At 38.5% G+C, this 72,089-nt stretch overlaps 1 protein-coding gene across 2 annotated transcripts; it reads right to left on the bottom strand.

Annotated features, from left to right (window-relative positions):
* Nucleotides 1–17,498: 17,498 nt before the first annotated feature.
* On the bottom strand, nt 17,499–59,424 carry ZNF317 (zinc finger protein 317). Of its 2 annotated transcripts, XM_077121471.1 has the most exons (9): nt 59,362–59,424; nt 56,241–56,346; nt 55,866–55,953; nt 27,598–27,724; nt 26,873–27,012; nt 26,245–26,371; nt 23,713–23,808; nt 23,134–23,216; nt 17,499–22,625 (listed from the first exon to the last, which is right to left on the bottom strand). In XM_077121471.1, the coding sequence occupies exons 4-9, from the start codon at nt 27,626–27,628 to the stop codon at nt 21,306–21,308; spliced, it is 1,797 nt and encodes a 598-aa protein (XP_076977586.1). In that variant the 5' UTR covers nt 27,629–27,724; nt 55,866–55,953; nt 56,241–56,346; nt 59,362–59,424; the 3' UTR covers nt 17,499–21,305. The 2 variants fall into 2 exon arrangements, with proteins under 2 accessions (XP_076977586.1, XP_076977587.1); XM_077121472.1 differs by lacking the exon at nt 23,713–23,808.
* Between the last annotated feature and the right edge of the window lie 12,665 nt (nt 59,425–72,089).

Genomic DNA, 72,089 nt, shown 5'->3' with positions numbered 1-72,089 from the left:
CAATAAATCAAAGGGAAAAGCCACATGACCATCTCAATTGATGCAGAAAGCACATTTGACAAAACTCAGCATCCTTTCTGGAGAAAAGCACTTTGAAAGGCAGGAATCAAAAGACACTTTCTCAACAACATAAAGGGCATATTTGAAAAACTCAATGCTAACATTGTACTCAGTACTCAACTTTGAGAGACTGAAAGCTTTCCCTTATAGATCAGGAACAAAACAAGCATGCCCACTGTTGCCCCTGTTATTCGGCATTTTGCTAGCCATTCTAGCTAAAACATTTAGGCAAAAAAGAAAGAAAAGGAATCCAAATTGGAAAGGAAGAAGTAAGTCTTTTGCTATCTGCAGATGACATGATGCTATATAGAGAATATCCTGAAAAAAAAAATGTGACAAAGCTACTTGCTAAGAATCAAGTTCAGTAAAGTGGCAGGATAAAAGACCACTACGCAGAAATCAGCAGAGTCTGTACACACTAGAAATGAGCTATCTAAGGAAGCAATCAAGAACAAAAATTCCAGAACAATAGCAACTACAAGAATTAAATAGCTAATAATAAATTTAACTAAGAAGGTAAAGGACCCATACAACACACTGAGAAGAGAAATCAAAGAAGACCTAAATAAATAGAAGACTTTCTGTTGTTCATAGACTGGAAGGCTAAATGTCATGAAGAAGACAATTCTACCCAAATTGATCTAAAGATTCAATGCAAACCCAATCAAGATTCTAACAGCCTACTTTCATAAATGTAAATGTAAAAGCTAGTTATCAAATTCATTTAGACTGTAAGGAGCTACAAATAGTCAAACACATCTTGAAAAACAAGAATGATGCGGGAGGACTCACACAAATCACCTAAATCAATTCAAGAAGAAGGAAAATAAGGATATAGAGCTAACGGATATTAAGAAGATAATGTGTGAGCATAAAGAATTTGAAAGTTTGAAAAGAAACATAACAGAAACTATGGGGGAGAAAGGTTCAACATAAGAAAATCAAATAGAGAGTTATATGGGGCAAATGTATCTATTAAAAACTTTGGACTAAAGTTAACAGAACTATTTTATATTCCTTCATCAACCATAAAAAATGTAGCACACCAATACTAAGTATCAACAATGGGTGGGAATAGGAGGCATGAGAGGATTTGTGTTTTATTTTTTATTCTTATTTCTTTTCTGGAGTAATTGAAATATTGTTCATAGGGATGGGTTCACAACTATGTGATGATACTGCGATTCGTTGATTGTACACTTGGATGGCTTTTATGGTGCATGAATATATCACAATAAAAATGAAAAAAAAACACAAAAAAATAGAGAAGTGTATAAAATATTCACAGATAAACAGAAACTGATACAGTCCAACAAAAGACCTGCCCTAGAAGAATTACCATATGGAGTTCAACAGCTTGAAAAGACAAAAGGAGGGAGTGGCTTGGAGTAGTGTGAAGAAATGAAGATTGTCAGTAAGGGTAACTAAAAGGGTAAATACAAAATCCAATAGCACCATATCCTTATTTATACTTTACTCTTTAATTCCTTTAAGAGTAAGGATACAACTGAGCAATAAAAAATTCATATTTCATGAAAATGACCCACAAAATATAAAAATGTAATGTGGCACAAAAAAAAAGAACATAAAGAGGGGAAACAGAAGGATAGGAGAGAAGAACATGTGTATGTTAATGAAGTTAAGTTGGTATCTTTTGAAATTAATGGGTCTTAAATGAAGGCTGTGTAATACAAATCCCAGGGTAACCATAAAGAAACATTTTTAAAATATAGAGAAATAGAAATGAGAAAGGGACCACAAAAGGAGGTCAAAATAAAGGAAATAGAGAAAAGGAGGTCACAATAAAGGAAAAGGGGGACCAATAAAAAAGATATCACACAAAAAAAAGACAAAATGGCTGAAGGAAGGAATGCTATTAAAATAATAACACTGAATGTTAATGGATTAAACTCACCAATCAAAAGACAGAGTTTGTTAAGAATGGATAAAAAAAAAAAACAACTATACGTTGTTTGCAAGAGACTCACCTTAGACCCAAGACACAAATAGGATGAAAACAACATTCCACTGCAAATTGTAATAAAAAAAAAAAGAGTGGGCATGCTTATATTAATTGGGCAAATTCAAGATCTATTACAAGAGACAAAGGACATTATATATTAATAAAATGGGAAATCAACCAAGAAAAAATAGCAATCATAAATATTTATGTACCTAACCACAGCGCCAAAAATACATGAGGCAAACACTAGCAAAACTGAAGGAGGAAACAGACACATCTACAAAAGTAGCTCCCTTCAATTCACCACTCTCATCATTAGATAGAATATCTAGACTGAAGATAAACAAGGAAACAGAGACCTTGAATAATATAATAAAATAAATTAACTAGACCTAACAGACATATACAGAACAGAGCACCCAAAACAGCAGGATCTACATTCTTCTCAAATGTATAAGAATCATTCTCCAGGATAGACCTCACTGTTGGTTCACAAAAGAAACCTCAATAAATTTAAAAAGTTTGAAATTATACAAAGCATCTCTTCTGACCACAATGGAATGAAGTTGGGAATCAATAACAGGAAGAGAACTGAAAAATCTACAACATATGGAAATTAAATAACACACTATTAATCAAACAGAGAGTCAAAGAAGAAACTACAAGGAATATCAGTAAATATCTTGAGAAGAATGAAAACAGAAACATAACATATAAAAACTTATGGGAGGGCGGGCCGCGGTGGCTCAGCGGGCAAAGTGCTTGCCTGCTATGCCGGAGGACCTCGGTTCGATTCCCGGCCCCAGCCCATGTAACAAAAAACGGAAAAACAAAATACAATAAAACAAGAAAATGTTTAAAGATGTTTCCCTTTCTTCCTTCCTTCCTTCCTTCTATCCTTCCTTCCTTCTATCTGTCTATGTTTCCCTTCCTTCCTTCCTTCCTTCCTTCCTTCTCTCTGTCTTTCCTTTAAAAAAAAAAAAAAAAAAAAAAAAAAAAAACTTATGGGATGCAGTGAAGGCAGTGCCAAGAGGTAAATATATAGCCATAAAGTGTTACATTAAAAAAGAACTAATATCAAAGATCTACCTGTTCATATGGAGACACCAGAGAATGAACAGCAAACTAAACTGAAAGTAACCAGAAGGAAAGAAATAACAAAGAAAAGAGCAGAAGTAAAATTGAAAATACAAAAAGCAATAGGCAGCATTAACAAAACCAAAAGTTGGTTCTTTGAAAAGATCAATAAAAGTCACAAACTCTTAGCTAGACTGACAAAGACAAAAAAAATAGAGAAGATGCAAAAAAATAAAAACAGAAATGAGAGGAAACATTACTACTGACCCCACAGAAATAAAAGCAATAGAAGAGGATACCAGGAACAACTGCATGCCAACAAATTAAATAACATAGATGAAATGTACAAATTCCTATAAACACACAACCTACACTCTCTAGAAGAAAGAGAACTCTGCAGATCATATAAAAGTAAAGATACTGAATCAGTCATCAGAAACATCCCAACAAAGAAAATCCCAGGATCAAATGGCTTCACAGGCAAATTTTATCAAGCAATAATTAATATCAATATTGCTCAAACTCTTCCAAAAAATTGGAAAGAACACTACTTAACTCATTCTACGAAGCCGATATCACCCTCATACCAAAGCCAGATAAAGGCACTACAAGAAAAGAACAGACCAATTCATCTTATGAATACAGAAGCAAAAATCCTCAACAAAATACTAGCAAACTGAATCCAACAAGAATCATACACCATGATCAAGTGGGTTTAACCCAGGTATGGAAGGATGGCTCAACATAAGAAAATCAAATACATAACATTAACGAAACAAATGGAAAAGAAACCATAGGTCATTTCAATAGACACAGAAAAGGCATTTGACAAATTCCAGAGACCTCTCTTGAAAAAAACGCAGAAAAATTGGAGTAGATGGAAACTTCCTCAACTTGATAAGGGGCATATATGAAAAACCCAGAGCTAACACCACACTCAATTGTGAAAGACCGAAAGCTTTCCCTCTAAGATCTGGAACAAGGCAAGGATACCCACAGTCACCATAGCTATTCAACATTCTATTGGAAATTCTAGCCAGAGCAGTTAAGCAAGAAAAATAAAAGCATCAAAATTGTAAAGGAAAATATTAAAACATCCACTAGTTGCAGATGACATTATAACATTGCCAGAGATAATAAGTGAATTCAGCCAAATAGTGGGGTAAATAAGATCAGTTTGCAAAAATCAGTACATTTCCATACACTAGTAATGAGCAATCTCAGGAGGAAATCAGGGGGGAAAAAATCTATGTACATTCATGTGCTAGTTTGAATCTGTTTTTTATCTAAGAAAAGACTATGTTCTTTTAACCCATTCTTATAGGGCCAGACTTGTAGTGTGTTGGACTTTTTGATCAAGTTGTTTCCATGGAAATGTAACCCACTCAATTCAAGGTTGATCTTAATCCATTACTGGAGTCTTATAAGAGAGCTCAGAGAGAGAGAGAAAGAGCCTAGAAAGGAAATGTCCCTGGAGAAGCTAAGAGAGAAAAAGCACCTACAGAGACATTTTGAAGAGAACTTAGAGAAAAATCCCCACAGAAGCTCAGAGACATTTTGAAGAAGGACCAACAGAGGTAGCCATGTGCCTCTCCATGTGACAGAGAAACCTGGATGCCTGCAGCCCTTCCTGAGAGAAGGTATCTCCCTCTTGTTGCCTTAATTTGGACATTTTCATGGCCTCAGAACTGTAAATCTGCAAACCAATAAATCCCCTTTGTAAAAGCCAGCCCATTTGCTGCATGCTGGCAGCTTTAGGAAACCAAAAAGTATTCAGGTACCTGAAGGGAAAAATAAGTTTGTAGAATTTGTTATGCTCAACTGATGTTGCCATTTTATAACCTTGGCAATAAATTGTTGAAATGTGCACTCCAGCTGGGAGGACTGGCTATTCTCCCAGAAGGAGATGTACTTTGATAAAGTTATCTAGGTCCCAGGAAGCTCTTCTCAGTCCCTAGCCAGTTCCTGGAGGACCATGTAAGCTCATTGGAATCTGGCTACTATTGTATAAAAACATCATATAAACTGAGTGTAAGCAGCTAGGAAGAAGAAGAGGTGAGGACAGAGAAAGAGGGAGAATCTTATCCAGGAAGAGGGTAGTCTGCTGTGGAGTTTTTTCCAGTCAGACCCAGAATGCTGCATCCAGGATTCCTGAGTGCTCCTCTTTGGGTATTGGTGCTGTCCCATCTAGTGATGTAACTATCTCATTTCTAACAATCTTTTAATTACTTTCCTAATAAGCTCTGTTTCTATATCACTGAAGTCTGTATTGTCTGTAAATTCAAGCCTCTAAATTAAGTGGCCACAAATACCACATTGGCTTTCATGCAACAAAACTGGCATAGTTGGCAAGACTCACATTTCAGCACGGCTTCATAGTGGTGAAGGTCAACAAGACAAGCTTTAGGAAATCTGTGTAGAGAATATGGACTGTGCTCTTCTGAATATGTAATGCTTTGTTAGGACCATTCTTAATAAATTTAAAGTTGCCAGTCTCATGTCCTTTTTGTGTGCAGAATGTTGTTTTGGATTTGAACATTTTTTCTCCCTGGTTTGTGCTTTCTACTGGATAAGGCATTTGGGAATTTGTAACTTGTAACCCCTTTTTATGATATACTTGAGATCAGTGAGGGTAAAAAACTCTTGTTTAAAAATCAAAAGGTGCCATCTTCTTTATCTTTTTGGCTGTGCATCCACTGTTACAGACATTCGTCAAAAACCTGCTCAAGAGTTGGGAGAGGTATTTGGGAATATCTGACATGAAAGCTCGTGGCCTCCACCCAAGTAGCTCTAGGAAATTAATAGTGGGTCAGAAGCTTTGAACATTGACTAAGAGATGATGCCATTTTAAAAAAAGTCCTCTAAGCCCAAGGCAAAGAATCAAGAAATCATGGGATGATTTACCATATTCCTCACTTGTGAAGAAATGGGCAAAATGCACAGGACCTTGTGAAGATTGGGGGAGGAGAATTAAACAGGGTGAGCCTATTCAAATTACTCTTTGTCTAGAAAACATTCCGTCAGACAAAGGAAAAGAAATGGTTGGCGTGTGTGAAAGAGGTTGCGCCTTGTTAACGGCATATAGAAAAATGCATGAGCAGAGGGACCAAGCCATTTCTGAAAAGATTAATTGTGAAAAGGAGTTGGCAGAGTTGCAGGGAAAATTGTCTATGCCACAGTGTCATATTTTCATTTGGGAAGATCAAGTTTGTAATTATCAGTCAGTAGCTGAAAAAGCTGCAGTCCATGTAGCCCAATATAAATATAAAAAGAGACAACGTAGAGTGAACAAAAGGAAAATACATGCTGTAATAGCAACTGCCACTGATGACTGCGACCCTGATAAGTGGGATGGTGATTAGACAGATGATGATGATGAAAAAGATTGGGATGTTTTGGATAAGAAGATTTATCAGGAAGAAAAGAGTAAATACCCCACAGAAATAGGAGCTTGCCATTGCAATACAAAGGCAAAAAGAACAGAAACAGGGCAATTAGGTTACTTCCAAAACCACTATAGAAGATTTTACTCAACAAGAAATAACTGACATTCTTAGCCATTTTACTCAGAAAATTGGTTAGTCATTAACTGCCTGGATGGTCAGAATTGCTGATGCAGGGGCTGGAGGATTGGTGCTGGACTATGCAAAGTGCATGAAATTTGTAGGAATTAGCATTAATTCTTTCATATAGACTGTTTTTCAGGAGTTTAGTCGGCAGACAGGAGGAAGTTCTAACTTGCTGGCATTAGCTGCACAAGGGTGTAATGGACAGTACCCTACTGACACTGTATGACCACGAAGTGATTGGCCCTGGTACACGTTGTGAGATGCTATGCAGAGATTGAAAGAGGATGTTATGAAGTCAGCTTTTTTGTTAGAAGCTGACACATGCCATATCCTTCCTGTCAATGCTTCACGGAGAAATGTCATTGTTAAGACAGTACCCCCTGCATATAAACAGTTAATAGTGACTTTATTATTAAGAGAAACAGGCCATCCACTTAATGAGGTTCTGGATAATCTGGCAGAGCTGGGGGACATGGGAAACTGGAAAACGGGAAGGAGAGACCAAGAGATATGACAGAATAGGCTCCCCAATACCCATAATAGGATCTCCAGCAGAGACATGTTCCAAGCCCTGCTGGAAGTTGGGGTCAAACGAGAGAGTACTGATGGTTTGTCAACTGATAAAATATGGAGAATACATAAAGAAAAACGTTAATGTAAGGAGGTGAAAAATGTAAGGAGGTGAATGTTATTTATTTACTGATTCATGGGTAGTGGCCAATGGGTGAACTACTTGGATGTCTATCTGGAAACAGAATAACTGGGAAATGCACAGAAGGGAACTATGGGAGAAAACGTTATGGGAAGAAATATGGAAACCTGTTCAATGGACTAATGTATCTGTTTTTCAAATAGATGCCCACTCAACCCTAAATTCACCCAAACGTGTATAATGCTACCGCAGATGCCTCGGCAAAAATTGCTGTGAATACCATTGCTGAAGAAGACTCCGTTCTCGCACAAGTACACCAACAATCTGGACACTTAAGCGCACAAGCTCTGAACAGGTGGGCACAAGACAGAGGGATTGATTTACCTCCTTCTATTTTAAATCAGATTAAAAATCAATGTGATGAGATTTTGTTGGTTTGTCCCAATGAATCCCAGAGTGATTTGATCAGTAAGTGCAAAAGTATTTGCAAAGTCCCCTTCGGGGAATGTTGAGAACAGGGAGAAATTCAACTTCCCCAAGTTGAATTCTTGAGTCTCACAAGCAATGTGGACAACCAAAGCTATAGGCTGAGGCCCCAGTCTTGGGGTTTGTTCATATTAACAAAGGGTAGGTCAAGCCTACTTAAAATTAGGCCTAAGAGTCACCCCCCAAGAGAGCCTCTTCTGTTGCTCAGATGTGGTCTCTTTCTCTCCAGCCAACACAACAAGCTAACTCACCACCCTCCCCCTGTCTACGTGGGACACGACTCCCAGGGGTGTGGATCTTCCTGGCAACGTGGGAAAGAAATCCCAGAATGAGCTGAGACCCAGCATCAAGGGATTGAGAAAACCTTCTCGACCAAAAGGGGGAAGAGTGAAATGAGACAAAGTGTCAATGGCTAAGAGATTCCAAACAGAGTCGAGAGGTTATCCTGGAGTTTATTCTTACACATTAAATAGATATCACCTTTTTATCCAAGATGTAATGGAGAGGCTGGAGGGAACTTCCTGAAAATGTAGAGCTGTGTTCCAGTAGTCATGTTTCTTGATGATGATTGTATGATACAGCTTTCACAATTTGACTGTGTGATTGTGAAAACCTGTGTCTGATGCTCCTTTTATCTACCTTATCGGCAGATTAGTAGAACATATGGAATAAAAATAAATAATAGGGGGAACAAATGTTAAAATAAATTTAGTTTGAAATGCTAGTGATAAATGAAAGGGAGGGGTAAGGGGTATGGTATGTAAAATTTTTTTTCTGTTTTCGTTTATTTTTCTGTTGTCTTTTAATTTCTTTTTCTGAATTGATTTGAATTGATGCAAATGTTCTAAGAAATGATCATGATGATGAATATGCAACTATGTGATGATATTGTGAATTACTGATTATATATGTAGAACGGAATGAGCATATATTAAGAATGTTTGTGTTTCTTATAATTTTTTTAATTAATAAAAAATTTTTAAAAATCAATGTGAAATTTGTAAAAAAAAAAAATAAAATAAAATAAAAAAGAAGATGCTTTACAAACAATACGGAAAATAGTATCAGGGGAATTGGCAAGAGGAACACCCCCTGCTTGAATATGGCAAATTGACTATACTGGGCAGTTGCCTCATAATAGCGGGTATCAATACATACGCACCTGTGTAGACATCTACTTTGGAACGCTTGTTGCCTGTGTATACCAATGTGCCACCCAAAGAAATACTTGTAAAGCCTTAGATATTATTACATTGTATTATGGACCCCCTTACAAATTCAAAATAATGGGTCATTTTAAAGGAAAAAAGTAGATAATCATTGCTAACAACATAATTTAGAATGGATATCTCATGCCCCTTATTATCCACAAGCTGTTAGATTCACTGAAAAAATGAACAGCTTATGAAAAGAAAAATTGCATACATTGGGATGAAATTCATATAAAAATTGGAAAGATAATTTGTTTACTGCATTGAAGCAGTTGAATAACCAGCCTTTAGGGAATTCTACTCCTTTGGCACGAATGATGACTCCAAATTTACAAATAAGAAATCAATACACAGTATTTAGGGTTACACAGTGACTCTAAAATGGTAGGCTCTAACTCCAGAAGCCTGAGCCCCAAATTTAGGAACTTTGGGCTCAGGAAGTAATGATTTATATGCCATGGAAGAGGTATGGATTAATCCTAATAAAACAGGAATTGTATGTACTAGAATTAGTGTTGAAATTCCTAAGTTATTTTGGACATATTCTCCCACGGTCTAATCTAGCATTGAAAGGTATCCAAATTATGGCCAGAATAATAGGCTCTAATTATGTGGGAGGAATAAAATATTATGACATAACGTTTCTAAAAAAACAGTACATGTAATGATCCAAGACAGAATAGCTCAATTAGTTGTGATACCCTATAAAAAGGGGGAATGGAAACAGTTGCAGCAGCCTCCCAATATCACTACTGGAAGTGGTGGTTTCGGCGCTACATATACAAAGTTTGGCTCTCAAGTATGAGTGCAAAAACATCCACAAGACAGATTGAAACCTGCAGAAGTTATTGCAGAAGGAATAAATAAACTTGAATAGCATCCTTGAGTAAGTATGTTACAGTGTTCATCATTTTCAACTGTATGATTGCCAGAGAAATGACTAATAGTCTAGCATTGTGGGCTCATACCTGTGCCCAAGTGCATAACTTCCCCCACTGCTGGATCTGTGCTGAATTCCCGACTGATGCAGCCAAGGGACTTCGTGGGAAATAGCGTCAGCCAATGAACAGAACTGGACTTGTCTAAAGCACACCAATCGCAGTTCCTCGGCTTGGAAAGAAGTACAATGAGCTGTTGACAAATTACAGACAATAGGCACAAACCCCCTCCCCCAGTGGGGTATGCTATACAAAATGGGTTTGGGTGGCTAACAGCTGAACATATAAATTTAAGAGAAAAAAAGCCGTGATGTATTGAACAGCACTGGAAAGGTCCTCAGTGGGTGGCAGGGTAGACCCCAAAATCGTTTTGCAACACCACTATATTGTCAGTTACCCCTCAACGAGTGGTGGGATGGCCATTGTTATGTGGGGGCTGCCCCTACTGACTGACTTCCCCAAGGATATATGTGGTTGTGTGGACAATATGGATGTCCTTACCTACCCGCTAATTGGACAAGTAGACATACCTGGAGACAACCCTACATTAAAGGACAAATTCTTACTTCATTACCTAAAACTTCCTCTAATTGGGACACAGCATATCACCAATGGCATACAGAAAAAACATGTTGCCTGGTGGTTTGACCCTCTAGCTGTATTTCTTCCTAAAGGCCGGGACCATTAAAGTAGAATTAGATCAATTGAAGCTTCGGCTGAACGTACTGCTTGTGCCCTTAATAAAACTAGGCAAGCCTTAACCTTAATGTTCGATGAAAACACTCAAATAAGAAAAGTAGTTTTGCAAAACAGAATGGCTTTAAATATTTTTAACAACTGCTCAAGGAAGAACTTGTGCTGTTATACATGCAGAATGTTGTGTATACATTTGTGATAATCAAGATTCTACTGAGAATGCTTTACAATAGATGAGGAAGTAAAAGTCATACACTCTTTCTTTCCCAAGACCCTTTGCAGTCTCGGTGACCCTCTCTCCTTGATATCCGACGTTCAGTATTAATTGGTCAGAATAATAGCATTTTTAATTTTACTCTGTAGCTTGTTCTCCTGCTGTTATACTATTTGGCAAACATTTACAGGAAGCTCTACAAAATGTGGGCCACAACTGGGAGTTCCATATACTCCGCTTAACCTATCAATACTATACTATACTAGTCGAATAATACTTTTGCTTTTTGTTTCTTTGCTCTAGGCCAGGGTAACAGTGAAATGCTTTACTGCTGGATAATGTTTTTAGTTTTATGCTCCAGGCCAGGGTAACAGTGAAAACACTTTACCAGCTGGGTAATGTTTTCAGTTTTGAGCTCCAGGCCAGGGTAACAGTGAAAATACTTTACTGGATAATGTTTTTAGTTTTATGCTCCAACCAGGGTAACAGTGATATACTTTGCTGGCTAGGTAATGACTTTGGGAAATGTGTTCATTTGCCTCCTAACATATTATACTGGATGATATTCTCCATTGTTTTTTGTTTTTTCCCCAGACTATGTGAATGTTGTACTGGCTGGGTGATATTTCTTTCCTTACTCCAGATCAGGCTGACCTGTTACTAATATACACTATTGCTGTAGGTGAACCTGCTTCTAATATATACTCTTGCTGGACCAGTTAAATGGTATCCAAACCATGCGGATGATATATCTTTATCCTGAATCCCTTCGTTTTTATCTATTATGATTTCCTTTTTTAAACCTGTACCCATACAAAAATATTTTAATGCTTTGTCCTTTGTTTAAATGAAAGACCAACTTTATCCCAAAAATGTCCATGGCCTACATGGTGAGCAAATCAAACTCTAAGGGCCGAAGGAAAAGAAAAACAAGTTTGTAGAGGTTGTTATGCTCAACTGATGTTGCCATTGCGTGACTTTGGTAATAAATTGTTAAAATGTGCACTCCAGCTGAGAGGACTGGCTGTTCTCCCAAAAGGAGATGTACCTTGATAAAGTTATCTAGGTTCCAGGAAGCTCCTCTTGGTCCCTAGCCAGTTCCCAGAGGACCACCTGGGCCCAGTCATGTAAGCTAATTGGAATCTGGCCACAATTGTGTAAAAACATCATATAAACTGCATGTAAGCAGCTAGAAAGAAGAGGGGAGGACAGAGAAAGAGGGAGAATCTTATCCAGGAAGAGGATACTCTGCTGTGGACTTTTTTCTGGTCAGGCCCCGAATACTGTCTCCAGGATTCCCCAGCACTCCTCTTCGGGTGTGGTGGTGTTCCATCTGGTGATATAACTATGTCCCATTTCTAACAATCTTTTAATTACTTTCCTAATAAATTCTGTTTTTTTTTTAATCACTGAAGTCCGGGAATCTGAGCCTCTAAATTAAGTGGCCACAAATATCCCATTGCCTTTTGTGCAACAGAACCAGGGAAGTGGGGTGCTGCAATTTGCAATTATTGAAAATGCTGGAATGGCTTTATAAATGGGTAAGGGGAAGATTTTGCAAGAACTGTGAGAATGTTTCATAGGAAAAGCCCGAATTGCTTTGTAGAGACTGTTCGTAGAAATATGGAATTTAAAGATACTTCTGATGAGGACTCAGACAGAAATGATGTGTGTTGCTGTAAACTAGAAGGTGATTCATGCTTTAAAAAGGCAGAGAATTTTGCAAAATTGAACACTGGTATTGGATGGGAGAATGTGAAAGTGATGAGCTGGGATACTTAGCTGAAGAGATTTCCAAACTAAATGTGGAAAATGCAGCCTGGCATCTTGCATCTTACAGTAAAATATGAGAGGAAAGGGATAAGATGAGAATTGAACTCTTGGGTACAAGTAAATGAAAAATTGATGGCTTGGAAAATTCTGAGTTTCTGGAGGTGAGTTCCCAGAGAACAGAGACCCATGTAAAGTTGTAACCAGTCAGCTATATCAGGACAAGCAGGATTGGAAATGAATGATCCAGAAAGGATTTGTGAGAAGTCCTACTGACTGATGGTTGGGGTACTCTTGCATATTGCATGCTAAACCAACAAATTTTTTGCAAGATCTTTATGAACAGAACCACTGCCAGTCTGGACTAAAAGGAACTGAAAAGGACAGAATGAAAGAAAAATTATCTCAAAGGTAGAACAATGGAAACCAAGGTTTAGAGCTAATATACTTAGGGCCAGGAAAATGGACCCACGCTTGCATGTGGAAAGGGTGAGTTTGCCCTAGTGGGCTTTCCACCCTATTGCTTAGGAACTGTCATCATCTCAGGCTCTCAGATTGAATTGAGGGAATTGAGGGGAGATTAGTTGGGGAATTGAGGGGAGATTAGCTGCTCTGTTATTCAGGAAGTATTACTAGCCCAGCCTCAGAGAGGGTGGGGCACATTCCCCAGGAATTGGGAAGAAGCTGGCCATGACCCCATTTGGAGAGGCAGAGTCTGGTTGCCACCCATATGTTTGAAGAGGTGGAACAGAGAAAAAGGTGGTCTCCCCAGTGCTTCCCAACGTTGCCAACTTCACTCCAGTATTTGGAGAGAGCAAGGTCACTGCATAAGCCCTTGGGGAAGCGACTGCTTAACTCTCAGGCCCTGAGGATAAAACATCATTCTATAAGTGACTCTCAGACCTTAAAATCTAATGGAGTTTGCCCTACAGTTTTTTAATGGTTTGGGTATGGTGATCCCTGTTTCAATTTCTCCCTATGGGCAATGGGTAAATTTACCCTATGTCTATCCTTCCTTTGTATACTGGAAGTAAATAACTTGTACTAAGTTTTACAAGTCCACAGCTGGAAAGGAATTCTGCCTTGGGAAAAGCCATGCCTCCTAATCTTGATTAAGATTTTGTACTTATTGTTACTAAACTGCTATAAGCCTTTGTGACTAAAATGATACAAGCCTTTGTGATAATGTGATGTAATGAATGTACTTTGTATATGGAAAGAACCTGTCTTTTTTAGGATTCAGAGAGCGGAATGTGCTAGTTTGAATATTATGTACCCCAGAAAAGACTATGCTCTTTTAACCCATTCTTGTAAGGGCAGACCTGTTGTAGACAAGACATTTTGATCAGGTAATTTCCAGAGATGTGACACCCCCCCCTTCAAGGTTGGTCTTAACCCTTTACTAGAGTCTTTTAAGAGAGCTCACAGAGAGAGAGAGCTTAGGAAGAAAATGCCCTGGAAGAAGCTAGGAGAGAAGAAAAACACCCACAGAAACACTTGGAGCGAGCACAGAAAAAACCCACAGAAACCCAGAGACACCTTGGAGAAGGACCAGCAGAGGCTGCCATGTGGGTTTCCATGAGACAAATTCTCTGGATGCCAGCACCCTTTCCTGAGAGAAGGTATCTTCCTCTTGATGCCTTAATTTGGACAATTTCAACACCTTAGAACTGTGAATTTGTATCCTAGTAAATCCCCTTTGCAGATTCTTGGTATATTGTATTTCACCAGCTTTAGCTAATCAAAACAAACAGCAACTAAAAAAATTAAAAATCTAGAAGTGAACTTAAGGATGTGAAGGATTTATACAGACAAAACTACAAAACATTGTTAAAAGAAATCAAAGAAGGGGGATGCAAGGGTAATTCAGTGGTAGAATTCTCACCTGCCATGCAGGAGACCCGGGTTCGATTCCCAGCCCATGCACTTCTCAAACAAGCAAGCAAGCAAACCAAACAAATGAAAAACAAACAAACAAAAATTCAACAAATGGTCTTGCAATAAGGGGATATTCACATGGAGAAAAAATGAAATGTGAACCCCCCCCCCATACAGCATTCAAACAGAAAAAAAAGGAAGAAATCAAAGATCTGAAAAAAGATTAGAACATTCCATGCTATAGATCAGAAGATTAAATGTCATTGTGGATTCATAATGATTTATGGATTCAATAATCCAAAGTGATTTATGGATTCAATGCAACCCCAATCAAATTCCAACAGCCTACTTCACAGTAATTGAAAAGCCAATTACGACATTTATTTGGAAGGGAAAGGTGCCCAAAACATCGCGAAAAAGAACGTACTTTAAAGACTCATACTTCCCGACTTGAATGCTTATTAAATGGCTACAGTGGCCAAAACAGCATGGTACTGGCAAAAGGATAGATAATATAAAGACCAAAGGAACTGAATTCAGAATTCAAAACAGACCTTCACATCTATGGTCAATTGATTTTTGACAAGGCTGAAACGTCCACTTAATTAGGAAAGAATAGTCTCAACATATGGTACTGAGAGATGTGTATATCCATATACAAATGAACCCCTACTTCAGTCCATATAACAAAATTAAACATGGACAAAAACCTTAATATAAGAACTAGAATCATCAACCTATTAGAAGTAAATGTAAAGAACCATCTTCAGGACCTTTTGTTAGATAATGGTTTCTTAGTCATTACATCCAAAACACAACCATTAGAAAAACCAGTGAGCTTATTTGAAAGTGTTCGATCCCCCAAAAAGCCATGTCCTTTAATCCTGATCCAATATTGCAGGGTGGAAGCCTTTGGTTAGATTGTTTCCATGGAATCTGACCTACTCAATTATGGGTATGACCTTTTGATTTGATCACTATTATGGAGATGTGGCATTCCCAATTATGGGTAAGGCTTTTTTATTAGATGGAGCCATGACTGCACATTCAAGGCAGGTCTTGATTAGTTTACTGCAGTCCTTTAAACAGGGAGACATTTTGGAGAAAACAGTTGTTTTCTGAGCCAACAGAGATGCTTGGAGAGTCACAGAGAGCAGATGCCTAGATATGGTGTTTGGAGATTCAGAGCCCAGATGTCACTTTGTGCCTTCCCATGACATGCTAAGAAAGCCAGAACACAGAATTGTGACCCAGATGAGCTAAGTGAAAGCCCAAAATGCTCAGAGAAAAAATCACTGGCATCAGAAGTTGGAAAGAATTGAACTGGGAACAAGGACTAGCAGATGCCAGCCATGTGCCTTCTCATGTGATATACATCAGCCTTTCTTGAGTCAATGTATCTTTCTCTGGTATCCTTAGTTTAGACATTTTTATGGCCTTAGAACTGTAAACTTGTAACTTGGCAAATTCCCTTCTTAAAAGCCATTGCATTTCTGGTATATTGCATTCCACAGCATTCAGCAAACTAACACAACCAGATAAATGGGATCTTATCAAAACTGAAAACTTTTGCACACCAAAAGACTTTTTCACGAATGTGAAAACACAATATACTCAATGGGAAAAAATATTTTGAAACCGTACATCCAATGTATGAGTTGAAAACCCAATAACAGCTAATATCAGAATATATAAATTCTAAACTCCATTTTTAAAATGGACAAAAGACTTGACATTTCTCCAAAGAAGAAATACAAATGTCTAAAAAGCACATGAAAAGATGCTCAACATCACTAGCTATTAGGGAAATGCAAATCAAAACCATAATGAGATGCCATTTCACACCCACTAGAATGGTTACTATTAAAAAGAAAATAGAAAATACAAGTGTTGGAGAGGATGTGAGAAGTAGGAACATCCACTCATTGCTCAGCCACTGTGGAAGTCACTTTGGCAGTACTTCAGAAAGCCAGGTATAGAATTACCATATGACCCAATCTTCCCACTGTGGGGCATACATCCAAAAGAATTGAAAGCAGGCAGTTAGCTGTACACTGATGGTCATAGCTGTATTACATACAATTTTCAAAAGATGGAAGCAATCCAAGTATCAGTCAACCAATAAATAAACAAAACTGTGTATACATAGTGGAATGTTATTCAGCTATGAAAAAGGAATGTTATCCTAATACCTGCAGCAATATCAATAAACCTTGAAGACATTATGCTGAGCAAAAGAAGACAGATACAAAAAGACAAGTATTGTATGATTTCACTAATATGAATAATCATGACAAGCTTATAGAGACAGGATTTAGAATATAGGCTACAAGGGACTGGCTGGGGGTAGGGAGAAGGGAGGTAATGCTTAATTTGTACATAACGTCTATTTAGATTGTAATGTTTTGGAAATGGTTGTTGGTAACAGCAGCACAATACTGCGAGTTAAACAGCACCGAATTATACATGTGAATTTAGTTAAATGAGGAAATTTTAGGTCATGTTACTAATTATACTTATTAGTACAATTATAAAACTGTTCTTTTATGAATTATAACAAATGTACCACACTAATGCAAGGTGCTAACAAGTTGGTATATGAGGAAAAATACACCATAATGTGATTTATAGACTACAGTTAATAGTACGACTTTAATATTTTTTTATCAACTGTAACAAAGGTACTACACTAATGCAAAGTATTAACAACAGTAGCAGGTTATAGAGGAATGGTATATATTTTTGCATACTTTTTCTGTAAACCTACAACTTCTCTAACTAATAAAAAAAAGTTCTTTTAAAGAACATACATATTTTTAAAAATGAACATATGGATTTCCTGACACAGCAATTCCAGTTCAGGGAATAAACACTACAGAAATACATGCATTTGTGTACTAGCAAAAATACTAATGAATGCTCATAGGAGCATTATTTACAGTAACTCCAAACTGAAATTGTTTAAAAACAAAATGATTAAATAAGTTACAGAATATTCAAACAATGGAAGGCAATAAAATGCACTAGCTCAAGATAATCATAACAGTATGATTACCAAGAAATATTGGGCAAAATAAGCAATATATATAATATATATATATACACACACACACACACACACACACACACACACACTATAATTCCATTTGCACAGGTTTCAAAAACTAAAAGCCAAATCATGCTGTCATTCAAAATATCAGTAAACCCTAAGGAGGAGGGAAAGATTATTGGAGAAGGCAAGAGGATGCCATATGAAATGCTGGATATATACTTTTTCTTGATTTGGCAGTTACACGGAAATGTTGAGAAAATTATAACTGTTATATATACTTATGAATTGAGCATTTTCTGTATAAATGCTGTATTTCTTTAAAACCCATATTGAATGGTAAAATGTACACACACAATACCATCATACAAACACTGTACAAAAGACATTGACAACATATTGGGAGGCTGGGCCAGCTTGAAACTTGTGTCAGGGCTGCGAACAGCACTGAATTATGTTTGAGTGTGGTTTAAAAGGGGAGATTTTAGATTGCATATGTAGCTAGAATAAAAAATTAAAAAAAAATAGCTGTACAACAGTAAACCATATTGTAAATGATGGACTATAGTAATAGTACATTATAAGAGTTCTTTATTAATTATAACACACGTACCACACTAATGCAAGGTATTAATAGGGTAATATACAGGTATCTTGTATTTTCTGCATGATTTTTCTGTACACGTACAACTTCTCTAACTGAAAAACAAATGAAAAAAACTACCTGACATTCCAACCTCATCCCAGTTATCTTCCTCTAGAGTCATACTTGATGTATGGTGCTTATCTCCTACATACCACACTGAATCCTTCAAGTTCTTGTATGTTCTACATTGGAAATGATATCCAGAACTTGAATATCTGTCATCACCTCTAACACTAATAATCTGAAGATCTAACCTGAATTCTCCAACAGCCCTCTAACTGATGTTCCTACCTTGTTCTTTACCCTATCAACTCAGAAGCCAGTGATTCTTTTAACAGTCACTGCTGTGTTCAAAACCCTCCGATAACTTCCCACAGCATTAAGATTTAAAAGCAAAGTCTTCCTGATAACCTACAAGGCACCTCAAAATCCAGACACTGATGGACCTCCCATATCATCTTCAACCAGCAACACCCAAGCCTGTTCCACTTCGCACTGGCCTCCTTGCTGTTCCACCACAGGAAGCAGTCCTTTAAAACCTCTGAACTGTCACTGTTGTTCTCCCCTAGAACGTACATCTCTCTCCGCTCAAAGGTCCCCTTAACCCACTTTCCCTATTTACCCAATAGGGAAAATAGCTCCTCACACATCACTATCAGCAGCAGCAGCAGCAGCAGCAGCACCACTACCACCACCACACTTAATTTTTCTCCACTGTGAATACCACAGCTCATATGCAACATTTACCCATTTATCAGGTACCCCATCTCCAAAAAGAATGTAAACACCCTGAGGACAAATCCTTTTTCATTGCTATAGAACTGGGGCATACTACAGAGAGCCTGGTATAAAGGAGGTATGGGCTTGAATCAGACACCAGAGTTCAAATCAAAGCACTACCATTAACTGACATGCTAATCTTAGGTAAGTAACCTAAGCTTTCTTGCTACCGATCCCTCAGATAACGATTAATAGCTGCTTCCCAGGGCTTTTGTGAGAGACAATTCTCTTTGATCAGTATATCACAGGTCAAGAAAATAATAAAACTTGAAGTACATTAAGAATGTGGTACACCATTTAAGTTTGGTGTATAGTATTGTTTAAAGCCCACATAAAATAATGAAAGTTTATGAAATTTATACCCACAAATGGGGCTGTTATAAACACTCACCAATGACCAGGTATATGGATTATGTACATGCATCCAGCTGGGTATGAGAAACTACCCCTCAATAAATAAATTAATCAAATAGAAAAAAATAATGAAATAGCCAGGGCAGCTTAAATGAATAATCAGTTTATTTTTTCTCATTTAACAAAAAGTCCACAATCAGCACAGGGTTTGAGCAGTCAAAGCCACTGAGGCTTTCATCCTCCTCATGAGATGGATCCTTTAACTCAAGGTATTGGATCTCCTTTCAAGGTTGAAAGCAAGGAGGGAAGAGGAAGGAACAAAATATGGAGAGGAAAATGCAGGTTAACATGGACCCTTTCTCAAGAGCTTTCCCAGAAGCCTACACAGTAACTTCTGCTTAATTGTCAATGGCCAGGGCTGTGAGATATGAGCTCTGTTAGTCGAAATAAAACCTAGAAGTTGGAGATTTAAAAAAAAAAAAATAGCACACTTTACTAACCTGACAAAACCCAGACTCTCTAGATATGGAAGAAGATGAGAGTGAGTATTAGGGAAGCAACTAAAAGTACAATTCACTCTTGGCCAGACAAGAGGCAAACTTACCAAAGAGTCCATCTGATGAATCATGCTCTGATCTCAGTGCATTTAAATTAGATACCTGTAACAAAGAGGTACTAAAAAATACCCATGTTACACTGTACGGAACACACTTCTAAATATCCCATTGGTCAAATAAATTACTTCAAAAGGAATTAAACATATCAAGAATGAAGTTATAATTAAAATACTATACACAAGCCTTGGTGATTAGGCTTAAGGGCTATTTAGAGGAACATACAATTAAATAAAGACTAAAAATTAACAAGTTGGGGTTCATTTTCATAGTGAAAAGCCAATAAAGACAATCCTACATTCACTGGACAATCCCAAAAAAGCTGTCTCCCATTATCAATGCTCATATGCACAGGAAGTGAGGGACTGTGGCTGGCAGCATATCCACACTGACTACATACAGAGGGATTGTCTGCAGTGCAAGTTTTATAACTTTCCTGAAAGAGGGATCACACTGACTACATTTAAAATGTTTTTAGTATCTCCTACTGTAAGTATTCACATATTTCATAAAAACTGCAGGATTACTGTAGACCAGGGTTTCTAAAACTTAGTAATATTAAACATTTTGAGGCAGATATTTGTGGTTGGGGGTTCCTGTGCAATAAAGGATATCTCCCCATTTACATGCCAAAAGAACATCTCCCCCAGTTATTACAAGCAAAAATGTCTCCAGACATTATAAAATATTCCCTGGCCAGCAAAATCACCTCCAGTTAATAGCCACTGCTATTAATCAAGGATTGGCAAAGTTTTTCTATAAAGGGCTAGACAGCAAGTATTTTTGCCTTTGTAGGGCACATATGCTCTCTGTTGCATATTCTCCTTTCAAAATGTAAAAATCATTTTTTAACAAAGTGGGTCATACTAACCTCTTCTGTAAACTCTCCCACATTCCTTACTTTATATATATAAATCACTCTTCAGAGTGATTTCGCTCATGAAGAATTCAATGTGAGACCAGAAAAGATTCCCTCATTTTTAGACGTTTTCCAGTTTGCTCTTATGCCTAAAAGATGAGGTGGTCTAAAAGTCATTTCCACATTAAATATCAAATCATAGAACTTTTCTTTCTATAAGTTCTCACATTGCAAACAAATATACACGTTTGTTAAGAGTTGAATGTGCACTAATAGCTTCTTCCTCCAAACCACAGACAGAAGTTTTCTTCCCAGTGCAAATTCTCACAGGTCTCTTAAGTGATGAGAAACTCGAATCTTCCCATTGTTATAAAAACTGGGCTTCTCCCAGGCTACATATATTAATTTGTGAACAGATAAGCTGAAAGCTCATGAGGACTTTCTTGCCTTCCTTATTAGTCTGAGCTTGTTTCTGTTAAAAACGCATATTCACTGGAGCCTTTTCCACATTGATGACACAAAGAGCTTTTCCCCTCGGTGAGTTTTCACATGACTCCTAAGAGATGAATGATCACTGAAGGCTTTCCCACAGACAAGGCATTCATAGGGTTTCTCCCCAGTGTGTATTCTCCTGTGCACATTAAGATTAGAGCCTATGCTGAAGGCTTTCCCACAATGATCACACTCATAAGGTTTCTCTCCTGTGTGAGTTCTCATGTGTGTCTTAAGGGTTGACTGGTTTCTGAAGCCTTTCCCACACTGTCTACATTCAACATATTTCTTTACAAGATGAATGCTCATATGCCTCCTCCGTGATAAATAATCACTGAAGACTTTCCCACACACAGAGCATTCATAATGTCTCTCTTGCGTATGTATTTTCCTGTGCGCAGTTAGATTCGAGCTTGCACTGAAAGCTTTCCCACACAGGTCACACCCATACGGTTTCTCTCCAGTGTGAGAATTCATGTGTGTCTTAAGAATTGACTGGTTTCTGAAGGCTTTTCCACACAGTCTACATTCAACAGGTTTCTTAATGACATGAATCCTCATATGTTTCCTCCGTGATACAAGATCACCAAAGACTTTCCCACATTCTTTACATTCATATGTTTTCTCAATCAGGTGGTTTTTCTTGTGCAAATTAAAGTTAGACTTCCATCGGAAGGCTTTTCCACACTGTGTGCATTCATAGGGTTTCTCTCCAGTGTGATTCCTGATATGTTCTTTAAGATGTGAGGGATGCTGGAAAGCTTTCCCACAATCATGACATTCATAGGGCCGCTCTCCAGTGTGTGTTCTCTTGTGTGCAGTAAGGTGACAGCTCCTGCCATAGGCCTTCCCACACTGATCACACTCATAAGGTCTCTCTCCAGTGTGAATTCTCATGTGTATCTTCAGGGAGGAGAGGGTTCGGAATGCATTTCCACACTGACTGCATTCAAAGGGCTTCTCTTTGGTATGAGTCCTGACATGACTCCTAAGAGCTGAAGGATCATTGAAGGCTTTACCACAGGCATTGCATTCATAGGGTTTCTCCCCAGTGTGTATTCTCTTATGGCGTGTAAGGGAAGACCTGGTGGTAAAGGCTTTTTGGCACTGATGACATTCATATAGGTTTCTTCCACCATAAATGCTCATATGATGGGTGAGATGTGAGCTGTCTTTGAAATGTACCCCATAATCACGGCGATGATAGGGTCTCTTCCCACTGCGCCTTCCAATTTGCTGAGTAAGACGAGTGCCTATGCTGAAGACTTCAAACAAGTGAGCATATTCAGTGGGTTTCTCACTAAGACAAGTTCTTTCCTGTTAAAGAGATGAATACTGACTAAAGCATTTCCCATATTCATTACATTCTTAAGAATCCCCCCCTCCATAAACTGATATGACTAGGAGGCATATCATTATAACTAAAGATGCCATTATTTGTAGTGCAAATGTAGTATTCTTGCCCCATTTGGACTCTATCATTCAGAACAGGTGAATGTTATGCCACAAGGCCCATCATGTTTCATTTACAAGGCTTTTTACATAAAGATTTTCTTATTGTCTAAAACTGAATCATGATCTGAAACACAGCCATCATGATCTGAAACACAGTCACTGAAACACACTGAAAAGTGAAAAGGTTTGGGTACGGGTTTGGGGTTATCATCAAATTGATAATAGTCAGTGTCTCTGAGACACTGCTTCATCTCAAGGAATGCCACTTTCCCCAAATGTCCTGCCTGGTTCTTAACTTCTTTTCTAATGTAAGGTAGACCCATTCTTCTCTTAATGCGGGAGATTTGGAATTACCCCAAAGGAATCTTACCATATCCACACCATTGGATGTTTCTTTCCCAAAAATATCTTCCATAAGAATTGACCATTTGGTTTTAGATGAAGTCCCCCAATCTGAAACACATTAGAAAAAAATTAACTTGCTGGAAAAAGAAAATGGTGGGATTATGGTGGCAGAAATGGATGGATATCTTTGCAAATATTAATCCTAAACATGGCAAGGTGATGTAAAAGGGAAAAACTCACAAGAGTAAAAATGGCTTTTAATAACTTGGCCATGTGAGACATATTTGGCAATGACAGAAAGAAATTTAAGTCACAGGTTCACTAAAAAAAACAATTTTTCAAAGACTGACATTAACACTGACAGAAAAACAATATGATCAGGATATCAAGTATAAACGAATGGGACAAAGAGTTCACATGGAAATGTTAAATTTAAAGATGAAGGGGCACTGAGACCAAGGGACTCATGAAAGAATAGACGAGCAGTGAAAGAGAAAAGGACATTTTCAAATTATCCTGGTTGACATTTCCTATTGTATCTCTCCTGACCCCAATCATTTAAGCTGATACTGAGAAGCACCCCTATTTGCTGCCTGGTGCTCACCTGGGCAAGAATTTTGGTGAATTTCTGTCTCCTCTGTCCTCAGCTCCTCTTCTTGCTCTAAGTGGGAGATGAGGCTGGGTTTGCCATGCTGATACCCTACTCATGAGGAAAGACATATGTTGAGGGAGGACTGTGTAGAGGACAAGCCCTTCCATCACACTGGGGTCAACACCATGGTTTTCGGTGTTCTGAGGACTGCCAAATCTGATTTAGGAGCGGCAAACTGATTGTACAAAATTTCTACAGAACATAGTAAAGGTCTTTCCCAAAAGTAAAAAATGTGAAAGGTTTCTTTTCCCTGTACCCCAGAAGTTTGCAGAAGTCCTCTGCAGAACGTTGACTTCACAGCCCTATGCGTGGGGATACACACTGGTTGCTGCAAGGAATCCTTCAACCAACAGATTTTTGCTCGTCTGATGGAGCAAGTACACTGGGATCTGGATCATCGCCATAACAAGGGGTATGACGGCCAATGGAACTTGAGTGTTGCCCCATCCCCCATAACTAAGAAAAACTAAGGGTGCTCTCCCTCACCTCAGAGAGAGGATGCTAACAGCTGTACCTGAAGTCTTTCCAGTGAAGAAACCCTAAGACCTAAAGTTATAAGGACCTGTAAAAAGGGCCCACTAAGGAAGTGTGGCATCCCTATCAACCGGGAGATTCTGTCTACATCAAGCTGTTCTAGAGGAAAGAAAGTCACCTGGATTCATGCTTCCCATGGGAAGCTAGCACCACAGGGAACTGAACTGTGGTTCCCACAAAGTACCTGAAATTTAATTTTCCAAAGCCTCTGATACTGGTATTGAACTAAAGAGAAAAGAGGTAGCCTAGAGAACTTATTACCATTTTCACAGAACATCTCACTGTCCTATTCTTAGCAGCGGTTACTTCAGTTAATTTAAGAATCACACTACTTGAGAACAAATGTGTTTATTACATTAGTCTTTCTTCCTGCACTCCTAGTAATGGTTTTCACAATCACTTATTTCTGATCAGCTCTAAATTATACTCCCAATATGGACATGGTCTGGTTTTATAAATCCAAAAGTCCAACTATTGGCAGAGCAAAAGTGAGACCACCTGCATTAGTACTTTTTCATTATTCCATAGTAAAATTAATACGTAGTCATATACTCAAGTATTACCTATACCACAGAAATACTGTGTTTACTGATTTGACTAAAAGGAACTTAAAACACAAAAGGAATCTCTTATTACAATCAAGAGAGGTATAGGAGAAAGCCCATTAGAAAATTATTCTCTAACCTTCATAATGGTAATTTGGTTCAATAAAGCTACAGAAAACCACAGAGATAAGTGACGGTAAGTTACCCAAAGTATAAATGTATATAAAAGAGATCCCCTCATTATATTTAGAATATGGCAATTCTCTGCTATTAAGTCCTAGCATTAGGTGCAGATGGTTTCTCTTAACATATTTCTAACATCAGTCTTTACAAGACTTGTTTCCACTGGGTCCTTCCATTATGGAATCTGTTTGCTAAGGGGCCATACTAGGGCAAAAAGGGACTGGATAAATACAGTCTTAAAAGGAACAGGAGCAGTCTCAATAACTAGTCAGTTATTGAGACTGACCTGCTAAAGTTGATGTTTTGGGTCAATTACAAAAGTACATAATAAAATTTTAAACTGCCTGGTATCATGATATCATACAAAATCTTCCTGTGGGAGGTCAATTAAAATGGATATGGGGAAGAATTTGGAATTGGTCTACTTGAAGTAGGGAGAAAAAAATCACACAGGTCTCAGAGGCACTACTGTAGAGTCTAAAAACAATCAGCTATAAAGCAGCTCCAAAATATTATCACTAGTTCATAATCACATAATTATATTTAAGGAATAATTAAGTGTTAGGGCTATGACTATACCCAAAGAGATGATGGTGCGGAAAAGAGAAACATCTAATTAGCAGATAAATAGAAAAATGACATTTATAGATAGACTACTAAAGTTAAGTCTAATGTCCTAGATTAATGTTAGGATGGAAGTTCTTTCCAGTCCCACTGTAGATAGATAAACAAAGATGGATGCTTACTTTTCATGGAAATTTATTTGAATGTTACAATAATATAACTATCAATTTGGACCAATACAAAATGTGGCCCATAGGATGGGTTTATCCCCAAGACTTGAAACAATGAGATCCATGTACATTAAAATACTGGAAGACTCATCTGTATTCTTGAACCCGTGCCTCATAATAATACTTTGATACTAGATAATGTCAAAAAAATAAATAACGAAACAAACAAATTAACCCCCACAATTTTGTGCTCCAAAAGAAAGGGGATTCTTATCTCAGAAATCCATGCCCCAAGCTCATACACACGCACACACTTCAGAAGCTCCAAAATCAATGCAATGGACAAGTATCAATAACCATGAGGAGAGAGCTTGGGGGCAGGGACCAGATCTGCTTTTTCATAATTGTATTCCAACTCCCCACACAGTTCTTGGGGCACAGAAAGTAATTAAAAAAAATTATGAATGAATAAATGACATCACACTTACCAACTGAAGCCAGGTTGCTATAGTTCTCCAGCATTACATCTTTGTATAGTTTTCTCTGAGAAGAATCCAGCAAAGGCCACTCCTTTTCCGTGAAGTCCACAGCAATATCTTGAAAAGTCACTGATTCCTAAAACATTGCACACATTCTGAGTCAGTAAGAAACTAGCTTATCAATATTCACAGAAAGATGGCAGAAACTGAAGACGGGAATGAGAGAGAACCAACAAGGATTCTTAGATGGGGCTCTTGAGATTCAGCATTGACTCCTCCCTATTAAGTAATTTCATTTCAATTTATCACTTCAAATTTATCTGAAATGGGACCAAATCCTTCTCTCCATTTGCAGCCTCGCCTGAGGGCTTTGAGCATTATTCCCCTATCCAGGAAAGATATTCATGGGTCTGAGCATTAACAACTCGTATATAAATCACTTCCTGAATTTCCCTGATACCAGGACAGCCTCACACCATCCCGTGGCTTTCTCTCCTGTGCCCTGATCAAGCATCAACTAGCCCAGATAAAGATCTGAAAGAAGTCCTCAATATGCAGTAGTAGGGGCATTCCAGGGAAGTGTATGTGCCACTACGAGCCTTTACCCCTACCATCTGCCACTGAGATTTGGGTGTACCTGGGAACCAGCCCTGGCTGGTGTTGGAGACGCCAACCCATCACAAGGAAACAGGTCCACACTCTGAAGATAGGAAAAACCTTTTGAAGAAAGTGGAATTTCTGATTCCTGCAGACAGGCAGCATCCTCAGGAGACATAGCTAAAGGAGAAGAGAGGATCCAAGGGAATCAAAGCCAACCCAACAGCACATCAAACACAAATCAGAAGCACGCTTCAGGAAATTGCCCCCACTACTGAACGTCTACATCCACAAACATACGTGTCTGCAGACATGCACATACTCACATACTAAGAAGCCAGAGCACTGCTGTACAACTCAAGGAAGGAAAACAGGTCAGTTGGCCTAGATATTCATGAAGAAGTGACACATATTCCCAATTTCTGGGTGAAGAAATTAAAGTTCTAAGAAGCAGAGCTGTTACTTTACTCGAGTTTATCAAAATAAATGGAGATACTGTACAGCAACCCACCACCTGCCACCTTTTCTCACACACCCACTACCCAGTCTTTCCTTTTCCCAAATCCATAAAGATCCTGAATCAGGCACAAGTCACACGAGGGTTGGGGCCTCCTGAGACTTTGTCCTACCTTTCTTCAGTTCATACACCTTCCCTTGGAGGCTCTCTTACTATGGTGCACCCCCCTTTACCCCAAAGACTACCATGTAGGGCAGGGGGTGACTTAAACAAGATTTCTGAGGGCATGCATTGACCAAAGAACTTACCAAATGTGGGAGACAGATCAAGAACTGCCATTCTGTGAAAATGACAGTAACTGTGCCTGAACAAGAGGGCAGTGGGACAGCCAGGGAATTACTTTTCTTATTTTTGCAGTATTCTTGAACAAGGCATCTACAATAAATAAAAGAGTAACAGAAGTAGTCAAAGGTTTTCTCCTGCTCAGCTCACTGTAAACAACGCTTAGTTTCATTTTTCAGCATTTTCTCTTTTTAGGAACCAAGTTGTTTGATCCTGGGTCTTTATCTTAACTAAGTAAAAGTTCCAGGCAGGGTGCCTAAGATGCAGAATTCAGTTTTCCCAAACTAAGCATAACTGTGTTAAACTCCCTCGCTCACAAAAAACTTTGGCCCCAGACTTCCTTTCAATTTCCAGCCCTGCGATCATTTAATATGCTCTAGAATCCATGAAGATGGTCTATCTTGGACCATGACCGCAATTTCCAGTCACTGTACCCCACACTCAAGGCTAGCCACACATAGCCTTGGCCATAACCTGTCATCTCTAATACCTGCTTCACCTCCCAATGATTCAGAAATTTGCTCTCTGGAAAAAGCCTCCTACACACACTTCTCACATTAACTCTTCCACTTTGGAGAGAATGCTACACCATCCTTGGAGAGATCAGTCCCCACAACAACCAACTAGTCACACTGGTAATTTTAGAAACCCAAAGTTATTAACCCCAAAGGGGCATCTAAGCAATACTGTATCCCAAACAACCTGTCAAAATTTCACCAGTTTTTCTGAATCTCAGACATTCTTAACTTTATGCTTACTTTCAGTAAATAATCTCTTATTTCACTTCAAAATAATCACACAAAAAATATCAACGTCATGGTGATGAATGCACAATTATGTGATGATACTGTGAGCTAATGATTGTATAGTATATATGGAATGTATGCAGTAAAGATTTGTCAAAAAATATTTTTTAAAATATCAACAATAAATACATTAGTGCTAATAAACACATTTAGCAAATTAATGGGGCGCAAGATCACACGCACAAAAATTATTAGTTTCTAAAGTCATAGTGAACAATCTGAATTAGAAATGAAAATAAGATTTCATTTTCAATAGCAACTAAAGAATCAAATACCTAGGAATAAATTTAACCAAGAATGTAAAAGGACTCATACACAGAACCCTACAAATATTGCTAAAAGGAATCAAAGACCTAAATAAATGGGAAAACATTCCATGTTCATGAACTGAGAAAGTAAATATTATTGAGGTAAATTCTAACCAAAGGAATTTACAGAATCAACACAATCCCAATCAAAATTCTACCTACCTTCTTTAAAGAAATGGAAAATCAAATAATCAAATTATGTGGAAAGATAAAGGGTCTCAGAAAAAGCCATCTAGAAAAAGAAGAATGTGAAAAATTCACAACTGGAATAGCCTGATACTGGCACAAGGACAGACATATAGGCAAACGGAATTGAGAGTTCAGAAATAAATCCTCACATCTATGACCAACTGATTTTCAACAAGGGTGCCAAGTCCACTCGATTAGGACAAGAATGCTCTCTTAAAGTAAAAACTGAATACCTGTAAGCAAACAATGAAGGTGACCCCTATGTCACACCACATACAAAAATCAAGTCAAATCAGTTCAAAGACATAACTATTGTCCCGACCCGCAGGACAGTCAACGGGGTCCGCCACCTGCTGAGGGAAGAATGGCTATGGGACAGAGAGACGCAAGAAGGACAGCAAGACAGGATTCTGATCAAGCTGCAAATTTTATTAAGCAAGCCAGGTGTATATATACCAACTTGGGGAGGGAAGTAGGGTATGTGGAGCATTATGATAGGAGGGAGTTCGTGCCGGCGGGAAGGGTTGGTTAGATGATTGGTGGCACTTGTTGCCAGGGGAAAAAGGGGCAGAACAGACTCTTGGCGGGAACCTATTTCCGTGAAGAACCTTGTTGTAATATGTAGGTGCTATTGCATCAGCCAGGGTGGCCATGTTGGCTTAATCGCCATCTTAGGTTAGCCTCTGGTCCCCAACATCTCCTCCCTTTGTTTGATTTGACAGGGAAGGAGTAGAACATTTATTGTCCTTTGGCTTTAACCGGCTGGGGGGAATAGAGGCCTCATTCCCCAAGTTGTTGGTGGCTCTGTTTTTCTGGGGAAAGGAATTATTGCAGAGCAAACCTTTGTGCAAATGAGGCGTATTCCTCAAGGAGCTCGAAACGGCCTATTTGATCATTTGGCCCTCCTTTGCAGTGCTTTGCCTCGCACCCAGCGGTACCAATCACAGCGTAAGCTGGAAGCATATCTTCGAGTTATATGCTGCTCCCGTAGGAGGGGGTTTGCAGAGGGTAGATGTTTTCTTGGCCTTCCAGGGTCACGCCTTGGTCCTGGAGATGGAGCCTTTGGTAATGCACCTGAATGGGCCTCCCTAGGGCTGAGTTAACTTGATCCTTTACAAGCTGGAGTATTTTCCTTATAATGGCAGGTGCAATAGATATTAGAAGGAGTAGGGTTATTAAGGCGCCTAATATAGGGAGGAGGTAGGGAAGGACTTTGTTAAGTCCCCAGGAGGAACCTCCTTGGGCTTCCCGCTCATGTTTGCGGTTTGCAATTCTTTCCCTAAGTTTGGTCATTGAATCTTTAATTAAGCCAGAATGACCAGCATAAAAGCAACATTCCTCGCCTAATGCTGCACAAAGCCCTCCTTGTTTAAGGAACAGCAGGTCTAGCCCTCTTCTATTTTGGAGAACAATTTCTGATAGGGACGTAAGGGACTTTTCAAGGTGGGTGATGGAAGTTTCAATACGGGTTAAGTCCTCATCTGTTGCAGCTCTTAGGCTGGAGAGGCTTTGTTGTTGGAGGGTGATTGAGGCGATACCGGTGCCTAGACCAGCAACACCAGTAGATGGATTCTTAGACTTCAGTCATCTGTCAGCTTAGCCGTCGTTGAATAGGTTATAGCAGGGCTTGCTGGTTTATTAGTAGCTTCAGCTGTGCTAGAGAAAGAAAGAGAGAAAAATGCCTTTTCTCAGGGCAACCTTTTTGCCCTGGACAGATTGTCATTGTCTATTTGTTTTGTTAATCGCTCTGGTAACCATTTGTCTGAATCGAATTCCCTAGAATATATATACACTGATTCTCTGCCCCATATCAGGACCGGATCTGGTCCTCACCAAGTGTTATCCAATGGATCTTTCCAGAGGACCGTGGCGAATTGTGTTCAAATAGATCTAAAATAGGCCTGTGAGAGATTGCAAGGTAAAGAAAATATTAAAATCAACAGGCTTTTTTAGATCTATTTGAACAAGCTGTTCTTTTTGAATGCATTGTTCAATTAATTTTAACTCTCATTCAGCTGCAGCTGTTAACTGCCTTTTGCTTAATAAATCAGAATCTCCTTGTAAAATATCAAACAAGTTTTGTAATATATAATTAGGAATCCCTAAAGTGGCAGGTAGCAAAAATGAATGCAGAGTGCCAATAGTGACATGTACCCATAGCAAATGACCAGATTTTTTTAATTGAATTCATTGGATTGATTTAAAAGGAATGCAGGAATGTGGATTCTTTATAATTGGTTGTGCATTTTTGCTAATTTTAAATTTATTGCATGCAGTTTTTATGGTATTTTCTCACAATAGTGGCCAAATTTCGGTTTGCTTACATGACGGGGCCCAGTTGGGTCCTCTGGGAACTGGCTAGGGACCAAGAGGAGCTTCCTGGGACCTAGATATCTTTATTAAAGTACACCTCTTTCTGGGGGGATAGCCAGTCCTCCCAGCTAGAGTGTACATTTTAACTATTTTTTACCAAGGTCATGTGATAGCAATATCAGTTGCATGTAATGGCAACATCAGGTGAACAAAAAAGACTCCACAAGTATATTTTTTCCTTGCATTCAACCCTCAAATCTGATCTGCTTCCAATATAAGCCATGGTTATTTTAGGGTAAATTTAGCTTATACATATGTAGTTTATATAAAGATTGGACAAAGCCTTAAGATATTTTGGCTTAAAGGAATATAGGTATTTATATGATTTGAATATGATTTAGCCAGTAATAGATTCATTTATAGTAATAGTACTTAGATTAATAGATTAAGCCACCTGGTTTAGGGCAAGAAAAGAAGCACTTTTTGCCAGTATAATGATACCCAGGAGAAAATCAGTACTTTTTATACAGATAACAACATGATAAAAGTTAACATAAGTTATTTTGATAAAACACAGACTCTTTGCTTTCTAATTAATTATTTAGAATTTTTTTATATCTTTTCATTAGAACAGGCTAAAAGTTCAAGAAAACGTCATTTTAGACTCATTAAATCTTTCTTGATTTTAACCATAATTTCTATTTTTACAAACCCTCAGCACTTATTATATTAGTTTAGGCTTTATTCCATATTCCATTATTCAAAAATAATGCATAGGGGGCAATTTTTTGAATAATGACCCGATTTGTTACAATTAAAACAGATGGGGCCGTTGTTTTGAGGGCGATTTTGTAAGACAGCTAATATTGCCTGAGTATTAGGATTTATTCCGTTACAAAGTTTAATATAATTGGAGAGGTCAGTATTACGAAAAAGGGCAGATTACCGCCTGACAGGCGGTGTTAGCATTTTCATAAGCAAGATGCTTGATAAAATCGCTTTCGCTTTCCTGATCACCAAGAATGCACTGGGCTGCGGTCTGTAGCCGACTGAGGAAGTCAGTATATGGCTCATTGGGGCCCTGAACTATTTTTGATAAAGAGGAGGTGAGAGCCCTTTTGGGGGAAGTAGCCTCCATGCTTTAATGGCGGCAGACTGCACCTGGAGACCAAGTCCTCGGGGGTATTGTGCCTGGGTAGAATTAAGATGATAAGGACTTGACCCTAGAAGCTTTTTTAACGACCAAGATTTTGTGCTGTCTTTTAAGATGTTGCTTTCAGCATACTTTTTACACTGTTCCTCATAATCCGCTTTCCATAGCAGGAAATCGCCACCTGATAGGGTGGCTCTGACGAGCTGTGACCAATCATTTGGAGTAAGCTCCTTTTCGCTAATATTGTCTAGCAAAGCCAGAGTAAAAGGGCAGTTGCTCCATAATCATGTACGGCTTTCTTTAGTTCTTTTAAATATTTTAGATTAATCCTTTTGTATTTATTGGTTCGGGGTGTTTCCTCCCGCTCGCGGCTACGCTCGTGGCTACATTCTGATTTTATTTCGTCCTCATCATTGGCCTTCTCGCTCCCTTCCTCCTCACTGCTTTCCTGTTCAGACTGAGGCTCGGAAGCTTCTGACCTTGCCTTTTGCTGGCTACGGAGGACTGTAAAAGTGTAGTGGGCACAGCGGGGGTTAGAGGGCTTATTTTGGTTAGTCATTAGAGAGAGAGAAGAGAGCGCCTGACTGGCGGTTTGCAGGGAGTTAAGGAGGTGATTATTTTGCAGTTGTTGTCAGTTAGCTCTGGCCTGTTCTTGGGCAAAGAGTTCATTAAAGGCGTTTGCACTGTTTCTGAGCGTAGTGGCCGCTTCCTCCAAGGCTGTATATTGTGGCAGGAAGGGCGGAACTCGGGGCATTATAGGATAGCAATGGTGAGGAGGTTGTGGCGCACATGGGACATGGGGGGGGGGGTGGAAGTCCGGGAGGTTATTAAAAGCTGAGAGGGGTTTTTCGGCACAGGGAGTTTTATCTTCTTGGAGGTCAGTGTCATTTGGTATATCTATAGTGACAGAATTACATTCTGAGTGGGGTCTGGAGAGGGGACGTGCATTTTTTAAGGCATTTTCTCCCTCTCTATAAAGCTTTAGTATGTCAGGGTCTGAATTTTTTAAGGCGTTTTCTCCCTCTCTACAAAGCTCTAGTATTTTAGGGTCTGAAGGGGAAGTTTTTATGGCCTCATTGATTAAGTTCCAATAATTGAAGGCTGTAACTGGCACCTTTTCCGGCCCAAAAATTTTATAATAGTCCTTTAAACAATCTCCTACTCTCGATCAGCATTTTTGGTCTATGGTCCCGTCAGCAGGGAACCATGGACAGGTTTGATAGACAAACTGAAAGAAATTTCTAAGGTCCTTTTTCTTAACTCTCGCTCCTCGCGTCTTGAGGGTTTCTTTTAATTGTCTCACGTAAAGCCCATGTGTACTAGATTCCTGTCCCATAGTGAATTTTTTAAATGAAAATGAAAGTGACTTACTGGGTGATCCTTCGCTCTTCTCTTTGTTCGTCCGTCGGCGCGAGGCAATGTCACCGGGGCTGCGTTCACAGGCGAGTTACTTCTGTGGCAGTCCGGGGTTATGGGAGGGCCCTCCTCATTTTTCGGCGTGCGACGCTTCTATCTCTCAGCTAGCGGTCAAGCCCCACGTTGGGCGCCAACTGTCCCGACCCGCAGGACAGTCAACGGGGTCCACAACCTGCTGAGGGAAGAATGGCTATGGGACAGAGAGACGCAAGAAGGACAGCAAGACAGGATTCTGATCAAGCTGCAAATTTTATTAAGCAAGCCGGGTGTATATATACTGACTTGGGGAGGGAAGTAGGGTATGTGAAGCATTATGATAGGAGGGAGTTCGCGCCGGCGGGAAGGGTTGGTTAGATGATTGGTGGCACTTGTTGCCAGGGGAAAAAGGGGCAGAACAGACTCTTGGCAGGAACCTATTTCCGTGAAGAACCTTGTGGTAATATGTAGGTGCTACTGCATCAGCCAGGGTGGCCATGTTGGCTTAATCGCCATCTTAGGTTAGCCTCTGGTCCCCAACAAACTATAAGAACCAAAACTATAAAACTCCTAGAAGAAAACATAGGGAAGCATCTTCAGCACCTTGTGCCAGGCAGTGGCTTCCAAAGCATTAGCAGCAAAAGCAAAAATAGATAAATGGGACCTCATCAAACTTAACAATTTCATGCATCTAAAGCTCTCATCATAAAAGTAAAAACAACACCTACAAAATGAGAGAAAATATTTGGAAATTGCATACCTGATAAGTTTAATAGTCAAAATATATAAAGAAATCCTACAACTCAACAACAAAAAACAAACAAGCCAATGAAAAGATGCTCAAGATGATCAGCCCATTAGAGAAATGCAAATCAAAAGTGTAAGATACCATTTCACACAAACTATAAACTACTATTAAAAATAAAGGAAAATAAAATAAAATAAAAATAAAGGAAAATGACAAATGTTGAATAGGATGTAGAAAAATAGGAACACACACTCACTGTTGGGAGGAATGTAAAAATGGTGCAGCAACTGTGGAAGACAGTTTTACTGTTCCTCAGAGTTAGACACTGAATTACTCTATGTCCTGCAATCTCACTTCTAGGTATAGTCACAAAAGAAGAGCAGGGACTTGAGCTGATAATTGCACACTGAAATTCACAGCAGCATCACTCACAATTACGAAAAGATCAAAGCAACCTAAGCATCCATGAACTGATGAATGGAAAAACAAACTGTGGAATATACCCACCATGGAATATTACTCACCTGTAAAAAAGAAACGAAAATCTGATATAGGCAACAATAGAGATGGAAGATTAAGAGTCATGTTAGCTGAAATAACCCAGACATAAAAGGACAAATATTGTATGATTTCATGGATATGAAGTCAATAGAACAGGAAAATTTGTAATTTGGGTCCAAAACTAGAATATAGGGTACCAGAAACTAGGGTGAGCTCAGAGAATGGAAGGTTAATGCTATACTAGTACCTGGGGTGAGGTCAGAGAATGGAAGGTTAATGCTATGCTAGTACAGAATTTCTGTATGAAGTGATGGGAAAGTTTTTATAAATGTAATTAAAAGCATTTAATGGTATATTTGAATGTAATTTAAAGAGAAAACTTTTGGCTGTATATATATATTTATAATAAAATTCTCTTTAAAAACCTATAGTACTGTAGAACACAAACAGTGTGACCCCTAATGTAAGCTATGGGGTTTAGTTGATAGTACAATTAGAAAGATATGATATTCTTTCATCAACTGTAACAAAGATTCCATACTAGCAAGGTGTTAACAATAGCGGAAGTGTATAGGAATTCTGTCTTTTCTGCAAGACTTTTCAGTAAACCTTCATCTTCTCAAAAAAAAAACAAAATTATATTAAAAAAAAAACAAAAACAGACTTCCGGATAAGATGGCGGCTTAGTAAGACGTGCGGGTCTTAGTTCCTTCTCCAGAACAGCTACTAGAGAAGTAGAAACGATTCAGAACAGCTCCCGGAGTCACGACAGAGACCAAGAAGACAGCGTACCCCATTCCGGAACGGCTGACTGGCTGGAAGAATCCGCTCCGGTGAGATCACCGAGGGGCGCGGGCTTCCCCGGGCCGGGGCGGCAGGCGGCTGGAGTCCCTCCCTCCCTCCTTCCCAGGCCGGCTGGGAGAATTGGACAGGCGGTCCCCTCAAGCCGCACCAGCTGGCGCCCACCCGCCACACGCGGCCCCCCGGACCAGCAGGGAGAATTGGATCGGAGATCCCCAAGCCGCGGAGAACGGCGACAGGGGTCCCTTCCAAACATGTGGCTTCCCGGTCCGGCTGGGAACGGTGGATAGACACTTCAACAAGCCACGGTGGCTGGTGCCCCCCCGCCATGCTTGGCGCCCCGGGCCGGCTGGGAAATTTGGACAGGCGTTCCCCCAAGCCGCGGAGGCCGGCAACCCACCCCACGCGCGGATCCACGGGCCAGCTGGGAGATTCGGATTGGCACTCCCCCAAGCCACTTCGGCTGGCGACCATCCCCCCACAGCGAGAGTTTTCCAGTTAAAGGAGCCACAGCATCTTTTACTGGTGGGACCCGCAGACAGATGAGCACCACGAGCGCCACCTACTGGGCAGGATAAGGAAAACAGAGCCCAGAGATTTCACAGAAAAACCTTTCAACCTGCGGGGTCTTACACCCAGGGAAATCTGATTAAATGTCCAGACGCCAGCAGAAGATAATGGATCACGCTCAGAAAATTGAAAATATGGCCCAGTCAAAGGAACAAACCAATAGTTCAAATGAGATACAGGAGCTGAGACAACTAATGCTGAATATACGAACAGAAATGGAAAACCTCTTCAAAAACCAAATCGATAAATTGAGGGAGGACATGAAGAAGACATGGGCTGAACAAAAAGAAGAAACAGAAAAACTGAAAAAACAAATCTCAGAACTTATGGAAGTGAAGGATAAAGTAGAAAAGATGGAAAAAACAATGGATACCTATAATGATAGATATAAAGAGAGAGAAGATAGAATTAGTGATTTGGAGGATGGAACATCTGAATTCCAAAAAGAAACAGAAACTATCGGGAAAAGAATGGAAAAATTTGAACAGGGTATAAGGGAACTCAAGGACAATATGAAGCGTACAAATATACGTGTTGTGGGTGTCCCAGAAGGAGAAGAGAAGGGAAAAGGAGGAGAAAAACTAATGGAAGAAATTATCACTGAAAATTTCCCAACTCTTATGAAAGACCTAAAATTACAGATCCAAGAAGTACAGCGCACCCCAAAGAGATTAGACTCAAACAGGCATTCTCCAAGACACTTACTAGTTAGAATGTCAGAGGTCAAAGAGAAAGAGAGGATCTTGAAAGCACCAAGAGAAAAACAGTCCCTCACATACAAGGGAAACCCAATAAGACTATATGTAGATTTCTCAGCAGAAACCATGGAAGCTAGAAGACAGTGGGATGATATATTTAAATTACTAAAAGAGAAAAACTGCCAACCAAGACTCCTATATCCAGCAAAATTGTCCTTCAAAAATGAGGGAGAAATTAAAACATTCTCAGACAAAAAGTCACTGAGAGAATTTGTGACCAAGAGACCAGCTCTGCAAGAAATACTAAAGGGAGCACTAGAGTCAGATACAAAAAGACAGAAGAGAGAGGTATGGAGAAGAGTGTAGAAAGAAGGAAAATCAGATATGATATATATAATACAAAAGGCAAAATGGTAGAGGAAAATATTATCCAAACAGTAATAACACTAAATGTCAATGGACTGAATTCCCCAATCAAAAGACATAGATTGGCAGAATGGATTAAAAAACAGGATCCTTCTATATGCTATCTACAGGAAACACATCTTAGACCCAAAGATAAACATAGGTTGAAAGTGAAAGGTTGGGAAAAGATATTTCATGCAAATAACAACCAGAAAAGAGCAGGAGTGGCTACACTAATATCCAACAAATTAGACTTCAAATGTAAAACAGTTAAAAGAGACAAAGAAGGACACTATATACTAATAAAAGGAACAATTAAACAAGAAGACATAACAATCATAAATATTTACACACTGAACCAGAATGCCCCAAAATACGTGAGGAATACACTGCAAACACTGAAAAGGGAAATAGACACATATACCATAATAGTTGGAGACTTCAATTCACCACTCTCATCAATGGACAGAACATCTAGACAGAGGATCAATAAAGAAATAGAGAATCTGAATATTACACTAAATGAGCTAGACTTAACAGACATTTATAGGACATTACATGCCACAACAGCAGGATACACCTTTTTCTCAAGTGCTCATGGATCATTCTCAAAGAGAGACCATATGCTGGGTCACAAAGCAAGTCTTAACAAATTTAAAAAGATTGAAATCATACACACCACTTTCTCAGATCATAAAGGAATGAAGTTGGAAATCAATAATAGGCGGAGTGCCAGAAAATTCACAAATACGTGGAGGCTCAACAACACACTCTTAAAAAACAAGTGGGTCAAAGAAGAAATTGTAAGAGAAATTAGTAAATATCTCGAGGCGAATGAAAATGAAAACACAACATATCAAAACTTATGGGACGCAGCAAAGGCAGTGCTAAGAGGGAAATTTATTGCCCTAAATGCCTATATCAGAAAAGAAGAAAAGGCAAAAATGCAGGAATTAACTGTCCACTTGGAAGAACTGGAGAAAGAACAGCAAACTAATCCCAAAGCAAGCAAAAGGAAAGAAATAACAAAGATTAGAGCAGAAATAAATAAAATTGAAAACAATAGAGAAAATCAATAAGACCAGAAGTTGGTTCTATGAGAAAATCAATAAGATTGATGGGCCCTTAGCAAGATTGACAAAAAGAAGAAGAGAGAGGATGCAAATAAATAAGATCAGAAATGGAAGAGGAGACATAACTACTGACCTCACAGAAATAAAGGAGGCAATAACAGGATACTATGAACAACTTTACGCTAATAAATACAACAATTTAGATGAAATGGACGGGTTCCTGGAAAGACATGAACAACTTTGACTCAAGAAGAAATAGATGACCTCAACAAACCAATCACAAGTAAAGAGATTGAATTAGTCATTCAAACGCTCCCTAAAAAGAAAAGTCCAGGACCAGACGGCTTCACATGTGAATTCTATCAAACATTCCAGAAAGAATTAGTACCAACTCTCCTCAAGCTCTTCAAAAAAACCAAAGTGGAGGGAAAACTACCTAATTCATTCTATGAAGCCAACATCACCCTCATACCAAAACCAGGCAAAGATATTACAAAAAAAGAAAACTACAGACCAATCTCTCTAATGAATATAGATGCAAAAATCCTCAACAAAATTCTAGCAAATCGTATCCAAGAACACATTAAAAGAATTATACATCATGAAGTAGGATTCATCCCAGGTATGCAAGGATGGTTCAACATAAGAAAATCAATTAATGTAATACACCATATCAACAAATCAAAGCAGAAAAATCACATGATCATCTCAATTGATGCAGAGAAGGCATTTGACAAGATTCAACATCCTTTCCTGTTGAAAACACTTCAAAGGATAGGAATACAAGGGAACTTCCTTAAAATGATAGAGGGAATATATGAAAAACCCACAGCTAATATCATTCTCAATGGGGAAAAATTGAAAACTTTCCCCCTAAGATCAGGAACAAGACAAGGATGTCCACTATCACCACTATTATTCAACATTGTGTTGGAGGTTCTAGCCAGAACAATTAGACAAGAAAAAGAAATACAAGGCATCAAAATTGGAAAGGAAGAAGTAAAACTATCACTGTTTGCAGACTATATGATACTATACGTCGAAAACCCGGAAAAATCCACAACAAAACTACTAGAGCTAATAAATGAGTACAGCAAAGTAGAAGGTTACAAGATCAACATTCAAAAATCTGTAGCATTTCTATACACTAGTAATGAACAAGCTCAGGGGGAAATCAAGAAACAAATCCCATTTACAATTGCAACTAAAAGAATAAAATACCTAGGAATAAATTTAACTAAAGAGACAAAAAACCTATATAAAGAAAACTACAAAAAACTGCTAAAAGAAATCACAGAAGACCTAAATAGATGGAAGGGCATACCGTGTTCATGGATTGGAAGACTAAATATAATTAAGATGTCAATCCTACCTAAACTCATCTACAGATTCAATGCAATACCAATCAAAATCCCAACAACTTATTTTTCAGAAATAGAAAAACCAATAAGCAAATTTATCTGGAAGGGCAGGGTGCCCTGAATTACTAAAAACCTCTTGAGGAAAAAAAATGAAGCTGGAGGTCTCACGCTGCCTGACTTTAAGGCATATTATGAAGCCACAGTGGTCAAAACAGCATGGTATTGGCATAAAGATAGATATATCGACCAATGGAATCGAATAGAGTGCTCAGATATAGACCCTCTCATCTATGGACATTTGATCTTTGATAAGGCAGTCAAGCCAACTCACCTGGGACAGAACGGTCTCTTCAATAAATGGTGCCTAGAGAACTGGATATCCATATGCAAAAGAATGAAAGAAGACCCATATCTCACACCCTATACAAAAGTTAACTCAAAATGGATCAAAGATCTAAACATTAGGTCTAAGACCATAAAACAGTTAGAGGAAAATGTTGGGAGATATCTTATGAAACTTACAATTGGAGGTGGTTTTATGGACCTTAAACCTAAAGCAAGAGCACTGAAGAAGGAAATAAATAAATGGGAGCTCCTCAAAATTAAACACTTTTGTGCATCAAAGAACTTCATCAAGAAAGTAGAAAGACAGCGTACGCAATGGGAGACAATATTTGGAAATGACATATCAGATAAAGGTCTAGCATCCAGAATTTATAAAGAGATTGTTCAACTCAACAACAACAAAAAGGCAACCAACCCATTTACAAAATGGGAAAAAGACTTGAACAGACACCTATCAGAGGAGGAAATACAAATGGCCAAAAGGCACATGAAGAGATGCTCAATGTCCCTGGCCATTAGAGAAATGCAAATCAAAACCACAATGAGATATCATCTCACACCCACCAGAATGGCCATTATCAACAAAACAGAAAATGACAAGTGCTGGAGAGGATGCGGAGAAAGAGGCACACTTATCCACTGTTGGTGGGAATGTCAAATGGTGCAACCACTGTGGAAGGCAGTTTGGCGGTTCCTCAAAAAGCTGAATATAGAATTGCCATACGACCCAGCAATACCATTGCTAGGTATCTACTCAAAGGACTTAAGGGCAAAGACACAAATGGACATTTGTACACCAATGTTTATAGCAGCGTTATTTACAATTGCAAAGAGATGGAAACAGCCAAAATGTCCATCAACATACGAGTGGCTAAACAAACTGTGATATATACATACGATGGAATATTATGCAGCTTTAAGACAGGATAAACTTATGAAGCATGTAATAACATGGATGGACCTAGAGAACATTATGCTGAGTGAGTCTAGCCAAAAACTAAAGGACAAATACTGTATGGTCCCACTGATGTGAACCGACATTTGAGAATAAACTTGGAATATGTCACTGGTAACAGAGTCCAGCAGGAGTTAGGAACAGGGTAAGATAATGGGTAATTGGAGCTGAAGGGATACAGACTGCACAATGGGACTAGATACAAAAACTCAAAAATGGACAGCACAATAATACCTAATTGTAAAGTAATCATGTTAAAACACTGAATGAAGCTGCATGTGAGCTATAGGGTTTTTTTGTTTGTTTGTTTTTACTATTATTATTACTTTTATTTTTTTTCTCTATATTAACATTCTATATCTTTTTCAGTTATGTTGCTAATTCTTCTAAACCGATGCAAATGTACTAAGAAACGATGATCATGCATATATGTGATGATGTTAAGAATTACTGATTGCATATGTAGAATGGTATGATTTCTAACCGTTGGGTTAATTTCTTTTTTCCGTTAATTAATTAAAAAAAAAATCCCTTAGCAAACAAAAATTACAACACTGCTGCATGAAATTAAAGACCTAAATAAATAAATTTGCAGATTCAAACAGTTGCTAACAAAAGCTCCAGAAAGCTGTTTTTGCTAAAACCTGAAAATCTCAATCTAAAATGAGTATCAAAATGCAAACAATCTACAATAGCCAAAATAATGTTGTAAAAGAAAAGCAAACTCTGAAGATCCACACTACTAATTTTACCACAGTACTAAAGATAGTGGGGTATTATTAAAGTAAGTATGGACAAAACAGATCAGTGGAATAAAATCAAATTAATAACAGATGTACATATGTAGTCAAATGATTTTCAATAAGTGCACCAAAACAATTCAACAGGAAAAGAAGACTTGAACACATGGTGCTGGAAGACCAGTATACATCTCAATGGCAAAAGGAACTGGGACCCCTATTCTCCTTAGTACACAAAAAACAGTTTGAGTTTTAAAACATTTCTGAACATAGACAAACACCTCACAGTAATATCCAGAGAATCCTCTCAAAAAGTTAAACAGAATTATCATGACACAGAATTCTACTCCCAGTTATATACCCCAAAGAAATGAAAACAGGCATTCAAATATCTGTACACCAACGTTCACAGAAGCACTATTCTCAGCAGCAAAAGTGGAAACGTTTCATCAGCTGATCAATGGATAAACATATAAATACAAACACACAATGGGATATCAGTCAATCTTAAGAAGGAATGGAGTTCTGATATCTGCTGCAACACATGATGAACCCTGAAAAATGGTCGGTGAAATTAGCCAGATGCATGAGGACAAATATTTATGATTCCACTTATTTGAAACATCTAGAATAAGCCAGAGTCAGAAAGTAGATTAGTAGTTATCAGGGGCTAGGGAGAGAGAGACATGGAAAGATAGGCTTTATGGGTATATAGTCTTAGTGTGGAGTGATGAAAAGTTTTAGAAATAGTGATCAACTGTACACACTATTAATGTAATTAATGCCACTGAACTGTACACATAAAATACTTAAACAGCCAAGTTTTTATTATATATATCCTACCAAAATAAAAGTTTTTAAAAATCCAGAGACTGTCTTCATGATCTTGAAGTTGGCAAAAATTTCTTAGACTAGAAATAAACTGAACCAAACATAAAAGAAAAAAAAAATGAATACACTGCACTTCATCAAAATTAGAAATTCCTTCTCATCAAATGATACCATTAAGGAAATAAAATCAGCAAGCTACAAATTGGGAAAAATACATTTGCAGTACATAAAAATATGAATTGATATTCAGACTATATAAAGAACCACAAACTATTAAAAAAAAAAAAAAACTAACCCCGAAACAGGCAAAAGACTTAATATTAAACAGACAACTCACAAAATAAAATAAATGGCTAATAATAAGCATGAGAAAAGATGCTCAAAAACTAGCAACTGAGGAAAGCACATTGAAATTCGTGATTCAGCATTTCAACCCACTAGAATAGCGAAAAGAGACTATCAACACTAAATATTACTGAGGATGTGGAGTAACGATAACTCTCACATACTGACTGTGGAAGTGTGAAATGCTTCAAGTACTTTGCAAAACAATGCAGCAGTATTTTTTTAGAAAGGGACTTATCATTTAACCTAGCAATTCCACTCCTAGATAGGTCCCCAAGAGAAATTATATATACAGATTCATACATGAATGTTCATAGCAATCTTATTCATAATAGCCAAGAACTATAAATAAACTTTCAATGAGAAAATGGATAAATCCTGTTTTGTTTATAGAAACTAGCTACTGAGACACAGAACATGGATAAATCTGCATTCCATGTTGACCAAAAGAAGCCAGACACACACGCAAAAAAATGTATAAATTTCAAAGAACCAGCAAAAAGCAGACAATCTAATTTTTATAAATGGGAAATGGATATGGATAGACACATCACAAAAACTAAAACCAAATTAGCCAGAAAAAAAAGCATGAAAAGGTGTTCAACTTTAATAGTTGTTGGGAAATCTAAAATGAAACCACAATGTCATACCACTATACACTCACCAAAAGATGTAAAATGAAAAAGATACCAAGTTCTGGAGGATGCTGAGTTACAGTGTAACTCTCATATACCACTGAAAGTAGCGAGCCAGGGCAATAACATCGACTATTTATGAAATCTTAACCCCTGGCCCAGCAATTTACTATTACATATATACACGGCAGGGATATTTATATTAATAAAACAAAAGATATAAAATAGAGTGATCACAGTAGCACTACTTATAACCCAATGTCCATTTAAGACTAGAATGGGTAAACCAGTTGCCACTCATCCACACTATACTATGAGAATTAACTTTCTACTACACACAATATTGTTGAATATCACACAAACAGGGTTAATGCAAGAAGCCAGACACAAAAGTGAACATACGATACAAACTCACTCACATAAAGTGCAAAAACAGGCAAAACTAATCTATGTTGCTAAGTCAGGGTAGTGGCTACCATGGACAGGATGAAGTGGGGAGAAGTGACTGAAAGAGAGCTCAAGGGGAATTTGGATCTCAGGGTTGGTTACATGGTTGTGCTCAGTTTATGAAAATTCATCAAGCCATATAAGATCATATGCTCTCATTTAATCCTCGCAACCACCCCCGGAAATAAACCCTCTTTGAAAAGTGAGATTAGTGAGGTTAGTTCTTAAGGCAGAAGTCACTGACAAGGGAGTTGTGGAAATCTTATGTCTGATGCTCCTTTTGTCTAAGGTATGGACAGGTGAGTTGGAAAACATGGATAAAAACATGAATAATAGGGGTAACACAAAATAAATTGGGTAAATGGAGATACTGGTGGTCAATGGAGGTGGGGCAGGTAAGAGGTATGGTATGCATGAGTTTTTTCTTTTTTCTTTTTCTTTCCTTTTCTGGAGTGATGCAAATTCTAAAAGGTGGTGGTGGTGATGCATACACAATTGTGCGATGATGTGAGCCACTGATTGCATACCATGGATAGAATGTATGTGTGTGAAGATCTGTCAATTTAAAAAAGACTCACTGACAGGGACTGTGAGCCACAGCTTTAAAGGTAACCTGCCTTTTTTTCTCTTTCACTGGTACTTTCTGGTTTCACTGTTACTGTCTAAGTGTGGATTTTTTCATTTATCTTGAACCTGTGCAATTAAATTTTCCCTCTGAAATGGGAAAAGAATGTGTAGTACAGGAACTACGCATTTTACAGTATTTGCCTGTGCCTTTCCCTCTCTCTTCTCAAACTTTAACTTATATCAAAATCACCTGGAGGGCTTGTTAAAACACACTGCAAAGAACTATAAGAATATAAACAAAAGACAACTCACATAACTGGGTCCATTCTCAAAGTTTGATTCAGTATATCTGGAGTGGGGGTCCAATAATATGCAGTTCCAAAAGTTCTCACACAAAGCTGATGCTACTGGACTGGAGAACACACGTTAAGGACTACTGCTTTAAAGAAATGAAATTAAACTGACAGCTGACTTCTCACTAGCAACAATGGATAGTGAGGTATCTTCATGGTTCTGGATATAAATACTGTGCTGGTTTGGAAGGATTATGTCCCCTAGAAAAGCCATGTTTTAATCTAAATCTCATTTCATAAAGGCAGAATAATCCCTTCAATACTGTATGTTTGAAACTGTAACTAGATCATCTCCCTGGAAATGTGATTTAAGCAAGAGTGGTTATTAAGCTGGATCAGGTGATGACATGTTTCCACCTATTTGGCTGGGTCTTGATAAGTTTCTGGAGTCCTATAGAAGAGGAAACATTTTGGAGAATATAGGAGATTGAGAGAGAGCAAAGCAGAATGACGGAGTCACAAGAAGCAGAGTCCATCAGCCACAGACCTTTGGAGATGAAGAAGGAAAATGCCTCCCGGGGAGCTTCATGAAACAGGAAGCCAGGAGAAGCAGCTAGCAGATGACCCCGTGTTCACTATGTGCCCTTCCACATGAGAGAGGAACCCTGATTGTGTTCACCATGTGCCTTTCCACTTGAGAGAGAAACCCTGAACTTCATCGGCCTTCTTGAGCCAAGGTATCTTTCCCTGGATGGATGCCTTAGATTGGACATTTCTATATACTTGTTTTAACTGGGACATTTTCTCAGCCTTAGAACTGTAAATTAGCAACTCATTAAATTCCCCTTTTCAAAAGCCATTCCATTCCTGGTATATTGCAGTCTGGCAGCTAGCAAACTAGAACAAATACATATTCCTTTAATCACCAAAATATCCACAGAAAAAGAGGGGGAAAAAAGGTATTTCTGGGCTTGCCACCCACAGGCAAAAGAAATTCTTAAAAGGATGCATTTCAGGGAAAAAGAATTCAGAGTAAAGCCCACAAAGTGGCAACTATGTTGGTATACTGAAAGCAGAATTCACCATATAAAATAATCTCTTGAGGTTTAAAAAAAGAATTAAACACATGATAACAAAACCACATACAATGAAAGAGAACATATGTTAGAATCTAAATTTAGTAAATAAGCACAGAGAAGAAATTTCCAGGACAATGATTAAAATAATAGATTAAGAATGAGATAAGTATTCAAATGTAAAGAAACTAGAGGAAAGAAAACTGAAATAGAAAAAGAACTTTGAAAATTCAAATATATTAATACAACATGTTAATTTTGTATTCCAATTAAAACAAATTTTATCAAAATGATTAAAATAGGGCGGGCCACAGTAGCTCAGCACGCAGAGTTCTCGCCAGCCATGCTGGAGACCTGGTTTCGATTTCCAGTGCCTGCCCATGAAAAAAGAAAAAAAAAAGACTAAAATATTCCAGTTATATATATTTTATAAGAGACATATAAAACATAAGAATATAATAAGCTTATTGGAAAGATACATAAGGTAAATCCTATCAAAAAGAAAAAAGAATAGAAAGGAAGCCAACAAACATTAATCAGAATGGCTCGAGGCAAAAAGGCTTATGAGAGAAAAATGAGGTATTACAGAATGAAGAAAGGTGTAAGTCAAGAAAAAACTGTATATATGTTATATCATAACCTCCAACATATATAAGAGGACCACCGGAGCTCTAATAAAAGTTAAGCAGACAATTCGGTACATAGAAGACAACTGAACAGCATGAGCATCAAGTTTTTCATTTCCTAACTTTATAAAATTCAACCATTCATTGGGCCCATCTCAGAATATGGTGCTGTTTTAGTTTGTTAGCTGCCGGAATGTGACACACCAAGAGACAGACTGGCCTTTAATAAAAGGGGATTTATTTTGTTAGTTCTTCAGAGGAAAGGCAGCTAACTTTCATCTGAGGTTCTTTCTTACATGGGAAGGCTCAGGGTGACTTCTGCTGGCCTTCTCTCCAGGCCTCTGGGTTCCAACAACTTTTCCAGGGGTGATTTTTTTCTGCATCTCCAAAGGTCTGGGCTGAGCTGTGAGTGCTGAGATGAGGAATGCTGAGCTGCTTAGCTGTGCTACTATGCGCTCTCTCATTCAAGCACCAGCCAATTAAGTTAAACTTCACTCACTGCAGCAGGCATGCCTCCTAGCCCGCTGCAGATGTAATGAGTAACAGGTGAGGTTCACATAGCATTGGCTCATGTTCACAGCAACTGAACTAGGTGCATTCACCTGGCCAAGCTGACAACGGACTCTAACTACCACAGGTGTCAATCTCTGACCACAAAGCAATGAAGTTTGCAAACAATAAACAAAAGATAACCAGAAAAACACAAGAATGGAAACTAAAAGAAATACATTCTTAATAAGACACATCAAAGAAGCCATTATAATATCTGATAATATTTAAAACTAAAACAAACACAATAAAAATATCATCTTGCAATTCTGTGGGAAGTAATGACAACAAAAGCAATTGAAAATACCCCAAAAAAGTAAAAGGAAAAAAATTAAAAAGTAAAAAACACACATATCATAAAGTGGTTCAGTCAAGCCAAAAAGTTATTCGAAAAAAACAAAATTGGCACAATCATGGCAAGATTTATTAAAAAGTTAATAAAAGCCACATAAAAATATTAAGAATGAAAAATCAGATAGAATTACAGCATCAAAAATATAATAAAAACATATGATGATTCTTGCCTGCCATACAGGAGACCCAGGTTTGATTCCTGGCCTAGGCACTTCCCTCCCACCCCACCCCACTGCTCCCAAAAAAAGGTATTATGAACTTTGACTCATAGATGTATAAATAACAAATTCATAAAAATTTACAATGAAACAGAAAACCTGAAGGAAGGACACAGCCCAAAACTGATCCAGTTATTGGCCAGTAAATTTAGAACACTGTATCCTGCTGTTCTAGCCCAACCTGCTCATAAGCCAATGAGTCAATGTTTCAACCACATCACAGGCAGAACTGGCAAAGCACCAATTACAGCCTGCCTTCTTAGGGCTGAGGGAATAAGTTGTCAGAGACTGCCATCTACTGTGTAGATCAGGAAAATGCAGTTACAGAGAAACATCAACAAGGAGGCTTGGCAAGGAGTCCCATCTGCTGAGCAGGCCAGAAAAGTGCAGCCTTGGGTAGTGGAGGGGGAACAAAAGGCTTTCTGCAGTCTTTCCTGACCTCACCACAGGCCCTTTGCATCTGGTCTGTGCCTCCCTGCATGGGTACTTGGTCCTATTGTGGCTGGGAAATACTAAACAAACCAATCATCAAAGAAGAGCCTTAATACAAATCCAATCAATAACAAAATCCCACACAAGAGAAAAATCAACCTTCAGAATAAACTCACAAGATAACAAATGACCAAATATCAGCAATAAACTACAAACCATACAAAGAAACAGGAAGATATAGCCCAAAGGAACAAAAAAAAAAAAAAAAAAAAAAATCTGAGGAGACACAGACCTGGAACAGCTAACCGAGTATGTTCAAACAAAACTCCTAAATAAACTCAATTAGATGAATTAAGAGATAAAGGTTACGTGAGAAGATGGCAGCTTAGTAAGACGCACGGGTCTTAGTTCCTCCTCCAGAAAAGCAACTAAAGAAACAGAAACAATACGAAACAGCTCCCGGAGTCACGACAGAGACCAAAAAGACAGCGTACCCCATTCTGGAATGGCTGAACGGGCAGGGAGAATCCGCTGCGGTGAGATACCCAAGGGGCGCACGTTTTCCCGGCCGGGGCGGCTGGCGACTGGGGTCCCCTGCATGCACGTGGCTCCCCAGTCTGACTGGGAACATTGGATAGCGGGGCCCTCCCGTCACGCTTGGCGTCTCGGGCCAGCTGGGCAATTTGGACTGGCACTCCCCCAAGCCGCGGCGGCCAGCAACCCCCGCCTCCACGCGCGGTTTCCCGGGCAGACTGCCCCGCAGACAGACGACCGCCACGAGCGCCACCTACTGGGCAGGAAAAGAAAAACAGAGCCCAGAGATTCCACAGAAAAACCTTTCAACCAGCTGGGTCCCACACCCAGGGAAATCTGATCAAATGCCCAGAAACCAGCAGAAAATAATGGATGATGCTCGGAAAACTGAAGATCTGGCCCAGTCAAAGGAACAAACCAATAGTTCAAATGAGATACAGGAGCTGAGACAACTAATGCTGAATATACGAACAGAAATGGAAAAACTCTTCAAAAACCAAATCAATAAATTCAGGGAGGACATGAAGAAGACATGGGCTGAACAAAAAGAAGAAATAGAAAATCTGAAAAAACAAATCACAGAACTTATGGGAGTGAAGGACAAAGAAGAAAAAATGGAAAAAACAATGGATACCTACAATGGTAGATCTAAAGAGACAGAAGCTACAATTAGTGAACTGGAGGATGGAACATCTGAATTCCAAAAAGAAACAGAAACTATAGGGAAAAGAATGGAAAAACTTGAGCAGGGAATCAGGGAACTGAATGACAATATGAAACGCACAAATATACGTGTTGTGGGTGTCCCAGAACGAGAAGAGAAGGGAAAAGGAGGAGAAAAACTAATGGAAGAAATTATCACTGAAAATTTCCCAACTCTTATGAAAGACCTAAAATTACAGATCCAAGAAGTACAGCGCACCCCAAAGAGAATAGACCCAAATAGGCGTTCTCCAAGACATTTACTAGTTAGAATGTCAGAGGTCAGAGAGAAAGAGAGGATCTTGAAAGCAGCAAGAGAAAAACAATCTGTCACATACAAGGGAAACCCAATAAGACTATGTGTAGATTTCTCAGGAGAAACCATGGAAGCTAGAAGACAGTGGGATGATATATTTAAATTACTAAAAGAGAAAAACTGCCAACCAAGACTCCTATATCCAGCAAAATTGTCCTTCAAAAATGAAGGAGAAATTAAAACATTTATAGACAAAAAGTCACTGAGAGAATTTGTGACCAAGAGACCAGCTCTGCAAGAAATACTAAAGGGAGCACTAGAGTCAGATACGAAAAGACAGAAGAGAGAGGTATGGAGTAAAGTGTAGAAAGAAGGAAAATCAGATATGATATATATAATACAAAAGCCAAAATGGTAGAGGAAAATATTATCCAAACAGTAATAACACTAAAAGTTAATGGACTGAATTTCCCAATCAAAAGGCATAGAATGGCAGAATGGATTACGACCCAGCAATACCACTGCTAGGTATCTACTCAAAGGACTTAAGGGCAAAGACACAGACGGACATTTGCACACCAGTGTTTATAGCAGCATTATCTACAATTGCAAAAAGATGGCAACAGCCAAAATGTCCATCAACAGACGAGTGGCTAAACAAACTGTGGCGTATACCTACGATGGAGTATTATGCAGCTTTAAGACAGACTAAACTTATGAAGCATGTAATAACATGGATGGACCTAGAGAACATTATGCTGAGTGAGTCTAGCCCAAAACTAAAGGACAAATACTGTACGGTCCCACTGATGTGAACCGACATTCGAGAATCAGCTTGGAATATATCATTGGTAACAGAGACCAGAAGGAGTTAGAAACAGGGTAAGATAATGGGTAATTGGAGATGAAGGGATACAGACTGTGCAACAGGACTAGATACAAAAACTCAAAAATGGACAACACAATAATAACTAAGTGTAATGTAACTAGGTTGGAACACTGAATGAAGCTGCACCTGAAATATGGTTTTTTGTTTGCTTGTTTGTGTGTTTGTATCTTTTGTTTTTGTTTTTTTCTTTCTATTTTTTATATATATATATTTTTATTAGTATTATTATTTTAATTCTCTTCTCTATATTAACATTCTATATCTTTTTCTGTTGTTTTGCTAGTTCTTTTCCTAAATCGATGCAAATGTACTAAGAAATGATGATCATACATCTATGTGATGATACTAAGAATTACTGAGTGCATGTGTAGAATGGAATGATTTCTAAATGTTGTGTTAATTTCTTTTCTTTTTTTGATTAATAAAAAAAATTTAAAAAAAAAAAAAGAGATAAAGGTTACTAAGAAGACACTCAGAGAGCATAAAAAGAATTTGAAAGCATGCAAAGAAAATTAACAGATCTTATGGGAATGAAAGGCACAACAGATGAAATAAAAATACACTAGAAGCACCCAAAAGCAGATCTGAAGAGGCAGAAAGCAGGATCAGAGAGAGAAGACAAAGCATCCAAATTCAAACAGACAAAAGAACAGAGAGAAAAGAATAGGAAAAATTGAACAGTGTCCCTGGGAACTGACTGACAACACAAAGCACATGAACATTTGTGTCATGGGTCCCAGGAGGAGAAGAGGAGGGGAAACAGCAAAAAGGAGTATGTGAGGAAATAATGGCTGAGAACATTCCAACTCTTATGAAAGGCATTGGCATCTAGGTCCAAAAAGCACCACATACGCCAAACCAAATAAATCTAAACAGAACTATTCCAAGTCATATACTAATCAAAAATTAATTGCCAAAGTTAAAGAGAGAATTCTTAAAGCAGTCAGAGAAAAGAGATTCATAACATGTAAGGAATGCCTGAGAAGACTAAGTGCCAATTTCTCATTAGAAACCTGGAGGTGAGAATGCAATGGCATATGGTATATTCAAGATACTAAAAGAGGAAACATGCTAGACAAGAATTCTTTATCCAGCAAAAATGTCCTTAAAAAATGAGGGAGAGTTAAAATAGCCACAGATAAGCAGAGGCTGAGTGAGTTTGTTAACAAGAGAACTGCCCTACAATATATACTGCAGGATAAAAGGAAAGAACAGGAGAGAGAAGCTTAGAGAACAGCACAGAAATGAAGATTATCAGTAAGGGTAACTAAAAGGATAAAGAGAGAGAAAAAAAGAGGGCATACTTACATTGTTCTTCAGTTTTCACAGATCATTCTCCAGGAGAGACTTTACATGCAGGGGCACAAAACAAGGTTCAAAAAATTTTAAAAGATCGAAATATTAAAAAGCACTTCCTCTAATCATAAAGGAATGATCAGGTGGGGAACTGGAAAATGCACAAATTCATGGAGATTAAACAACACACCATTAAATAATCAGAGAGTTAAAGAAGAAATTGAAAGTGGAATCAGTAAACATCTTGAGATGAATGAAAATGAGAACAAATATAGTTAAACTTATGGGATTTAGTGGAGGCAGGATTGAGAGGGAAATTTACAACCCTAACTGCCTACATTAAAAAAAGAGAAAGAGCTGAAGTCAAAAACCTGATTACACACCTGCACGAACTAGAAAAAGAACAGCAACTAACCCCAAGGAAACAAAAGTAAAGAAATAAAGATTAGAGTAGAAATAAGTGAAATTGAGAATAAAAAAAGAAGAATCAATAGACATTCAACAAAACCAAAAGCTGGTTGAGACGATCAACAAAATCAACAAGCCCTTACGTAGACCGACAAAAGACAAAAGAGAAGACACGATAAAATAAAATCAGAAACGAGGTGGCATATTACCACTGACCCCACAGAAACAAAAAGGAGGATACTATGAGTAACTACATGACAACAAGCAAGACAAGCTAGATGAAACGGACAAATTCCTAGAAAAACACAACCTACAATGACTCAAGAAGACACAGATAACAGACAACAAACCAGTCACAAGTAGAAAGATTGAATCAATCATCAAAAACCAACAAACAAAAAAAAGCCCAGGAACAAATGGCCTCACAAGCAAACTCTGCCAATTATTCCAAGAAGAATCAATATCAATCCTGCTCAAAGTCTTCCAGAAAGCTAAAGAGAAGGGAATATATCTGAGTCTATGAATCCAACATCATCATCCTAATACCAACTCGAGAGAGAGACTACAAAAAAGGAAAACCACAGACAAATTTCTCTAATGAATATAAAGAAAAAATCCTCAACAAAATATATGTAAATCAAATCCAACAGCATATTAAAAGATTTACACACCACGATCAAGTGGGTTTTATTCCAGGTTAACAATGAGTTTAAAAGAAAAAAATCAATGACACCAAATTAATAAATCTGAGAGGAAAAACCACATGATCATCTTGATCAATGCAGAAAAGACCTTTGACAAAATCCAGCATCCTTTCTTGATAAAAACACTTAATTAGAAATTGAAGGAGACTAACTCAACACGATAAAGGGCATACGTGAAAAACCCACAGCTACCATCATTCTCAAAGGTAAAAGACCAAAAATTTTCCCCTCTAAGATTGGGAACAAGACAGGATGCCCACTACCATCATTTTCATTCGACATTGTGCTATAAGTTCTACCTAAAGCAATTAGGCAAGAAATAAATTTTAAAAGCATCCAAATAGAAAAGGAAGAAATAAAACTTTCACTATTTGCAAACAACATGATCCTATATCTAGAAAGTTCTGAAAAATCTATGACAAAGCCACTAGAGTTAATAAATGAGTTTAGTAAACTGACAGAAAACAAGATTAACATACACAAAAATCAATACTGTTTCGATACACTAGTTATGAGCTATCCAAAGAGGAGTCAAGAAAAAAAAATTTCATATTCAACAGCAACTAAAAGAATCACACATCTAGGAATAAACTTAACCAAGGATGGAAAGGATCTATAATCAGAAAAATACAAAACACTGCTAAGGAAATCAAAGAAAACCTTCCATATTCATGGATTGGAAGGCTAAATGTTATAAAATTGTCAATTTTATGTAAATTGATTTACAGATTCAATGCAATCCCAATCAAAATTCCAACAACCAACTTCACAAAAACAGAAAAGCCAATTAATTTATGTGGAAAAGTAAGGAGCCCCGAATAGCTAAAAACATCTTGAAAAAGAAGAACGAAATCAGAGGACTTAAACTAACTGACTGCAAAACATATTACAAAGCTACGGTGGTCAAAGCATTATGGTACTGGCATAGACAGGCTGATCAAAGGAACTGAATTGAGAGTTCAAAAGCAGGCTCTCACATCTATGGTCACTTGATATTAAGAACAAGAACTATAAAACTGCTAGAAGAAAATGTAAGGAAGCATCTCCATGATCTTGTATTATGCAATGGTTTCTTAGACTTTACACCTGAAGCAAAAACAATAAGGAAAAAACAGATAACTAAGACCTCATCAAAATAAATCTATGTCATCATGAAAGTGAAAAGACAACCAACTTACTCAATGGGAGAAAATATTTGGAAGCTGCATATAAAAAAAGGGCTTAATATCCAGAATATACAGGAAATCCTACAACTCAACAATAAAAAGACAAAAACAATTTTAAAAATAGGCATAAGACTTGGATAGCTTGCCAAAGAAAACATAAAATGGCTAAAAAGCACATGAAAAAGTCACCATTTTCATTTGCTATTAGAGAAATGCAAATCAAAACCATGAGATATCATTCCAGACCCATAAGAATGGCTACTATTAAAAAAACAACAAATCACAAGTGTTGGTGAGGATGTGGAGAAATAAGAGCACCCATTCATTGCTGGTAGGAATGTAAAATGGTGCAACTGCTGTGGAAGACAGTTTGGCAGTTGCCGAGAACTAAGTATAGAGTTACCATAGGACCCAACAATCTCATTACTAGGTAAATACCCAGAAGACTTGCAAGTAGGGAATTGAACAAATATTTATTTGCACACTGACGTTCAAGTGGCTTTATTCACAACTGTCAAAAGATGGATGCAATCCAAGTGTCCATCAGCTGATGAATAGATAAGCAAAATGTGACACAAATCTACAATGGATTATTATTCAGCCATGAAAAGGAATGAAGTTCCAATGCATGTGATAACAAGGGTGACTGGCAGACATTATGTTGAATGAAATAACTCAGATACAAAAAGACATATACTGAATCCACAGAAGGCTAATTATAGGGTTGCCATATGATCCTGCAAACCAGTTACTAGGCACATGCTTAGAAGAACTGAAAGCAGGGAGACAGACATTTGCACACTGGTGTTTATGGCAGCATTTTTCAGGCTTGCCAATGGATGGCGACAGCTAAAGGGTACATCAGCTGGTGAGCAGAAGGTGAACTCTGGTGCGTTCATATGATAGAAAATTGTGCAGCTGCAAAAAGGAATGAAGTCATGAGGTATGCAACCATGTGACAGAACCTGGAGGACATTAAGTTGAGCAATATAATTCAGAAACAAAGAGACAAATATTGTATGGTCTCACTAATAAAAAAGAGCAGTAAGAAGCAAACAGAGTTAAACTCAAAACATAGGTTATCAAGAAATAGAAAGTGGGCTGAGTGGGCAATTATGATTAAGAAGTACAAAATGTTCAATAAGGCCAAACATTCCCTGGAAATTTGGTTATGTGTTACACCTAGACTCACTGTTAGGGTTCTGCAGTTCTGAAGTCAGCATTAACCCATACGGCAACTACTAAAGAAGCTGAAAACGAGATCAGACTCCAATTAGAGATACGAATGAAGCTAAACTAGTTAAGAGTAGCCAGAATACAGGGTAAAGAACGACGGACTTTATTTTAAAACTCCAACTTCTGTGTGAGATCAAAGGAAGAGAGGTTTATTTTGTCCAGAATTTAAATTTTCTGCAGCACAATGTGCCAGTCTGAATCTATTATACACCCCAGAAAAGCCACGTTTTAATCCTGATCTTATCTTGTGAGGGCAGCCATTTCTCTTAATCCTGATTCAGCACATAGGGTGGAAACTTCTGATTAGATTACCTTCACAGAGATGCAGCATGCTCAACCGTGGGTGCGGACAGAGCTGTAACCACCTATTTCAGTGGGTCTTGTTTCATTTACTGGAGCCCTTTAAAAGAGGAGACATTTTGGAGACAGTTCAGAGCTGACGCAGATGCTTGGGGAACAGTTGCTTCAGAGAAGCCAGAGACCTTTGGAGATGCAGGAGAGAAACACCCACAGGGGCAGCTAAAATGGTCATTACTCAGACAGCCCTGAAGATGGAGAGAATGACCAAATGAGAGGGAGGAGTCGTAACTGAGAAGTTAGGATTTAACAAATATTTTTGACTACTGGCTCATTATATAGATATTTCTTTATAATTTCTAGTGTATTATAATAGCCAGAAGGAAATACCTGAAATCGCTGAACTTTAATTCAGTAGCCTTGATCTTTGATGATGACTGTTTACAACACTTCTTTCATCTCGTGACCATGATCGTACAAACCTTGTGACTAACACCTGCTTTATCCAGTGCATGGGAAGACAAGAAAGAAAGAAATACACGAAAAATAAAAGGTCATAAACTGTATTATCTCACTGATATGAACTAATTATAATAAACAAATTCATACAATAGAGTTTATAAGGGGCCAGACTGCATTCAGAGAATGGGGAGTTGATACTTATACAGAATTTCTATCTAGGTTTATTATAAAGAGTTGGAAATGAATGGTGGTGATGGCAGCTCAATATTGTGAGTGTATTTAACAACACTGAAATATACAGATGAATGTGGTTAAAAGGGGAAACTTTAGGTCGTAATATTACTAAAATAAGAATTTAGATATAAAGCACAGGACTGTGTAATACAGTGAACCTATTATAGACAACTAACTATAGTTAATAGTACCCTTAAAGACTGGGAGAAGGATCAGAGGAGAAGGAGGGGTTTTAACAGAGAAGATAGGATTTAGCAAATGAATATGACTGTTGAATCATTACACTGGTATCTCATTTAATCTCCAGTGTCTTGGAGCAGCTAGAAGGAAAAACCTGAAATTGAGTAACTGTAATCCATACCATACTTTGAAATCTGCTCTATAATTACTTGTGAAACTGCATTTTGAAACTTACTGCTTTTTTATACACATGTTAAATTTCACAACAAAAAAATTAAAAAAAAAAAAAAAAAGGAATGTTCCTTAATGAATTATACAAATGTATGGCACTAATACAAGGTGTTAATAAGAGGCTGGTATCTGGGGAAAAAAATATACCTAATGTAAACTGTGGATTAAAGTTTATAGTACGATTTTAATAATCTTTCACCAAATGCAAAAAAGGTAACTACCGTTATTTTAAAGAAAAAGTACAATTATTAAAAGCTTCTATGAGCAATTGTAACAAACGTTCCACAACAATGCACGGTGTTGGTGGTGAGGTGGTGTATGAGAATCCTGTACTTTATGACGGATTGCTCTGGAAACCCACAACATCTCTAACTAAAGAAAAAGAGGACGCATCTTTTCCAAGTTAGCTGTTCACCAAAGCAAATTTAAAACTAGGCAATCAACTAGTCTAATTTGCCACTAGGACACAAATAAGATAATCATATTACTCATTTATTCATTCAATTAACAAACAGTACTGAGTACCTGTCACAGACCAAGCACCACTTAAAGTGCTAAGAAATACACCAATAAATAGGTATGAAGATAATATGCTGAAACAAATCATTTGCAAAACCAATACCAAGTCATAAGGAATACTCTTAAACTAGGAAAAGGGAGCTTCCTTGAAGATTATCTTTACCTTTTTGGTGGACATGGTGGAATTCTCTGTATGGATGTTGTATTAATTTTGCAACTGCCCTAGTAAGTGTGAAATTATTTTGAAATTTTACTTGAAAATAAAACTCTCCAGCAAATGAAAAATTCAATTCTGAACTCTATCCAATAAAACTGGAAATCTCAGCCAGTCAGCACAAAAAAAAAAATTACAAAGAATGTGTATGATCCAAGGTGAGATGTTTTAACCTTACATCAAAATACTCACCCACTCAAACACTTAAAAGGAGACTAAACACAAGAATTTGCTGATTAAGCAACATAGTGGAAAAGTACAAACAGGAAGATATCTGCATAATGAGTACAACAAAAGATTAGACAGCAGTTATTATAAAACAAGATTCCTAAAGGCAATAGGAGAAAAGCAAACATCAATTTAAAAAAACAGGTAAAGAACACCAACAGGTACTTCACAAATGGCCAATGACGGAGAAAAAGTTCACCCTCAAAAGTAACCAAAAGGAAAAAAAGTTAAGATACCATCTCACAACCACAGTGGAAAACATTTTGGCACTACCTAAACAAATGAACTAAGCACACACCCCATGACCCAGGGTGTATATACACTCTTACACACGCACTTTGACATGTACAAAATGCTTAAAGCAAAAAATGAAAACAAATACTCATATGTAGAATGCGCAAATAAGTTGTGGCATATGCATTTTCACTGTTAGGCGCATCAACGTGGGTTAATTAAAAGATATATGAACAAAAAAGGATGTCCCCAAAAGTACTATCTATTAACAAATTAGGAAACGCATTTTTCGGGAAACACATCTAAGCGGTAAAATCCATAAAGAGAATAATGCTGTTTGGAAGGAGTACACAAGTTTTAGGGGGTTAATAATCACTTTCTTGGCCTGGTTTATTAAGTCACTTTGGCGTTGCAACCTTTTAATTATATATATGCAAGTTCATTCTTTATTTGGCATGTATGTTCTGTTTCCCAATAAATAACGTTTGAAAGGAAGAGGATAAACGGGAAGCACAAACTAAAAAGGCAAAAATCAATGTAAAATGTCCATAATCACAATAAATATTAATAGATCAACTCTCAAGTTAAGTAACAGAATGTTGACCTGAATTCTTAAAATCAGTCATAAACTATTCAAACAAGGGCCAGCTAAAATAATTAAAATATAGCTATTCAACCGAAAGGTTGAAGTTCGGGAATAAAAGTTATTCCAGGCAAATGCTAGCAAAAAGAGAATCAGTGTGCCTATATTAATATCAGACAAGAATGACAACAGGGCAAATCAAAGTTGATTATCCTCGCCCTATCATTAGCTTCTGAACTCACTTCCACCAGGTTTTCCGCACCCATCCCACGCACTCTCAGCTTTCTGAAAACGCCACGTCTGTACACACGGTGGTCCTCGCGTCCCCAGAGTTTCATAGCGCTTAACACAGCGCCTAAAATATTCTACTAGGCCGGTTGTCTGGCTTCCCGAATCCACTGACTCCCCTCTGCCTCGCGGGCCTCAGGAACGCCGGGCGTGATGGGGTTAAGTGAGGAAAGCGGGCTTACAGGTGTGGGGGCAGAGCTGGGTGAGCGGAAGTCAAGGAAGCCGCCGCCGAAGGGCCGAAAAGGTTCCTGTCTGCCACGGGGAAGTGGAGCGGGGGCGGGGAGCAAGAAAGAAAGACGTTTGGGGCGACCCACGGCAAGAAACAAAGTGCAGCATACCGTTACTCTGCCCATGTGTCTTCTGGCCACCGCCTCCAGAGAGTAATGGCTTCCGCTTCACTTCCGACTTCCAAATCTCGCGGGGTTTCATTGGCAGCCTATGACCCGGAACCAGGGGCCGAAGGTGCTTCTGGGAAACGTAGTTTTTACGTTCCGACGGCTATGGCGGTCGTGCACGGGTTAAACCTGAGTGTCCAGCACACTTCCCCAAATTGCTCCGGTGCCCCAGGTCCCGAGGATTTTCTGGTCGGATAATCATTCACTCGGTAGTCCAAGCAACTCTCACCACTTTCAAAATTTTATATATTCAAGATTCTGCAACTTCCATCCACAGCCCACATCTCTCTCCTGACCCAGGCTCATAGATAACTGCATATGAAGCATTCTCCGTTTGGGATGTTTCATAGACATTTTTAAATGGCACAGATAAAACTCTTGACTCCACCTTCTCAACCTCAAATCCGTCCCTTTTCTGTCCCCGTGTGTCCAAACTGGCAGTGGTTCCATTTACATCAACAGTCTCTTTGAGCACTCCTGACCTCCATCAAGCTCCCCACAATTTCTCCAGAATCCTCCCCTTATCCACCAAAAAAACACTTCCAACATGTCTGGTGTCTGCAAACTGCAGCAGCACCCCACTTCTCACGTACCAAATCTGTTTTAGTTTGCTAAGGCTGCCGGAATGCAACACACCAGAGATGAATTGGCTTTTAAGAAAGGCGGATTTGTTTAGTTAAAAACTTACAGTTCTTCAGGGGAAAGGTAATTACCTTTCATCTGAGGTTCTCTCCTACACAAGAAAGCATTGGGTGATCTCTGCTGGCCTTCTCTCCTGGCTTTTGGGTTCCCACAGCTTTCCCCAGGGTCTGCATCTCCAAAGGTCTGGGCTGAGCTGCAAGTGCTGAGATGAGGTATGCTGAGATGAGGTATGCCGATCTGCTTGGACTGTGCGGCATTGAACTCTCTCATTTAAGCATCCAGCCAGTTAAATTAACTATCATTCATTGTAGGAGGCACACCCCTAAGCCCAGCGCAGGTGCAATCAGTGGTAGATGAGTGTCACATGCCAATGGCTCATGGCCACAGCAACAGAACTAGGCACCGTCACCTGGCCAAGTTGACACTTGAACCTAACTAACACAGAAAAACAACAAAAACAAACAAACAAACAAAAAATTCAACAAAGGTGCTGCAGTAACAGGATACTCACATGGGAAAAGAATGAAATGTGACCCCGCCATACAGCATACAAAAATAAAATTAAAATTAATGAAATAAAAAGGAGACACAACAAGAATCCCATACGTTTCCTTATAGGCCCCTCTTATTGACATTTAGCTTTGGTCTATTGCCTTTGTTACATTTAATGGAAGCATAGTACAATGCTTCTGCCAAGTATAGATCCTAGTTTGCCTTGGTTTTGTTTTTTCCATCTACCATTCCATTTTCAACACCTTACACTGTTGACATTCATTTGTTCTTCATCATGTAAAAACATTCTTATATTTGTACATTTAACCACCATCATTATCCACTCTACATTTTACTAAGTTACGCAGTCCCAAGCTTTACCTCCTATCTCTTTTTCTGGTGCTATACATGCCCCTTGCCTTCCCCTTTCAACTATAGTCATATTCAGCTTTGCTCAGTGTACTTACAATATTGTGCTGCCATCAGATAGTATTGTGCTATACATTTCTGGATCTTTACAATCAACCTTATTGAACATTCTTTACTCCTTTAACATCAATGCCCAATCTCTATCCTCTTTCTATTTCTTGTTAACTTGTGTTCTCAACTTTAGTTCTCAGAGTTTGCTTATTAATGCAAGTTCAAAATAGTGAGACCATACAGTATTTGTGCTTTTGATTCTGGCTAATTTCACTCAACATAATGTCCTCAAGATTCATCCACATTCTTGCATGCAACATGACTTCATTCTATTGTATTATTTTTCTCTCTTTTTACCCTTAGTATTCATTTCGGCACTCTTCTCCAGAATTCTCTCTCCTCTCTTTCCCTATCTGCCTTAGTGCTCCCTTTAGTATTTTTTGTAGAGTAATATTCCTGTTCACAAATTATCTTAGTGTCTGTTTGTCTGAAGGTATTTTAAACTCTCCCTCATTTCTGAGGAACCATTTTGCTGGATATAGAATTTTGGTTGGCAATTTTTCACTTTCAGTGTGTTAAATATATCTTACTACTTCCTTCTCACCTCCAGGGTTTCTACTGAGAAGACTCCACATAGTCTTATGAGCTTCCATTGCATGTGATGGGTCACTTTTCTCTTGCTGCTTTCAGAATTCTCTCTTTTTCTTTGACATATGGCTATCTGATTAGTAAGTGTCTTAGAGTAGCTCTATTTGGATCTATTTCGTTTGGATTATGCTGGGTTTCTTGGATCTGTGAAATTTTTGTGTGTTTCATAAGAGTTGGGAAATTTTCAGTGTTAGTTTCCTCCACTATTCTTTCTTCCCCTTTTCCCTTCTCTTCTTCTTCTGGGACTCCCATAGCACATATATTCATCCACTTAATGCTGTTATTGAATTCCCTGAGACCCTGCTCATGTTTTTGCATTCGTTTCCCTATTTGTTCTTTTGTGTATAGGATTTCAGATGCCCTGTCCTCTAGTTCACTAATCCTTTCTTCTGCCTCTTCAAATCTGCTGTCATAATTCTCCATTGTGTTTTTCATCTCTTCTACTGTACCTTTCATTCCTATAAGTTCTACATTTGGTTTTTCAAAATTTTGAATTCTTCATGTTCATCCAATGTCTTCTTATATCCTTCATCTCCTTTGCCATATCTTCCCTAAACTCACTGATTTTATTTTAGAATTGATTTAGAATGTTTGTTTGAACATTAGCTAGTTGTTTTAACTCCTATATCTCTTTTAAAGTATTAGTTTATCCCTTTGACCGGGCTATATCTTCATTTTTCTTAATATGCCTCATAATTTCTGGCCTATGTCTAGACATCTGATTTCCTTAATTAGTTTATTCTGGAAGTCATTTTAACTCTTTTACCTATAATTTTCCTGTTGGTTGACTTTATCCTCTGTCTGTTCTTTGACACTCAGTTCATCTTATTCTAGACCTCCAACAATTTATTTAACTGATCACAACTTTTCAGCTCTTGTTTTTGTGGTACTTTCTCTGCCTATATTGAACCTTTTTTTTTTTGAGGCAGGTCTCCCCAGAAGTGATTGACCCAGATTACATTTTCCAAGACAAGGCAGGACCAGGTCTCAAGTGAAGCGTGGAATCATTACCAATTTCCCTGAAGAGGAGAACCAGCAGGTTGTCTAACTTTCCTGTGGCACCTCCAGTACCTGTGTTTTTTCTAACCTGCTCTGGAGGTGGCAGTTGTCAGCCCACAGCTCTGCACTGGCATAGAGAGGTGTGGGACATTTCATTCTAAGCTTGCCCAGGATGTGTTGAGACAGAGGCTGAGGAGGAAGGTAAGCTCAAGCTGTTTCTGGTTCCCAGCACCTGGGGTCTGAATGCTCTTACATGGGGCAGCCATTTGAGCTAGGCCCTGCTTCCCCATTTTGGGAGGAAGATGAGCCCCTTAGAGAATAATCTTCCTCACTTGATTTGTAACTTTTTCTCTCAGACCAGTGGCCTTTCTTCAGAGAAGGCATCATCCTGCTGATGCCTTAATTGGGGCATGACCATGGTTTTAAAACTGTGAATTGTAAGCTAATAAATCCCCATTGTAAAAAGCAAACCCGTTTCTGGTTTATTGCATTCCAGCATCTTTAGCAAACCTAAAAAGAGGTTGAAAAATCTCTTTGTGTACCTAATGTGCTGGTTTGAAAGGATTATGTAACCTAGAAAAACCAAGTTTTAATCTTAATCAACCTTGTGGGAGCAACAGCTTCTTCTAGTCCGTATTCAGTACTACAGGTTGGAAACTTTATTAGGTTATCTCCACAGAAATGTGACTCAATCAGACCTGATTCGATGGAGATGTGTCTCCATCCAGTCTGCATGGGTCTTGGTTAGTTTACTGGAATCCTACAAAAGAGGAGACATTTTGGAGAGAGATTCAGAGAGAACAGAGAATGATGAGAATGTCATAGCCATGAGAAGCAGAGAGTCCACCAGCCAGCAACCACTGGAGATGAAGAAGGAAAACACCCCCGGGGGAGCTTCGTGAAGCAAGAGGCCTGGAGAGAAAGCTATCAGATGATGCCATGTTTGTCACGTGCCTTTCCAGTTGATAGAGAAACCCTGAACTTCATCAGCCTTTCTTGAGTGAAGGTAACCTCTTGATGGTGCCTTAATTTGGACATGCTTATAGACTTGCTTTAATTGGGACATTTTCATGGCCTTAGAACTGTAAATCTGCAACTTATTGAATTCCCTTTTTTAAAAGCTATTCCATTTCTGGTATACTGCATTCCGGCAACTGGCAAACTAGAACACCTAATACCCTAAAATTGTGACAATCTCAAAAGATTATTGACTATCAAGTTCTGAAAAATATACTACAATTGTTTAATTTGTCTGAAGCATAATGTAGGAAAACCTTTCCATAACTCTCAAGCATATTTGTCTTTACTTATGGAAATGTGACAATTATATTTTATTCAATTACCCTCTTCTCAGGACATTTGTTTTAATAATAATTTGTTCGTGACAGCTACCATTGCAAAGATATTAATGAAAATTTTTCTTTTAATGAGAGAATTCACTCAGAACAAACATGGCCTATTCTGCAACATTTCCACTGTGCCTATCATTCCTGATCTCCAGGGCAGTAGAAAGAATTCTAAACCAAACCCACACCTCCCCCATATTTCTGCACCCAAACATCCCTATAGTTCATTCATACTCAGCCAAATTTTAAGAGACCCTGGAGGTAGGGATAGGTGAGACAGAAATAATTGGGCCTGGTCTGTTGAACTTTGTTTTAAAGGTTTTAAAGAAGGCAGTGGGTCTTAAAATAGATAAGGTGGGCATGGTATTCATGAGCGTTCCTTTGCCCTCCTTTTAGTCCTCATTCAGTACTGTAGGAAACTTTTGACTAGATTACTTCCACAGAGATATGACATGCCCAATTGTGGGTGTGACCTTTTGCTTAGAGGGAGATGTGGCTCCACCCATTCAAGGTGGGTCTTGATTAGTTTACTGGAGTTCATTACAAGGGGAAACGTTTTGAAGAAACCTCAGATGCAGTTTGAAGAACAATTGCTTCAGAGCCAACACGAGACCCGGACATTTGGAGGTCCAAGTCCCAGCAGACATTGCCGCGTGCAATGCCCATGTGTCCCAAATTGGGGGAGGGCAGTGTTTTTACCTCCAGAATTGGCTTAAGGAGAGAGGCCATATCTGAGCAATTAAAGAAGTTCTCTGGGGATTCTCTTAGACATAATCATAAGCAGGTTTAACTTCTCTTTTGCAGGAATAAGTTTCATAAGGGCAAGCCCCAAGATGGAAGACCTGCAACACGGCAAGCAAATGCACCACCCTCCCCCTCTCTACGTGGGTCATGACTCCCAGGTGTGTGGACCTCCCTGGAAACATGGGACAGAAATCCTAGAATGAGCTGAGCCTCAGCATCAAGGGATTGAGAAAAATCCTAGAACAAGCTGAGACTCAGCATCAAGGAATTGATAAAATCTTCTCGACCAAAAGGGGGAAGAGTGAAATGAGACAAAATGTCAATGGCTGAGAGATTCCAAACAGAGTCAAGAGGTTATCCTGGAGGTTATTCTTTTGTGTTATATAGATATCACCTTTTTAGTTTAACGTGTAATAGAGAGAAACTAGAGGGAAGTACCTGAAACTGTAGAGCTGTGTTCCAGTAGCCATGTTTCTTGAAGATGACTGTATAATGATATAGCTTTCACAATGTGACTGTGTGATTGTGAAAACCTTGTGTCTGATGCTCCTTTGATCTACAGTACAGACAGATGAATAAAACATATGGATTAAAAATAAATAAATAATAGGGGGAACAAATGTAAAATAAATTGAGTAGATTGAAATACTAGTGATCAATGAAAGGGAGGGGGTGAGGAGTATAGAAAAAAGTAGGGGGAACAAAGGTTAAAACATACTGGGTAGATGGAAATGCTAGCAGTCAATGCGAGGGAGGGGTAAGAGGTGTAGTATGCATGAATTTTTTCTTTTTATTTCTTTTTCTGGGGTGATGCAAATGTTCTAAGAAATGATCATGGTGATGAATATACAACTATGTGATGCTATTGTTGGTCACTGATTATATACTAAGAATGGGATGTTCATATGTTAAGAATATTCTTGTTTGTATGTTGTTATGTTTTGTCAATAAAAATATTTTTAAAAAATTAAATGCTTAAAAAAAAAGATTGAGGGCCTGTCTAAACAAATTCTTTGCCCCCAATGCTTACGTGAATATTGGGTCCTCCCCAGGTGGGGAAGGTTAATATTTCCACATTTTCCCCAAGTCCCTCAAAGGAACTTTGCAAATACTTTTCAATCTTCTGTCCAGATGACTCTGGGATTTATTGGAGTATCAAACCAACCTGTACAAACTAAAAAGATCTCATTCCCAATAGAATCTTCCTTGTAATTATATCGTTCAAAAAAGCTGTCCATATAAGTTAAATTAGGTAATGTGCTACAGAAAATATAAATTTTGCACCAAATAAACATCTCTTCCTTTGGTCTTACACAGAAGTTGAAGTTTTAAAACATAGTCAATACCATCCTTTACCCTTTAGTCTGATTTGCCTTAGTCCTACCCAGATCAGCTTCATTCATATCTCCAATTGAAGTTTGATCACATTTTTAGTGTTTTCAACAGTTGCTATATGAAACAATGCTGACTTTCACAGCTGCAGAACTCTAACTCTGCCTCAGGTGTCACCCAAATACCCAAAGTTCCAGGGAATAATCAGGTTATACCCAAAGAGCTCAGTATCTCAGAATTTAGAAATAGAAGTTACAACTCTCAAATAGATGTGCCTGCTGTAAGAGCTTCCAATCTAGGAATCTTTACAATGGGCCTTCACCTGATAACCTATGCTCTCAGATTCAATTCTCAGTGTTTGCACATTGTAGTTAGTCCATATTAGTGAGGTAATATAATCTGTCTTTTAGTTTCTGGCATATTTCATTCCACTTACTGTCCTCAAGTTCATTAACCGAGTGGCCTACCTCATGACTTCATTTTTTCTTGCTGATACTCAATAGTCCATTATATGCTTACATCACAGCCCACCCTTCCTTCTTCTGTTGATAAACCTGTAGGCCACCTCCGTCAGTTGCAAACCATGAACACTACCACCACAAACACCACTGTGCAAAGGTATATTCGTGTCTCCACTCTGAACTTCTCCAAGTACACATCTAACTATGGGGTTGTAGGATCATATGGCAACCCCACCCCTAGCCTCCTATGGAGCTACCACACTGCCCTGCAAAGGGGCTACACCACTCTACTTCTCTATCAACAGAGAGTAGATTCATCTTTCTCTCCGTGTTTTCTCCAGCATTAATATCTCTGTTCATTTTTAAACTGTTTTATTCATACATCACAAAATCCAACCTAAGTAAAAAAATCCATGGTTCTCAGTATAATCACATAGCCATGTCTTCACCACTACAATCAATGTGAAGACGTTTCCATTTCTTCCATAAAGATTGCCATACCCCTCCACCATATCACATACTTAACGGCATTAAGCTTTGGCATATTGCCTTTTTTTCTTTTTTACATTCAGTGGAAGGCTATTACAATATTACTGTTAATTATAGACTTTAATATGCATTAATTGTATTTTGCCCATATGCCTTTCCGTTTCCAACACCTTGTAATATTGACATTCATTTTTCTCCTTCATGCAAAAACATTCTTATATTTGTACATTTCATCACCATCATTGTTGACTCTAGGCATCACTAAGTTATACCATCCGGGTCTTTATGCTCTCTCTTTCCTTCTGGTGTCATACATGCCCTCAGCCATCCTCCCTCAACCATACTGATGTGAGACGTTTTTAGTGAGAATTGTCTGCTTAGAACGTTGCTAAGAGACTCTCATCTTTTCCCTTTGTTAGCATAAGAAACTTCATTTGTTATTAATCAATAGGACAACTTCAAACCTGTAGTAGTAAATCACTGGGTAGAGACCACCTGGCACCAGAAGGACTTGGAAAGTCAGATTGAGAAGATGTTAACCACAAACAGTGAGTTCTGAGTTCACAGGGTCTCTGTGTAACTTCTCTGGGAAGCTGGCCGCTCCCAAAGAGAACTGCGTGGCACCCTTTAAATGTGCCATTTGTTCGCTCCTTGGGAAAACTGGCCCCTTTCCCAAGAACTGAAGTAAAACAGCTGGTATTTCAAAATCATGTGTGTGTGTGTGTGTGTGTGTGTGTGTGTGTGCGCGCGCGCGCACGTAGCCTGTTTACTGTGCACTATGGAAGGGGACTTTGGTTGCCAGCTGGTTTCGAGTCGCACCCAGGAGAGGATATATTGCCTGGAAACATGTGCCCAACTGGCACTCTGACTGGTTGTTAACCAGGGACTTCCCAGCCCGTGAGCTCAGATATTGTGGTCTCCCCTGATTTGGTCAGCTTTTCTTTTTGCTCTAGGTTCCTATCTTTTTTATTCCATTTTCTCATTTATGTATACTTAAGTATGTCTAGTCATTCTAATCAATCGGGTATGATTTTATATTTGTAATTACTTACATGAATTCTATTTGCTTACAGTAAAACAGTTATTAGAGTATCCTGTGGCGTTACTTAATTGAGCCATGAGCTTGGGAATTTAAGAGCCTAGCAAAACACATGCTCACACTAAGCTTCATTCTGTGTACTTATAACATGGTGCTACCATCAGTTAGTATTGTGCTATCCATTTCTAGATCTTTACAATCAGTCCTGTTGCATATTCTGTACTCCTCAAGCACCGAATGACCAGTTTCCACACTCTTTCTATCTCCTGTGTTCTCGGCTTTAACTCACAAAGTCCACTCATTCATGTTTGTTGATATTAGTGAGACCATATATATTTGTCCTTCTGTTTCTGGCTAATTTCACTTAGAATAATGTGCTCAAGTTTCAGCCTTATTGTTGCTTGCTTAATGACTTTATTCTGCTTTATAGCTGTGTAATACTCTGTCGTATGTTTATACCACCATTTATTTTGGCACTCATCCATTGATGGACATTTGGCCTGCTTCCACCTCTTGGCAATAATGAATAATGTTGCTGTAAACATCCGTATTCAAATGTCCATTTGTGTCCATGCCTTCATTTCCTCTGAATACATAAATAGTAGTGGGATTGCTGTATCATATGGCAATTCATTATCCTTGGCAATTGAGGAATGCCAAACTGTCTTCAAGAGTGACTGCATCTCAGTGGCAGAGAGAGTTGAAATAGAGTCAAGGGCTACTCTGGAGGTTGCTCTTATGCAAGCTTCAGTTAGACCTTGCTACCTATCATAACCTGCCAACTCCCAACCAGGACCATTCCAGCCAATCCTAAAGAACACCTAGGGCAATATATAAGATTCCACAAGGGTTCCATACACTAGAGTAACTTGCCAGAAGCCTACAACCTCCAGATGGGTCCCTGGTCCAGGTAAGTCCTGAAACCTAGCCCAGCCTCTCCAGAACATCAGATAGTTCCATCGTCCTACTGCATATCAGTGACAGACACTTCCAATATCAGAAATTGAGAATTGCCATAGCCCAAACACCCCTAAAGAGAGGGATGGAAAGATCAAAGGTGATGTTAGAGTTATATAGATAGGGTTTAATAAATGAATATGAATACTGAATCATTAAATGGATGTTTCTTTTTGTCTTCCATATTTTAGAGTAGCTAGAAGTAAAAACCTAAAATCTGGAATTGTAACCCATGTCAAACTCTGAAATGTGTTCTACAATTAATTGTGGTGCTGTGCTTTGAAATTCATAGCTTTTTGTATATATGTTATTTTTCACAAAAAAAAGCAGGAAAAATGTCGATTGTGATGATAAAAAAATATATATTTAAGCCCTCTAGCCTCCTATACTCTGGAGCAGCTAGAAGGAAAAATATGAGAGGATGGTATGGTAGCCCATGACAAACTCTGGGATCTGTCCTGTAACTACTGATTGAGGAGTGCTTTGAAAACTATTGCTTTTTTATTTCTCTGCTTTGTATATATGTTAGACTATACAATAAAAAATGTTAAAAAAAAAAAAAAACAGGGATAATAGTACCTGCCTCTGAGGACTGCTGTTAAGACTGAATAGATATAAAGTGCAAAGAACAGTCTAGCTCCATAAATGTTAGTTACTATTGTACCACATAAGCAGTAAAAGTTCAAGCATGTGTGAATAAAATTTGGTGTTGTAATCAGAAAAAAAAAAAAAAGTGGCTGCATCATTCTACATTCCCACCAGTGGTGTATAAGTGTGCATGTCTCTCCACATCTTCTCCAGCACTTGTTATTTTCTGTTTTTTTTTTTTTTGCTTTATAATTACCATTCTAGTAGGTGTGAGGTGATATCTCATTGTGGTTTTGATTTGTATTTCCTTAATAGCCTATGGCATTGAGCATCTGTTCATGTTTTTGAGCTATTTGTATTTCCTCTTTGGAAACGTGTCTGTCAATGTCTTTTTTGTCCATTTTTAAATTGGGTTGTTTGTCATTTTGTTGTTCAATCTCTTTATATATTCTGGGTATTAAACCCTTCTCTGATATGTAGTTTCCAAATACTGTATCCCATTTTATAGGCTGCCTTTTTACTTTCATGACAAAACCCTTTGCATCATTCTTTCTGCCCCCTTGCCCTTCTCTTCTTCTGGGACAACCATAACATATGTACTCATGTGCTTCATGTTTTCATTCACTTCCCTGAGACTCTGCTCAAATGTTTCCATTTTTTCCCTATCTGTCCTTTTGTTTGTAGATTTTCAGATGTCCTGTCTTCTAGTTCACTAATCCTTCCTTCTGCCTATTCAAATCTGCTACTTTATGTCTCCGTTTTGTTTTTCATCTGTTCTATTGTGCCTTTCATTCCCATCAATTCTGCCAGTTTTTCAAGCTTTTAAGTTAGTCTTGGTGGACACCCTTGTCTTCTTTCTATTCTTCATGACTTTTTTCATAGTTTCCTTCAACTCATCGAATTAATTTGGAAGATCTGTTTTAACATCATTAATTAGTTGTTTCAATTCCTGTATCTCAGTTGAGATGTTAGTTTGTTCCTTTGGTTCGGCCACATCTTTATTCTTCCTGATATGAGTAATGATTTGCTCCTGGTTTTGAGGCATCTGATTTCCTTAACCAGTTTATTCTTTTTTTATCTTTTTGCCAATAGTGTTCCTGTTGGTTGAATTTTGTTCTAGTCTGCTAGCTGTCAGAACACAACACACCAGAGATGGATTGGCTTTTAATAAAAGGGGATTTATTTTGTTAGTTCTTCAGAGGAAAGGCAACTAACTTCCATCTGAGGTTCTTTCTTACATGGGAAGGCTCAGGGTGATCTCTGCTGGCCTTCTCTCCAGGCCTCTGGGTTCCAACAACTTTCCCAGGGGTGATTTCTTTCTGCATCTCCAAAGGTCTGGGCTGAACTGCGAGTGCTGAGATGAGGTGTGCTGATCTGCTTGGGCTGTGCTACGTTGAACTCTCTTAGTTAAGCACCAGCCAATTAAATCAAACATTATTCATTACAGCAGGCATGCCTCCTTGCCAACTGCAGATGTAATGAGCAACAGATGAGGTTTACATGCCATTGGCTAGGTACAGAGCTAGGTACCTTTACCTGGCCAAGTTGACACCTGAACCTAACCACCACAGATTTGTTCTCAATCTGTTCATCTCTCTCACCAGACAGTGTCAGATATTTTCTGCCTTCTGGTCTCTCCTCAAAACCAGGCACCTACAGAATCCTGTCTCAGGGATGGGATTAGACACTAGGCATCACAGCAATGAATCTACTTGTGGGTAAAATAAGTCTGCTGTCTACCAATGATGCTCTGTTTTTTCACTGTCTTGGAAAACCTGGATTTCTTTAAGGGCACTACTTTAACATTTGGATCACTGGCTGTCTCAATCAAAACAGGGACAAGTTCCCATAAAGGGGGTCTAGATCTGCACCAGTCAGCCTGAAATAACTTTCTGAGTAGTCTCCGAAAAGGCCCTTCAATTATCTTGCACTTTCTGTTATACCCAGCAGGTGGCGCTTCAGCGCTGCTTGTCTTTGGAGTGCAGGTTTTGCCTGGACAGACTAGGCTGACTGAAGGGCTCAATATTGATCTGTGTCCTCCATTTTATTTGTGGCACAGCACACCTCCAACTGTCTCGGTCTTTAGCGTTTCCCTAGCAGGGATCAGGTCTCTCATTGCTGATTCACACAAGGATGGGGTAAGAGACTTTCAGACCCTGTAAGTCTGCATGCCTTTTATTTCAGATATGGTTTGGGCCTTACCTGCATTTTGTCAGCATCATGTCACCATTTCATTTTCCAAACTCTTTTTTTTTTTCATCTTTATGTTTTGGATGGGAAAATTCTCCTTTCAGCCTAATGATCATCACATATGCAAGGCTAGAAACTGCTTCTGTCCCTGTTTTTTCAGACTCTGCCCCTCACTGACCTGGACCTTGAAATGATTTCCTCTGTCCACCTGGTCTCCAAGGAGTGAAGGTCTGTCCCATTGGTGTGAGAGAATATATATTCTGTGTCCCAGCTGGGAGGGGTCCCTGCTGCTGTTTCTCTGTCCATCCTATATGTGAGAACAAG

Source organism: Tamandua tetradactyla, chromosome 11, assembly GCF_023851605.1.
Source record: "Tamandua tetradactyla isolate mTamTet1 chromosome 11, mTamTet1.pri, whole genome shotgun sequence".
Classification (NCBI taxonomy): Eukaryota; Metazoa; Chordata; class Mammalia; order Pilosa; family Myrmecophagidae; genus Tamandua; species Tamandua tetradactyla.
Note: the sequence above shows the minus strand (reverse complement) of the source record. Positions and strands in the feature narration are given on the sequence as shown.

Coding starts and splice junctions, on each gene's coding strand:
- ZNF317 (XM_077121471.1), bottom strand. CDS start 27,628: ATGGCAGTTCTTGATCTGTCTCCCACATTTG. Junction 27,013..27,597: donor TGATCTGTCTCCCACATTTG/GTAAGTTCTTTG, acceptor CTTCTCCTTTAG/CTATGTCTCCTGAGGATGCT. Junction 23,217..23,712: donor TCACCAAAATTCTTGCCCAG/GTGAGCACCAGG, acceptor AATGTGTTTCAG/ATTGGGGGACTTCATCTAAA.